This window comes from Eschrichtius robustus, chromosome X (assembly GCF_028021215.1).
Source record: "Eschrichtius robustus isolate mEscRob2 chromosome X, mEscRob2.pri, whole genome shotgun sequence".
Lineage (NCBI taxonomy): Eukaryota > Metazoa > Chordata > Mammalia > Artiodactyla > Eschrichtiidae > Eschrichtius > Eschrichtius robustus.
Genome location: NC_090845.1, coordinates 91,338,302 through 91,410,390, shown reverse-complemented (window position 1 = coordinate 91,410,390; position 72,089 = coordinate 91,338,302). Strand labels below are relative to the sequence as shown.

At 40.8% G+C, this 72,089-nt stretch overlaps 3 protein-coding genes across 3 annotated transcripts; 1 reads left to right on the top strand and 2 right to left on the bottom strand.

The window, feature by feature from the left end:
• Positions 1–16,202: 16,202 nt before the first annotated feature.
• Positions 16,203–17,719, bottom strand: BEX4 (brain expressed X-linked 4). Its single transcript, XM_068533311.1, has 3 exons — positions 17,617–17,719; positions 17,112–17,189; positions 16,203–16,777 (listed from the first exon to the last, which is right to left on the bottom strand). Exon 3 carries the CDS (start codon positions 16,770–16,772, stop codon positions 16,410–16,412), a length of 363 nt encoding a protein of 120 aa, XP_068389412.1. The 5' UTR covers positions 16,773–16,777; positions 17,112–17,189; positions 17,617–17,719; the 3' UTR covers positions 16,203–16,409.
• A 12,940-nt stretch (positions 17,720–30,659) lies between these two features.
• On the bottom strand, positions 30,660–31,643 carry LOC137756813 (small ribosomal subunit protein uS2-like). Its single transcript, XM_068533346.1, is given in 1 exon segment — positions 30,660–31,643. A coding segment is annotated over 1 exon segment (888 nt). The 5' UTR covers positions 31,611–31,643; the 3' UTR covers positions 30,660–30,722.
• A 1,316-nt stretch (positions 31,644–32,959) lies between these two features.
• Positions 32,960–65,585, top strand: LOC137756377 (nuclear RNA export factor 3-like). The gene is given in 22 exon segments (XM_068532655.1): positions 32,960–33,133; positions 35,182–35,235; positions 43,760–43,883; positions 51,136–51,310; positions 51,531–51,684; positions 52,285–52,368; positions 52,476–52,580; positions 52,705–52,785; positions 52,891–52,960; positions 53,115–53,203; positions 53,597–53,706; positions 54,591–54,627; positions 54,993–55,061; positions 55,147–55,202; positions 55,346–55,453; positions 55,560–55,618; positions 55,727–55,842; positions 55,938–55,980; positions 56,692–56,764; positions 57,303–57,485; positions 62,716–62,771; positions 65,095–65,585. Coding segments are annotated over 22 exon segments (2,511 nt in total).
• The last annotated feature ends 6,504 nt before the right edge of the window (positions 65,586–72,089 follow it).

Below are 72,089 nucleotides of genomic sequence, written 5' to 3'. Positions count from 1 at the left end.
GGAATCTAGACGTGCCCTTTGGGTATGGGAGAAAGGCAAGAAACTGAAGAGAACAGAGGAGTGAATTACAGGATGAGAGATACTTTTACACCCCTTTACTTGATTCAAGAAAGCAGGTGGGTGATGGAATGAACAACACAATAGAAGAGTGTCTGGAAGAGAGAAAAAAGATTAAGAAATAAATTTAGAGTAATGCATTGGAAGAAACGACAGTCCAGGAAGCAGCCATATCTGATTTAATGCTTTTTTCCTTCAAGTCTTTTTTTTCCTATATAATTAGAGCCTGACTTTTATTTTTGGTGGCATTCTCTAGTTATAACTGTGCTCATCTTATTTTTGAACTTTTGATGGTACTGGTTTTATTTTTTTAATTTATTTTTTATTGAAGTATAGTTGAATTACAATGTGTTAATTACTGCTGTACAGCAAAGCGACCCAGTTATACATATATATACATTCCTTTTCATATTCTTTTCCATTATGGTTTGTCACAGGATATTGAATATAGTTCCCTGTGCTATACAGTAGGACCTTGTTGTTTATCCATTCTATATATACCAGTTTGCATCTGCTAATCCCAAACTCCTGCTGCTACCCTCTCCCACCCACTCCCCCTTGGCAACCACCAGTCTATTCTCTTTGTCCCTGATTCTGTTTCTGTTTCATAGATAAGTTCATTTGTGTCATATTCTAGATTCCACATATAAGTGATATCATATGGTATTTCTCTCCCTGACTTACTTCACTTAGTATGGTAATCTCTAGTTACATCCATGTTGCTGCTAATGGCATTATTTCATTCCTTTTTATGGCTGAGTAGTATTCCATTGTACTTATGTACCACATCTTCTTTATGCACTCATCTGTTGATGGACATTTAGGTTGTTTCTATGTCTTGGCTATTGTGAATAGTGCTGCTGTGAACATAGGGGTGCATGTATCTTTTTGAATTATAGTTTTGTCTGGATATATGCCCAAGAATGGGATTGCTGGATCATATGGTAATTCTATTTTTAGTTTTCTGAGGAACCTCCATACTGTTTTCCACAGTGGCTGCACCAACTTATGTTCCCACCAACAGTGTAAGAAGGTTCCCTTTTCTCCACACCCTCTCCAGCATTTGTTATTTTTAGCCTTTTTAATGATGGCCTTTCTGACCCACGTGAGGTGGTACCTCATTGTAGTTTTGATTTGCATTTCTCTAATAACTAGCAATATTGAGCATCTTTTCATGTGCCTATTGGCCATCTGTATTTCTTCTTTGGAAAAATGTCTCTTTAGGTCTTCTGCCCATTTTTTGAGTGGTTTGTTTGTTTTTTTGTTGTCAAGTTGTATGAGCTTTCTGTATACTTTGGAAATTAAGCTCTTGTCAGTCACATCGTTTGCAAATATTTTCTCCCATTCTGTAGGTTGCCTTTCATTTTGTTTCTGGTTTCTTTCGCTGTGCAGAAGCTTGTAGTTTGATTAGGTCCCATTTGTTTATTTTCGTTTTTATTTCTATTGCTTTGGGAGACTGAGATGGTACTGGTTTTACATGTTCCTGTTGTTAGCAGTATCTCATTGGATTTTGTCTTGTGATTCTATATGCAAGTTTGCATTTTAGTAGGGGATTTTTTTCCAATTTTCACAGAAAAAAAGTCATTATATATTGTACTGTGAATAAAGCAGGTTGAAAAGTAGTGTGTGTGTGTGTGTGTGTGTGTGTGTGTGTATCAACTGACTTGTTATTTTAATAATTTTCAATTTTTTCTTTTAAAACATTTTATTAATTTTTGTGACACAAGTAAAACATGTTCTCTTGGGAAAATGAGAAAATACAGATATGCAAAAAATACAAAAAATGTTTTTCTCTCCACTTTAATATTTACCCAGATAGGTACTGTTGCTTGGGCCCTGATGCATCATACATACAAACACAAAGTTATTTTAACTTACAGGCACCTCCTTTTTATGATGAATGCATTGGGGGCTAGGGAGGTGGGGAAGGAATTAAATTTGAACAACAGGCACCACACTATAGTGAGGATTGCTCCTGCTTTGCCACTCTGACATGCATAACTCTGTCTGCTTCACTGTTTCGTTAAGTTCAAATCATTATATTTTCTCCTATTAAGGCCACTCTTCCAGGTCAGGAGACTTATCTGAACTTGTTAATTTTATAGAGGCCCACTAAGTTCAAGCTGGAACATTACACCCCTTACTCTCACACAATCTATATCCCACAAATCAATCTATAAGGCTAAGTACTGTGTTAAGTATCATTATTTTCCCATATATTGTGCCCAGTTAAAACAAAGATATCTTTTGTCATCTTGGTCTCCTAAGTGCCTACTAAGGTACATTACTATCTAAATATCTTACACATATTAAACACCCCATCAAGGCAGGAATGTACCACTCCTACCTACTTTGGGATCAATTTTTAAAAGGCCCTTTCCTTTGATATTTGGCTTTTGTTCTTGTTCTTGTTATTGGGTTGAATGTTTACCATAATTTCACCACAACTATTACAAATAGTGCAATAGTGGAGTACTGCAACCTCCATCTCCCTTTCCAGAAGTTCATGCTGTTTGGTGGACCAACAAATGTGCTTGGAAAATTCCTGCTTAGAAAAGCATAGTGAAAAGATAGTACATAATGTCATTTTATTGGTTCTCAGGGCTGTCCTGATTGAGTGCTTATGAGACAAGTGCTTCATATTTGTAACCTTCAATCTGTTTCTTCTGTCTGTCTTGGGCTCCATTATAACCCTGGTGCCTAGAGCAGTGGTTCTCAAACCTTAGAGCACATCATAATCACCTGGCAGACTTGTAAACACAGATGGTTGAGGCCTACCCCCAGAGTTCTGATTCAGTCTGGAGTGGGGCATGAGAATTTGCAATTTTAACAAGTTCCTAGGTGATGCTGCTGGTCTGGCTGTTACACTTTAAGAACTACTGACTTAAAATAGTAATTGGTAGGTACTCAATACATTTGTTGAATAAATTAATGAAATAAATTAATCTTAACAATAACTATTTGAAATACATTAGAATTACTTTTTACGAACAGGGCATCTGAGGGACAAAGGAGTTAAGCGAATTGTGCAAGGTAAGAACTGAACCCAATTTGCCTATATCTAAGGTCACAGTTCTTAACAACTATGTCTTGCTGTGTCCTCTGGGCCAATTTAATGTTTTTAACTTTAGGATATTAGAAAAGTTATTACCATACTCTAGTGTTTGAATGTTTTTCCTATTAGCATGTTCAAATTTTCTTTTCCTTTTCTTTTTCTCCTATAAGCATGTATTATTACTGTAATCAGAAAATTCCATAAAGAATATTATAAATGCCTTAAAACAAAATAACATCATAAAGCATGTTAAAATACATATAAACAATGCAATGCAATGCAATATTTACAACATGTATTATAGATTTGGAGTTAATCATATTTGAGTGGCTCTAACAACTCAATAGCAAAACGGGCTCAGGATATGAATGGGAAATTCACAGTAAGGGAAGCATAAAGGGCCAATAAACAAATGGAAACTCAACTAACAACAGAAAAATTACAAACAAAAACAAAAGAAATCCTTCTTTTGTCTAATCAAATCAGAAGAGATTAAAAAGGCTGATAAGATTCTGTGCTTGTTTGGGTGTTAGTAAATAGAACTATTATATGCTGTGGGTGGGAGTAATATATAAGCACAACCTTTATGGAGTGGGGTTTGTATACGGATGTCAATTAGAACAATAATGATAATATTGAAATTTGAAAACAACACAAATACCCATGAGTAGAGGATTGGCTCAATACATTATGATACACATAATTAAAGGAATACAGGCATACTTTGGAGATATTTTTGGCTCGGTTCCAGACCACCACAATAAAGGGAATATTGCATAAAGTGAGTCACACTGGTTTTCCAGTGCATATAAAGTTATGTTTACACTATACTGTAGTCTCTTTAGTGTGCAATAGCATTATGTCTAAAAAAAAGTACCTACCTTAATTTAAAAATACTTTATTGCTAAAAAAATGTAAACTATCATTTGAGCCTTCAGTGGGTCGTAGTAGTAACAGCAAAGATTACTGATCACAGATCACTATAACAAATATAATAATAATGAAAAAGTTTGAAATATTGCAAGAATTACTAAAATGTGACAGAGACATGAAGTGAGCAAATGTTGGAAAAATAGTGCCAATAGACTTGCTTGACGCATGGTTGCTTCAAACCTTCAGTTTGTAAAAAAGTAGTGTCTTCGAATCACAGCAAATTGAGGTATGCCCCTGTATAGATGTAAATGTGTGAATGTATTGATATATATGTGTGAGTACCTATGTCTGTGTGTGTATGTATACACATACAAATATGTCTAATTCCACTCTAATTCTAATTCACTCTAATTCTTTCTCCCAGAGAGCCTGGGAGCCCAGCACCCCAATAGCAATAAGCACACCTAGTATCCATATCTTGTCTTCTAAATACCATTATTCAATAAAAAGAACAAGAATTCCTTGGAGAAATGTGTGATTACATGGATGGGGCAGGTAAAGAACACAATGGGCCTGGAACATTTTGCTGTGCCAGAAAGCAAAGTGCTCAAAAAATGATGGGGGGAGGCATACCAAAAGGACACAGAGGTCAGTCTGAAGAGGATCCTCACAAACCTGATAGGATAGAAAGAAAATACTATAGCAACACTTCTGTGATATTCCTGCCAAAGATGCATAACCTGAATCCACTCAAGAAGAAATATCAGGCAAACCCAAATTGAGAGGCAATGTAAAAAATAACTAAACTATAACGTCATGAAAGTCATGACTTGAGGGCATATTTTATACTGAAGGATAATAGACATGACAACTAAATGCAACCAGTGATTCTGAACTGGATCCTTTTGCCATTGTTAGAATAACTGCTAAAAATCCACTGAGGTCTGAGTTTAGATGGTAGTAATGTATCAATGTTAATTTCTGATTTTGATAATTGTATTGTGGTTATGCTGGAAAATGTCTGTGTTTGTGGGAAATGTGCACTAAAGATGCTTGGGGTTATGTTCATTTTCTACTGCTGTGTAATATATTACCATGAACTTTGCAGATTAAAACAATGCCTTTTATTAGCTCACAGTTCTGTAGGTCAGTAGTCTGGGAGGGCTTGACTAGTTCTCTGCTTAGAGTCTCACGAGTCTGAAATCAAGGTGTTGGCTGTCCTGGGCTCTTATCTGGAGGATCAGGGGAAGAAGCCCCTTCAAAGCTCATTCAGGTTGTTTGCAGAATTCAACTTTTTGCAGTGATAGGACTGATATCCCCATCTCCTTCTTGCTTTTGACAGGGGGTTGCTGTCAGCTCCTAGAGGTTTCTCTCTGCCCTTGCACTTGACCCCTGCCATCTTCAGAGCAGCAATGGTGATGCATCCAAGCCTTATCATGCTTCCAGTTTCTCTGACTTCCCTTCTGCCAACAGCCATATAAAAGTTTCTCCTTTTAAAGGGCTTGTGTGATTAAATTAGCCCCACCTGAATAATCTCCCTTTTGCCATATATGTAACATAATGGTAGGAGGTGAAAGTCATAGGGGCCCTCTTCAAATTCTGCATACCATAAGATTAACGGGGCATCAGGCTGGCATTACTCTCAAATAATTCAGGGAAAAAAATTCTCTGTACTGTTTTTGCAATTTTTCTCTAAGTTTGTGATTTTTCTTCAAGTTAAAAAATTAAAAGTAAACATAAAGATTTAAACAGTGCTGTTCTGGTTCCAAGTAAGATAGAATAGGCACATTTTAACTTTCTGTAGTACTGAACACAGTTGTGAAAAACCAGACAGAATGTGTGGTGCAGCTATTTGAGTTCTCTGTAAAGGAAACATTAAATGGCAGATGTATTGGGAAAGAACACCAGAATCCAAAGTACCATCAAACTGATAGATTTAAACAAGACCCAAAATCTCGTAACATGATATTCAATGTCCAATATACAAACCAAAATTACTCAGCATATAAGAAACCATGAAAATCTCAAAAAGCATGGGGAAAGGCAGTCAACAGATACCAATGATGGGATGACAGATGCTGTCTGTAAATATTTGCTAGCCTTTAAAGCAACTATTATAAAAATGCTCAAAAGAGCCATCACTCTTGAAAAACTAATTAAAAATGAAATTATCAGCAAAGAAATAAATATAAAAAAGAACTTAATGTACGTTTTAGAACTGCAAAATACAATAACTAAATTTTAAAACTGACATGATGGATTCAATGGAAGTATGGAGATGACAGAGGAAGGAGACAGTTAATTTGAACACAAATCAATAGATATTGTCTAATTTGAACAGCACCCTAGATAAAATAGATAAACTCAGTAGCCCTACAACTATTAAAGAAATCAAGTTCATAGTTTAAAACCATCCAAAGAGAAAACTCTAGGTCCAGATGGTTACACTGGCAAATTCTACCAAACATTTAAAGAAGAAACAGCACCAATTGTACACACTCTCTTCCAGAAAATAGAATATGTGGTAGGCAGAATTGTGATCCTCCAAATATCCACACCCTAATCCCTGGAACCTATGAACATGTTATGTTACATGGCAAAATGGACTTTGCTGATTTGATTAAGGGTTTGGACCTTGAGATGAAGAGATTGTCCTGGATTATCCATGTGAGCCCAATCTAATCCTTAAATGCAGAGGACATTTCCTATTTAGGTCAGAGAGATGAGATAGAAGGAGGAGGAGAAATTCAAAATGTGACAAGCACTTTACCAGCCATTGCTGGCTTTGAAGATGGAGAAAGAGGGTCATGAGCCGAAATATGTGGGTGGCTTCTGGAAGCTGGGAATGACCTTTAGCTGACAGTCAGTAAGAAAACAGGGATCTCAGTCCTACAACCACAAGGAACTAAATTCTGCCAACAGTCTTTGTGAGCAAAGAAACAGATGTTCCCCTAGAGCCTCCGGAAAGGAATACAGCTCTGCTGACATCTTGATTTTTGGCAGGTGAGACTTATGACCTAGATAATCATAAGGTAATATATTTGTATTGTTTAAGGCTCTAAGTTTGCGGTAATTTCTTATGACAGCAATTGAAAACTAATACAGAAAAGGAAGAAATACATTCCAACTCGTTTTGCAATGTCAACATTACTCTGATACCAAACCAGAGAAATATAGTACAAATAAAGAAAACTAAAACCAATATCCCTCATATTACCAGATTAAATTTCTCAATATATAGAAAGAACAATCTACTGCAACCAAGTGGGGTTTATCCCGAGAATGAAAGGCTAATTCAATATTTGAAAATCAAGCAATGCAATCCACCACATTAAGAACCCAAAGAAGAAAAATCACATGAGCATAGCCATAGATGCAAAGAAGTCTTTTGACAAAATGCGATCTCTATTAATGATTAAAACTCTTAGCAAACTATGAATAGAAGTCAACGTCCACAACCTGATAAAAGGCTTCTACGAAAAACCTTCAGCTAACATATTAAATGGTGAAGGACCGAATATTTTCTCTCAAGACTGGGAACAAGGCAAGAATATCCACTCTCAGCACCCTTATTCAACATCATAATGGAAGTCTTATCTGGTGCAACAAGGCAAGAAAAAGAAACAAAAGACATACAATTTGTAAAGTAAAGAAAAATTTTCCATATTTGTGGATGACATTATTGTCTATGAACAAAGTCCCAAGAAACATATATTGGAAAAGAAGAAATGAAACCAAAATAATTGGACATGCATAACTAAAAAAAATGGACTTCAAAACATACCTCACAACTTATAGAAAAATTAACTCAAAGTGCAATATACTTAAATGTTAATTTTCATTCAAATATATCTAAATGTATTAAATATACATGTACAACACAATGTAAATCATAAAATGTAAATGTAAAACATAAGAATCTGGAAAAAAATATAGGAGAGTATCTGTGTGATCTTGGTTTTGGCAATGAGTTTTCAGGTATGACACCAAAAGAAAATATTTACAAGTATGACACCCATAAAAGAAGAAAAATGATAAATTGGACATTATCAAAATGAAAACTTTTGCTCTCTGAAAGACACTGTTAAGAGAGTGAAAAGGCAAATCATGCTGGGAGAAAATATTTGCAGATTGCACATCTTATAAAATACTTATATCTTGAATATTTAAAGAACTCTTAAAACTCAGCAAAAGAAAACAAAAAATTCAATTAAAACATTGTCAAAATATCTGAACAGTGACTTAACTGAAGAAGATCTCTGAATGGCAAATAAACATACATGAAAATATGTTCCATATTGTTAGTCATTAGGGAAATCCATATTAAAACCACAGTGAGATACTAGTGTACACCTATTAGAATGGATAAAATTTGATAACTCTCCACAATTGCAAATGCAGGTGAGGATGTGGAACAAGAGGAACTCTCATGCATTGCTTTTGGGAATGCAAAATGATACAGCTACTTTGGAAAACAAATTGGCAGTTTAATATAAAGTTAAACATACACTTACCATATGACCCAGGAATCTCACTTTTATGTATTTGCCCAAGTGAATTTTAAACTCATATTCACACAAAAACCTGTACACAAATGTTCATAGTAGCATTATTCATAGTCTCCAAATTCTGGGAACAATCCAGATGTCCTTCAACAGATGAAAATATAAATAAATACTGGCACATCTATAAAATGGAATACTACTCAGCAATAAAAAGAAATAAACTCTTGTTTTATACAACAACATGGATCAATTTTAAGTGCATTATACTAGTTGAATAAAGCCAGATACTAAAGGCTACATATTGTATGATTACATTTATATGATATTCTGGAAAAGCCAAAATTATGGAATCAAAATCAGATCAGTGAAGGAATTCCCCGGTGGTCCAGTGGTTAGGATTCGGCGCTTTCACTGCTATAGTCCGGGTTCAATCCCTGGTTGGGGAACTAAGGTCCTGCAAGCTGTGCAGCCAAAAAAAATCAGATCAGTGGCTCACAGGGGTTGGGGATGATGGATGTGAATGATAACAAAGAGGCTTCACAAGGGAATTTTTAGGGTGATAGAACTCTTCTATATGTTATTATGGTGATTAACATACATGCTCAAACCCATAAAACCGTACACCACAGAGTGACTTTTACCTATGCCAGTGGTTCTCAACTGGGAGTGATTTTGCCTGTCAGGGGATATTTAGGAATGTCTGCAGATATTTTTTTGTTCTCACACTGTGGAAGTTGGTGTTACTGGCATCTAGTAGTTAGAGACCAGGAATACTGATAAACATCCAACAATGCACAGGACAACCATCCAAACAAAGAATGATCCAGTCCAAAATGTCAATAGTGCCAAAGTTGAGAAACCCTTATACATGGAAATTTTAGAAGTCAACTAGAATATCAGGGGAATCCAAGAAGGAGTACAGACTGTAAAAAAATGCATCTAACTGAATTACAAATGTGTCTTAGTCCATTTGGGCTTCTATAATAAAACACCACAGATTGGGTAGCTTATAAACAACAGAAATTTATTTCTCACAGTTCTGGAGGCTGGAAGTCCAAGATCAAGGTGCCAGCATGGTCAAGTTCTGATGAAGGCCATTTTCTGGGTTGTAGATTGCCAATTTCTCACTGTGTCCTCACATGGTGGAAGGGACTAGGGAGCTCTCTGGGGTCTCTTTTATAAGGGCACTAATTTCATCCATGAAAATTCTGCCTTCATGACTGAGCACCTCCTAATACAATCACATTGGGCATTAGAATTTCAACATATGAGCTTTGGGGGGGACACAAACATTCAGACCATAGCAAAATGTATGAGATCACTTCACTGAAGTGGGTGGGAAATGATGGAACTGACCTAAGCAACTTCAGGAAACGATGTTTTGACTGGGTACTGCAAAGCAAGACAAAATGACCTGAACCCTAGTTGGTATATCCGTTTTTCTCAGAGTATGGTATAGCAATTCATTACATGTATAGCCATACATTGCATGTGTATGAAGGTTAAACAAAGAAGTTAATATGTTGTAGATAGTGGGAGCCAAGTTTCTCACATCAGAGAAAGAAGTTGCAAAGAAGAAAGGATTTAGTGTCAGAGATATCAATATGAACTCGTGTGTGTGTGTGTGTGTGTGTGTGTGTGTGTGCGCATACATAGAATAGTATAGATACATATATTTACTAGTTCTGTCCACTGAGAGGGCCGAGACACAATGCTGCCCCACTAACAATGAACACACATAAGGTGTAGATCTTGGTTTCTAAATACCATTTTCTAATAAAAGGAACCATGACTCCTTGGAGAAAAATTAGTTGATCCTAGGGTCAGGACAGGGAAAGTACAAGATGAACCTAGAACATCTGGTAGTACTAGAAAGTAAAGAAGTGCTTTATAAAGAATATGCAAATGTGTTAGTTCTCTTTTGCTGTATAACAAATAACCATGAAGGTAGTGGTTTAAAACAGAAGTCCAGGTGGGCTCAGCTGGATTCCTTGCTTAAGGTCTCAAAATGCTGAAATCAAGGTGTCAACAAGCTTGGGCTCTTATCTGGAGGCTCTGAGAAAGAACCTGCTGCCAGGCTCATTTAGGTTGTTGGCTGAATTCAGTTCATGCACTTGTAGGACTGAGGTCCCTGTTTCCTTGCTGGCTGTTGGCTGAGGATTTTTTTCAGGTTCTAGAGAATCCCTACATTCCTTGGCTCTTGCCCACCTCCATTTACAAAGCCAGCAATGACAAACTGAATCCATCTCTGGCTTTGAATGTCCCTGACTTCCTCTTCTTCTTTCTTTTCTGCCTTACTCTTCTGCCACCAGCTGGAGAAGGTTCTATGCTTTATCAGCTCATGTGATTTTATTCAACAGATCAGGATAATCCAGGATAATCTCTCAATCTTAAAGTCAACTGATTGAGTATTAAATTACATCTGATAAAAATCCCCTTACAGCAGTACTGAGATTAGTGTTTTATTGAATAACCAAAGGACAGGAATCTTGAGCGGAATATCTTTAAAGTTCTGCCTAACACATTGGACATGTCAAAGGGACATGAACCAACACCAAAGAGCTTCTGAAGGACAAAACTGGATCAATTTGAGAAAAAAAGATGTTATTTGATTATATCCCAATGAATAACAACATCCAAACTGATATAAATTAAGGACTAAATAAATAAATAAACTAATAAGGTAGAACTTACTTACAGAATAATTCCCAGTAATAAATGTAGATGATATGAAGGACATAGAAAATCACCATTAGAACACCAAAGTAGTAATTTGCTGCAGGTAAGATTCACTGGTAAATGTTAAGCTTAATGGGTAAAACTTTAAGGAAAAACAGGATATTTGCATAGCTTCAAAGTACCTTACCTCCAAATTTTAATTAATAATTATGGCTGTTTATTTTTAAACATATACCCACAAATTCTTTGATACTTCTTCCTCCAAGAGGTGAAGCTTAATTCCCCTTCTACTGAATATGAGCTGGACTAGGTGACTCACTTTTAAGAAACAGAGCATGGAAATGGAGAAATAGAAATTTACAGAGGAAAAACTTGGCAGGACTTGCTTTTGTGCTTTTCATTACAAGAAACACTATTTGCAGGTAATATGAATTCATAAGTAGAAAGCTGCAGAAAATCTACAATCAGCTACTAGAACTAATAAACGAATGTAGCAATGTCATAGTATACAAGGTTAACATAGAAAAATCAATTGTATTCTTATACAGTAGCAGCAAACAATTGGGAAGCTAAAATTTTAAAATCCCATTTAAAGTAGCAACAAAAACATAAAATACCTAGGAATAAATCTAGCAAAATATGCCCAAGACCCCCACAATGACAACTGCAAAACATTGCTGAGATAATTTAATAAGATGTGAGTAAATGGAAGTGTATACCACGTTCATACGTTTAAAGACTCTGTTAATATAGTTATTATCATTAAGTTAACCTACAGCTTCAAAGCAATCCCAATAAAAATTTCTGCAGGCTTAAATAAATAGATAACTGGCTGATTCTAAAATTTATATAAAAATTCAAAGGATCTAGAATATCCAAAGCAATTTTAATAAAGAACAAAGTTGCAGAACTTTCCCTAATTTCAAGACTTACAATAAGGCTACAGTAATCAAGACAGTTTGATATTGGTGAAGAGATAGACATGTAGACCAATGGAACAGAATAGAGAATACAGAAATAGACCTACACATACATGAGCACTTGATTTTTGACAAAGGTATAAAGGCTATACAATGAAGAAAGGAAGTTCTTTTCAATAAATGGCTTTGTATTAATTGGATATCAATATGGAACAAAACAAACACCAGAATTTACTTCACACTGTACACAAAGATTATCTTGAAATAGTTCATGGACCAAAATGAAAAGCCTAAAACTATAAAACTGTTAGAAGAAAATATAGGAGAAAATCTTCATAACCTTGAATTAGGCAGCACATTTCTTAAATAGAACACAATTATAAAAGAAAAAGTGGATTAACTAGACTTCATAAAAATTTAAAACTTGTTCTTTGAAAGAAACCATTAAGTAAATGAAAAGACAAGCCAAGACTGAGAGAAGAATTCACAACATATGTATAAAAGAAATTGATTGTAGAATTTATAAAGAACTCTTGCAACTCAGTAATGAGGTCAAATAATCAGATTAAAAAATGAGCAAAATATTTGAACAAATTATTTCACAAAGGAAGATATATGAATGACTAATGACTACATGAAAATATGCTGTGCATCATTAGTCATCAGAGAAATGAAAATGCAAACCACAAGATACTACTACACACTCTTTAGAATGGTTAAAATTTTAAAAATATTGACAAAAAAATCATGACCATACTAAGTATTGGTGAGAATGAGGAGAAATTAGAACTCCAATACTCTACTGATAGAAATGTAAAATGGTGAAACCTCCTTGGAAAAACAGTTTGGCAGTTTCTTAAAAATGAAACTTACAATTTCCATACAACATAGCCATTCCATTCCTAGGTATTTACCCAAGAAAATTAAAACATACGTCTACACGAAAATTTGTATGTGCATGTTCATATCAGCTTTATTTGTAATAGCCAAAAATTGGAATGTACCTAAATGTCCATTAACAGATGAATGGATAAGCATTCACCATACCATGTAATACCACTCACCAATAGAAAGGAATATGCTATTATTTCATGTAAAATCGTTATGTTTAATGAATGAAGCCAGACAAAAATAAAAGAGCATGTGCTCTATGATTCATTTTATATTTAAAAATACTATAAAATGAAAACTATAGTGACAAAAAACAGCTCAGAGGTTGAGTGGGGTTGGGGGTGTAAGGAGGGAGGGATTACACATGGGATGAAAGAGATTTTGGGAGATGATGGAAGTGTTTGCTATTTTGATTATGATCATGGTTTCATAGGCCTAAATATATGTAAAACAGATCAAATTGAATACTTTAGGTACTTCTAAAACTTTAATTGTACATTTAAAAAAAATTGAAGTATAGATGATTCACAATGTTGTGTAATTGTACATTAATAAAGCTAAATTAATTACTCGTAGGTACTAACTGAAAAGACTGAGAGTGATAACCTGTCTTGTTGTTTATTCTCATGATATTTGATTTACTTGTTTTTGCTTTTTTCATTGTAAGTTCATTTTTTCCTTGCTGGTCTCTTTAAATACTCCCTCAGTGATATTTCCATTTTCTGTAATTTGAAGAAAATAGCATATGCTGCTGAAAGGTTGACCCTCCTCAGAGATCTCCTCTTTTTCTCCTTATTTACTAGACTTCTATCCCAATCCTTCCGTGAAAATCTGTAAAAACATACATATTTTCCTCAAGATACTAAAAATTTACCAACATGAAAGTATAAACAACTGATAGGGATGAATGTGTTAGTCCCTTTTGTTGTTCCTGGTTGACTCACTTTTCTTTTGTTTTCATAAGAGATTCATTTTATTTCCTTGCAGGCTTCTTTAGGACACTCCCACTGACATCTCTCCATCATCACCTTAGAAAGTCAGATTGTACTGTTCACCAAGATCAGGAAAAACAGACTTTCCTATGGGATATATAAATTAATGGAAGCATTCATGAGGTACTCAGTTCTCCTTAAATCACCTTCTGACTTGGCTCCCTGACTTTTACTTTTTTCCGGAAAGTTCTGGCCTCACTCCACCCTTACAGAAACATCCAGGAAAGGGCACTTCCTTCAGTTCGACTTTAAGCAATCATGTTTTGATCATGGTACCTGAACGTTACTGCTTCTAGAAAATTCTGTACTCATCCCCTACCATAAGAGGAACTCCCAGGAGAGGGATGTTAATTTGATTCTCTTTCCACAATCACATTGTGACCTTATTCCTTGAACTTTATCACTTCCAGAAAGTTCTGACCTCATCATCCCGCTCCTTCAGAAACACCAATGGGAGGGGATTTCAGTTCTTCAAAAAACCATACTCTGAACCAAAATATTGACCCTTACTTCTTCCAGAAAGTCTGTTCTCATCCCCCACCATCCCCAAAAACCCTGGTGAGGCTTCCTTGCTTTCCTTCGACCAGTCAAGTTCTGATCTCATTCCCATAGTTTTTAAAAATTGAGGCTGCCTTGGGAAATCTAGGATTGCGGTAGAAGGCACAGTATTGATTTTCTGAGGGACCAAAAAGCCATTTATGAACATCACTCCATCAGCTAGCCTTTATGAAGTGCCTATGAGTTCACCACCGTGCATTTTCAGATCAGACTCTCCCTTCCTCTAGACAGAAAGTGAAAGATCATTCCAGCCCCAAAGTATTAAGGGTCAGAGTCCTCCTTAAATATGTTTCTCAATTGAACATGCAGGGACTCTGATGACTAAAGTGTGAACATCAAATAAACAGTGATTTTGTATAAGTTGTGCAAGTTTGTCCATACACACCACTGGCAATCAGCACACACTGCAAAAATTTCCAAGTCATGTCTTATGAAGGTACTGCGGTGAGGAGACAATCACCCTGAACTGGAAACTGTGGTCCCAGCTCTACTACTCACTGGCTGTGTGACCTTGGAAAAATCACTTTCCTACCTAGTTTCCTCATCTGTGAAATGAAGTTTGGACTGATAAAATGACTTCATTTTTTTACCCTGTGACCTACAGTTAGAAATACATCTTATAAGGTGACAATATTTCTTACATGTAAAACTAAAACAAGTTTCTCAAAATAATTCTTAACACTACTCATGGGTGATGAACTCTGATGTTTTTTGGTCTATTCTTTTAAAAAAATTGCTTGTGACCCACAAAACTGATTTCAAGAGTTGTAATAGGTGGCAATTCTCACTTTGAAGAACACTGGATTGAAGAATCTTTAAGATTTCTTTCTGCTCTATTCTAAAAATTAAAATGTCTACACTTTTTCAAAGTGTCTACACTGGAAACACTAAAAAGCAAAATATAGAACAACAGCCTCAGTCTTGCTGAGTTTGATCTTCCTCAGCTTGTTATCAGTTACAAAAGTCAAATATTCTCCACCTCCAGATGACAAAGTCTTATAGAAAATGTCCCAGATCAGACCCCCCCCCCACCAAGATGTACAGCAGAGGGTAACCTTGGTACTTAGCATCTCTGAACTCCAGTACCCTCATCTGCCACTGTCCCTACCACTCTTATAATCAGTCTATTTTAGGGTCTTGTACTTTTTTAATGTTTTTGCCCATTGAATTCAGGAAGTATTCATCCTATGTTATTCCACTTACTTTGTTTACACTTAATGACACGAAACACACATACGTTCATGGAATATACATACACACAATGATACACACATATGTACACAGATATCCAACATACATACACACAATACTGGCCTCAGACTTCAGTGTACACTAGAATTACCTGGAGAGCTTACTAATAAATGGAGATTTTGGAATCCAACTCTGTGGGTCTGGAAGATAGGAGCCAGAGGTCCTACATTCTCAAAAAGCTCCCCCACCAAGGTATTTTTATGCAGATGGTGGACTCACACTCCTTGAAAACCAGTACAAAATACATTCTTAAAATATCAGATACTGAATTATGAATACGATCCTTCCTGGTTGGTTGAGGACAAGAAAAAATAGTCAAAGACAACTTAGATTTTGAGTCCAGGGAGCTAGGAGAGGAAAGGTAACATTAACAAAAAATAAACACTGGTGTGTCACAGGAAGATTGCTTTTTAAACTGCTTTATTAATTTCATATTATGAAAAGAATAATTTTTCCTTAACTGGATGAAATTGCCCTGCTGACAGAAAGTTTTACAGAGACAAAGCAATATTCAATTAGAAACTGGTAAGTGGAAACACCAAAAGGTTTACAGAAAAAGTAAATCACAAAAACTACAAGCATGTAGAGCAGAGGCCACATTACTGACCTCAGGGAAAAATCTTAGGATTCAAGGTATAAGGCAAAACTCATAATGATTGTCAGGTTCCGGAGTTTGGTAGCGCACATGATGCCTCATTTGCTGCTTCTTAGTCTTCCTCCTGATTTCCATCATCTGCCCTGCGTGCTTTTCTACATCATCCCCCACTTCACTGTGATCAATATGCCTGCTGGGTATGGCCCATCGAAAATTAGGGACAAGTCGTCTAACACGTCCCAGCCTGACATTTCCTCCAGGCTTCTGGCCTCTACCCCCTCCCAAATCGCGTGATTCCTCTCCATGCTGCAAAGGGGCCTGGTCCCCCCCTTCGTTTTCCTGTTGGGTATTTTCCATGTTGAGATTTTTTACTGCTTGTTCCTCTTTGGACGCCATTGCTCCTACGAGACAAAAGAGAGAAGGGACTATTTTCTGGGTGGACTGATCAGCACCGAGGACAGAGGCCCTACTAAGCACCTCTCAAGACTTCCAGCCCCGGATGTAAAGGCTCTTCAAATTTTCGTTTTCCCACCTGAGAGGCTCCCTACGCCCTCTAGGGGGCCCCCAGTCCGAGCTCTCCCCCCTCCCTCGCCCAAAACCCACCATTTTCCCTGCCTATCCATGCCCACGTCTCTGCAGGCACCAAAATGGAGGACGGGGTACGGGGGGAGCATTTGGGGGGTCTTAGGGCTATCCACACGTTCCCCCCACCTGCCCACTGTCCCCCGCACCGACCTGGGCCTATCCTCGCGGTCTCCTGCTCCTCCCGATTCTTGCTGCAAGTGCGCCGCCGCGACACTTCCACTCGCAGACCTGCAGAGAGTAAGGGTGGGGGAAGGGGGGCTGCTGCATCCGGACGCTCGGCCCCTTCTCGGCCCCGCATCTCCCACCCCCGGCCACCCCCGGCCACCCCCACCCAGCGTTCCCTGCTCCCATCGTCAGCCGCCCCCGCGCCGACCACCATTTTCTACCCCGAGAAGAAGGGGGCGGGGCGGGGCGGGGCGGGGCGGGGCGGGGGCGTCGGAAAATCTCGCTGTGTTGCGAGAAGCAGGCCGTCGCCTCAGGGCCGCTCGGCCCGCCCCCAGAGAAGGCCTACCGTTTTCTGTGGCCAAACGCCAGGCCGCAGGGGGCATGGGGGCTGCGGTCTCCGCCCCGGGGCAACCGGACCCCCAGGGAGGGGTCCGCAGGCCGTGTCCGCTCGCCAACGCCACCTCTGCGGACCCCCCTCCGGGTCCCTTACCTGCTGCCCCCGCGCCTCGTACTCTTGGGGGCCGCCCCCGGCTCGCACTCCCGCAGGGAGCGAGAAGGCAGCGAGCAACAGCTTGGTCTACCACTAGAGCGGGGCGAGCGCCAGTCGGTGCTGGCCGTTCACGTGGGGCCTCCGTCACCGCGGGACGCTACGCCCTTGCCACGCCCTCACCTGCCCCACGGGGTCGCGCAGAGCCGGCCGTGCGCACCACCCCCTGTCCCCCGTGTCACTTGTCCAGGCACCGGCCTGGGCCCCGAAGCTCTCCTTTCTTTGTGTGTTCCTGGGCCTTTCTCTAACGGCCGTGGAAGGGCAGTATCTTCCCAGGGGGCCACTGGCCATTCCCACTGCTCTTCTGGGGACTTGCCTTTGCCCTCCTCTGCTCCCAGGATACACCCCTCCACCTGCCAGGATTCAGGCGTAACATTTTAGGGTGTGCAAAACCCCTCTGTACTGAAGATAAATCGCACTTTAATGCAATATTCTAAAAAAACAAAATTAATGCAAGAATATCTATGATGAGCAAGGTGCCTCAAACACCCCACCCCCAAACTGTTGTCCTCCTTGTTACCAATGCCCACCGTTTTCTCGTTTTCTCTATACACAAATGCATGGTGGGGGCAACAGGAAATGAATCAAGGAGATGGAATTGTTTCTAATTATTCTTAACACTTTATTGTTTTGTTCCTATTTTTGATTAAAAATTCCTTCTATTTATAGTTTACATTATCTTTTGTTATGGAAAAATTTCAAACATGCAAAAATAGAATAGTATAATGAAAGGCAATGTACTCATCACCCAGTGTACATAACAACTGGAAGTGTACTGGAACAACTCATGGTCGATCTTATTTCATCTATATCCTTACCCACTTCCCACCCTTAGAGATTATTTTTGAAGCAAATCCCAGATATAATATCACTTTGTGCATAAGTATTTCAAAGTGCACATCTACAAGGACTCTTTTTTACTGACAATCATAATACCATTATCACACCTAACAATTAATCATCCATTAGTACCATTTTATGTCCAATCCGTGTTCAAGTTCCCAATTCTGTTATAGTTATTTTTAACAGTTTGCCTGGACCAGGGTCCAAATAAAACCTGATGCCTACTGCTGCTTTCAGGATACTCTCTTTGTCTTTGGTTTTGAGAATTTGACTGTAATGTGTCTTGGTGAGTGTATCCTGCTTTAAATTTGTTGAGCTTCTTGGATGTGTGTATTTGTGACTGTCCTTAAATTTTAAAAGTTTTACCTATCATTTCTTCAAATAATCTTTCTTCTTTCTCTCTTTCTCCTTTTTCTTTTTGCTCCTCAGACTGGGTAATTTCAATAGACTTATCTTAAAGTTCCCTGATTCTTTCTGCTGACTGTCTACATCTGATGTTGAACCTTGCTACTGAATTTTTCATTTCAGCTACTGTACTTTACAGCTCCAGAATTTCTATTGGTTTTTTTTTAATATAATTTCTTCCTGTTTATTGATATCCCCTATTTGGCGAAATATCATTCACCTGGTTTATTTTAGCTCTTTTTCCTTTACCATTTTGCTCATATTAAAGGCAGTTGATTTAAAGTCTTTTTTTAATATATATAAATTTATTTATTTTATTTTTGGCTGCATTGGGTCTTCGTTGCTGCGCACGGGCTTTCTCTAGTTGGGGCAAGCAGGGGCTACTCTTGATTGAGGTGTGCAGGCTTCTCATTGCGGTGGCTTCTCTTGTGGCGGAGCACGGGCTCTAGGCACGTGGGCCTCAGTAGTTGTGGCGTGCAGGGTCAGTAGTTGTGGCTCGTGGGCTCTAGAGTGCAGGCTCAGTAGTTGTGGTGCACAGGCTTAGTTGCTCCGCGGCATGTGGGATCTTCCCGGACCAGGGCTCAAACCTGTGTCCCCTGCACTGGCAGGCGGATTCTTAACCACTGCACCACCAGGGAAGCCCTGATTTACAGTTTTGAGAGACAGTTTCTATTAATTTTTTTTCCTGTGAATAAGCTGTACTTTATTTGCTTGCCTCATAATTTTTTGTTATTGAAACTGGACATTTTGAATATTACTATGTGGTGCCTCTGGGAATCATATTCTTCCCTCTCCCCAAGATTTGTTGTTGCTGGCTGTTGTGGTTTGTGGTTGATTGTTTGTTTAGTGATTTTTTAAAACTATTTTTGTAAAGTCTGTATTGTTTATCATGTGTGTCCATTAAAGTCTGTTGCCTAAGCTTAGTGGTCAGCTGATGTTTTGACAGTTACTTTAAATACCTGGAGTCAATAAAAGTTAAAGAAGAAGAAAAAAGAAGAAACACTCTCCCAGTCTTTGCAGATTGGTCCTTGCTGGGGAACTCATTCAGTCTTAGCCAGGCCATTTACAACTCTGCATTAGTTTTCACTTCCTACTTGCCTGAGTCTGAAGGACAGCCAGAGGTGAAAGCTTTGGGTCTCCTCAGGCTTGTAAAGCACATGCCCACCTTTCCCTTTCATGCCATGTTCTCTCCTTTGGCAGCCATCTCATCTATACTTATATCTTCAATTGCTGTCCATCCACATATGATTCCTGCATTTCCCTCTCTAGCTCAGTCTCTGATCTAAATATCTTGCTGCATTCTTAACATTCCCACTTGGGTATACAAAGGTACTGAGAAATCAGGATGGCCCATCATGTTCCCTCCAGAAAGGATCCATTACGTGTTGCTCATCCCAGTTAATATCACTACCTGTCGCACAGATAATCAGGTGAAACATCTGAGAATCACACTAACACTTCCCTCTATACCCCCAACCCAACTCTCAAATATTTCATGAGTTCACCTGTTTGTTCATTCATGCATATATTCACTCATCTAGTAGAAAGAGGAATATTGCTGGCTCAAGGGAAAATGGGGATAATCACACAATCAGAGTCCTGGAGTAGGTGATCCATTGCAAGGAGAAGGGCTACCATAGGAAGATTTGTCACTGCAGGGAAAGTAGGGAGCATAGGTGCTGAGGCAGATAAATTGGTATGTTTGGTGCTGGGGGACATATAGACAATCTCTTCTGTGATAGCATTTATTTTTCCAAAGAAGCAAGAAGCCAAAAGAGCAGTTGAGAATGTTGAGGTGTGAGAGAGTGTTGAAGGTTTGTGCACAGAATAGATGTTGTGCCCCAGTGGTCTCAGATATTGAAAAAGTATACTGACTATGGAAATGTGGTAAAATTGCCTGCTAGGCCTGAGTTTTTTTCCCATATCTTACAATAGCTTTCTTTCTGCTTTGTCTCTCACAACTCTCCCCACTTTTCCCACCAGGCTCCCACACTGGTTTTTGTCTTTTTCTGGAACAAGTCATACTCACTCCCACTTCAGAGTGTGCTGTTCCTTAGGCTAATATCAAAGGTTCTTCACACATTCAGCTCTTTCTTATCATCCAAGTCTCAGCTGAAAAGTCACGTCCATAGCATGGCTTTCTCTAGTGACAAAGTATGGCACAGCTCCAGGGATCATCATGTACGGTGTAGTCAAAGTGATGGTCTTTGAAGTTGTCAAACTGGGTGGCCCTGGAAATCCTTGACTGCCTTCTCCATAAATGTTATTTTTGATCCCATTTCTCTTTTTTATTTTCTTCATGGCATTCTTCACCCATTGAAATTACATTAGTTATTTTTTATTTTATGTGTATCCAAAAGAGAATGTAAACCCCATAAGGGGAAGGGCCTTTCCTGTCTTAAGGACTCAGTAAACAACTGCTGCATGTCTCAATTGTTATCTACCAGATACACCAAAACAGAAACATAATTAAAGTTGAATGGCAAAACCAATTGACATTGGAATCAGAGATCACAGTATGCAAAATATTTAAAGAAATCTTGGACATTTGCTATCCAGCAGTTCTCAAACTATAGTGAACATCAGAATCTACCAGAGAAATTGTTCAAAATACAGATTCCTGAGCCTCAAACTCCAGGGAATGGTCTAGGGTAAGGTCTTAAATGTTGCAATTTTAACAAGAGCCCAGCTGATTCTTATAAAAGTGGCCTGTGCTTCATGCTTAGACCAACAAATACCTTTTAAAATGCTGTTTTCCTCATTCTCAGACATAAATCGTAGCAATATTTTCTTAGGTCAGTCTCCCAAGGCAAAAGAAATAAAAGCAAAAATAAACAAATGGGACCTAATCAAACATAAACTTTTGCACAGCAAAGGAAACCATAAACAAAACCAAAAGACAACCTACAGACTGGGAGAAAATATTTGCAAATGATGCAACCAACAAGGGATTAATTTCCAAAATATGCTAACAGCTCATATAACTCCATATCAAAACAAACAGCCGAATCAAAAAATGGGTAGAAGACCTAAATAGACATTTCTCTAAAGAAGACATACAGATGGCCAACAGGCACATGAAAAGATGCTCAATATTGCTAATCATTAGAGAAATGCAAATCAAAACTACAACGAGGTATCATCTCACACTGGTTAGAATGGCCATAATCAAAAAGTCTACAAATAATAAATGCTGGAGAGGGTGTGGAGAAAAGGGAACCCTCCTACACTGTTGGTAGGAATGTAAATTGGTGCAGCCACTATGGAGAACAGTATGGAGGTTTCTTAAAAAACTAAAAATAGAGTTATCATATGATCCAGCAATCCCACTCCTGGATATATATCCAGAAAAGACAAAAACTCTAATTCAAAAAGATACATGCACCCGAATGTTCATAGCAGCACTATTTACAACAGTCAAGACATGGAAACAACCTAAATGTCCATCAATAGATGAATGGATAAAGAAGATGTGATATATATATATATATACACATATATGTATATATATGTGTATATATATATATATAATGGAATATTACTCAGCCATAAAATGAATGAAATAATGCCATTTGCAGCAACATGGATGGACCTAGAGATTATCATACTAAGTGAAGTAAGTCAGACAGAGAAAGACATATATTGTATGATATCACTTACATGTGGAATCTAAAAAATAGTACAAATGAACTTATTTACAAAACAGAAACAGACTCACAGACATAGAAGACATACTTATGGTTACCAAAGGGGAAAGTGGGGGAAGAGATAAATTGGGAGTATAGGATTAACAGATGCAAACTACCGTATATAAAATAGGTAAACAACAAGGGTGTACTGTATAGCACAGGGAACTATATTCAATATCTTGTAATAAGCTATAATGGAAAAGAATCTGAAAAAGAATATATATATATATATATATATATATATATGTACATATATAATGGAATCACTTTGCTGTACACCTGAAACTAACACAATATTGTAAATCAACTATACTTCAATTTAAAAAATGGTGTTTTCCTAGGGGAAATTGCTTCTATACCATTAGTCTGTTACCTATTATGCAGAGTTCTATGATATCATCAGTTTGACTGCTGGTGTAATTACTGGGAAGCACAGTGTTCATCTAGGACCTCAGATTGCTTTTCCAGATGGGACCTCATTTAACTCTTGGTAAACTATCAGGGTCCACTGCACCCAATTTTTGTTTTTGAGCTTTTCTTTGAGCATTTCTAAGTACTTTTAAGGATTGCTATTTTATGTTTTCTATTCTTTCCTAGAAATCTTCCTAAGAATGAGGAGAATATTATCTCTTATTTTTAAATAGAGATAATAATAATAGAGATGGTGTGTGCATTCTACCTTGCACACACCACGTGGGACAACTGGGCCCTTTTGTAAAATTAACATATGGGATCTTATTGATCTTATTTTTTCTATATCTTGAGACATTCATCTATTCATCATCCTAAGAATTATTTTATTATTAGCTAATTCCCAGCTATACTAAAAAGACTAAAAAAAAATTGAGATAATGCAAGAATGATGGACTAGCTTACATTAAGAATGACGCAATACTGAAACAAGTCATATCACATCACCATTTAGTTTTTTACTGCATTGTCCAAAGTATTACACTATCTTTCAAGAAGGTATAAAAGAAGTCAAAAGACTCCATCTTTGCATTTATTTAATCCAGCTTTCATTTAACACAGGTGAGATTTTTTTTTCCATTTTCTTCCCATATGATGGAAATTGAGAGAGGAATTCATTTTATGGTTATTAGACAGATCAGAAGACGAAAGTACAGTGACAGCAATATCACACTGTGAGTCTTCAAACGACAGTGTCTTAGATGAACTTTCTCAAACTCAAAAATCAACCAGTGAACAATGTACTTCTAAGGACGAAAATGATAAATGGTGTTCTCAATCAGTTTGACACTAGTCATACAATATGTTGTGACAAGAACTAGAAATGCCGTGTTTTGCTCAAAGGACATGGGGAAACTTTCTGTCATCTTTATGATATTGTATATTTAATATATGTCCAATATTTAATCAGTAAGTTTCTAAGTAGACAACTGCTGAAATCAGGTAATTAGAAGGAAATAGATCATGTATAAGTGGAAAAAAATCATTGGATTCGTCATTCTAATTGGTGTTCATCAATCTAAAAATGAAAATGTTTTGCAACTATGGAGCAAAGACGATGGCTGTCTTCCCTTAAATGAAATTATGAGCTGTCGAAGTTTTGAAAAGTTTTGTTTTGATGATTTAAGTACAAGATGAACCAGAAGTAGTGATAAGACAGAATTTATTGGGGATATAAGTGAGATAGAAGTGAAGAATCAGTGTCTACAAGATGTGTATATTCCAGATTCAGGCATGAGAGTTGATGAGTAAGTTACATTCACAGGATGATGCCTATTTTGTGTATACCTATCTTCAAAGCCAGGAAAGTGAGGAATAAAATTTGGGTTTGATATGTTTAAATTCTTGTTAAATGTTCTGATTTAGTTGTCCTCTGTTATCCCTTTTTTTTTCACTCCTGTAAATTATTCATAAATTGACTTAATACGCAAAACATCAAATGAGTATTTTGTATCCAGAAGGTGATGATGATTTTGTCCTGGTATTCTTTTTTTTTTAAAATATATTTATTTATTTGGCTGCTCCAGGTTTTAGTTGTGGCATGCAGGATCTAGTTCCCTGACCAGGGATCAAACCTGGTCCCCCTGCATTGGGAGCACAGAGTCTTAACTGCTGGACCACCAGGGAAGTCCCTTGTCCTGGTATTCTGAGTGGTAACATTCCTGAGTGGCTAGGAGAACTCAATATTTTTATCTTGTTTAATCAATGCGGCTGGTGGGAGTGACCTCTCCAAAGTGCCTTTATGATGGGAACCCCTGACTCTCATTTCAGTGTTCTACTTAGCCAAGTCAATATCACACTGTGTGCTTCCTTATCAGCTTCTGTGCCTCGAGATCAAAGTTCACAAACTTTTCTGATGTTAAATCTAGAAGTCAAAATAAGACAACTGGAGAGCTTATGAAATAGAGGGGTGGGGGAGATCTTCTTCTCCTATCCTAGACTCGACTGGAGATCCTTCAATTAAATGGAAATGATATAATGACATTCCTTTTTTTAAATTTATTTTATTTATTTATTTTTATTTTTATTTTTTTTGGCTGTGTTGGGTCTTTGTTTCTGCGCACGGGTTTTCTCTAGTTGCAGCGAGCTGGGGCTATTCTTCATTGCGGTGTGCAGGTTTCTCATTGCAGCGGCTTCTCTTGTTGCAGAGCATGGGCTCGAGAGCGCAGGCTCAGTAGCTGTGGCAAACGGGCTTAGTTGCTCCGTGACATGTGGTATCTTCCCGGACCAGGGATCGAACCCATATACGCTGCATTGGCAGGCGGATTCTTAACCACTGCACCACCAGGGAAGTCCCTATAATAACATTCTTTCTCCAGGACTCCATCAGGCAGCCAATTCTAACATAACAAATTGGCACAGAAACTCATGTGGGCAGGTAATGAATTTGTATGCATATCCCTTTATTCTGTTACATTTTCAAGTATTCCCTCTAGTAGTCAAGCTTTTCAGTTCATGTCCAGGACACCTCTTTTAAGAAGGGAAGAGTCAAAGTGGGAAGCAAATTGGCATCTCCTGAAGTGTCCCACTAGGTGCCCAACACTGGTGGTTTAAAAATGAGGAAGGCTGAGGGTCAGAGCAGTTAAATATCATTCCCAGGCCCCACAGTTAGTAAAAGGCTGAGGAGATCGTCTCACCAAGGGTTGTCTGACTCTAGTGACCATAGTCTCGCCACTCTCCCACTTGGACTTCTCTTTTAGATGGTAGCCTTGCAAGGATGAGGAATGATTGAGTTTATGCTTTTTTGGGTAGGGGAATCCATGCTGAGTGGTACAGGTTACCAGGGGATTTGTACTAATATTTATCTTCCTCCATTTCAAGATTTCTGATAGATACACAGGATTAGAGCTCATGTAAGAAGTCTGGAATGAAATGTGAATTGGAGCCTGCATACCTTGATCCCATTAGGTGCCTAACACATGCATGGTGGCCATGTTCTACTTTACTCTTTCTGAGTCTCATTACTCTCTCTGCAAACTGAAGTTGCTGGACTAGGTAACTGCTAAGGTCCCTTTCTGCTCTGTTTTCATAAGGGCTAAAGATGGCCACTTAGTAGTTTCTGGATGCTGCAAAGTGAGTCAGAGCTCCTCATCAACTGCCCCATCCCTCCGTGTAGGCTGCACTTCAGCCATATCAGACTGTCTCCTGGCTGTGTACCCCAAGCACATTGGGTACATTTCCTCTTCCATGCCCTGTGCATAGCCAGGAATGTCCATATATGTATTCCACTTCCTCTCACTATCCTACGCTTCCTGTATGATTTAGCTCAAAGCCCATCTCCTTCTCTGATGATTTTGACTGGCATCGCCTGGCACACAATATTTTCTCAAGAAGGTCATGACAAAAGAATGAGGCCATTAACCAGTGAAGGTTTAATATTCTTAATGCATAAAAAACAATAAATATCAGAAAAGGTGGTTAATTGTATCAGTAATTAGGGAAATGGAGGTGAAAACAACAGAAAGCAATATTTCAGAGTCATCAGTTGAGGAAGACTTATTTTAAAATTCTCTAAATACCAAAGTTCTGGTTTGTTTTTGGTTGTATTTTTTTGTTAGGAGTATGATGTATAAATTGAGAATTTTCACCCACTGCTGGTGGCAGTTTAAAAAGGTGCAAACATTTGGGGGAACAATTTTATAATTTCAAGTAGAGCTTATTCATATCCTAAGACTCAGACATTTCATGCTTAGGCACATAACAGCTGGAAACTCATACATACGTACATACATATATTCATAAAACACTATACCACTTAAGGAATAGTGCAAGTATTTCGTAACAATTTTCAAGGCCACATAGCTTGGTAAGAGGCATTACAGGGATTCTAACCCTGATTTTTCTCACTCTACACTAGCACACAGACAGTCAGTCACCTTCTAGGGCTCAGTGTCGGGTTTGTGTAAACTTATTCGATGTGAAAACTCTGCTAGAATCTTGCAGTTGTAAAGGACAGGGCCACTAAGTAGGCAGTTGTATGGACAAGTTTAGGGCTGAACAGAGAGAGGTGTGAAATGGGAGTTTGAATACAGGTTGCCAGTGCCTGGCACATAGAGGTTGCTCATAAATATGTAGTGAAAGGATGAATGAAATGTCAATTTTGGAATGATCAGCCTCTGGCAGTGATCATACATCTTTCCAACCTTTTCCTAATTGTATATGAGATAGAGGCTTGTTTCATACTTCCAGTTTTAGAACCTGCTTTGTAAAAATTATTTTTTAAAATGTTTATACTTTTGACAATGTGAAATATGGACTTTGGGTGATAAAGGGTGTATAGATATAGGTTTATTGATTGTAACAAATGTAGCACTCTGAGGTGGGATATTGACAGTGGGGGGGGGGAATTGTGTGGGTTTGTGGGAGCAAGGGGTACATGGGAACTCTCTGTACTTTCTGCTCAATATTTCCTTGAACCTAAAACTGCTCTACAAAATAAAGCCTATTTAAACAAACAAAAATCTTTATTGCTTTGGTTTTCTTTCCTTGCTAAAAAAATATTATATGCTTGGAGAAAATTGAGAAAGTAGAGGTCTTCACCAGCTGGTGGGGAGAATTGCAACTTGAACCTCACAGTTGAGGACAACAGATTAGGTGGGGATGAGGGAGGACCAGGGGTTCCCTTAAACCCACTTGATGGACTTTTCTAGATGTGAAATGTGGCACAAGACCCTGTGCTTCCACTGCTATTACCTGTGCAGTCTCTGAGCCTCATGACAGACGGATCCTGTCTGATGAGTAAAATTTGGGATGATGCTATACATAGTTTCTAATTTGCTTCCTCCCCAGCCCCTTCACTATTAATTATGGACATATTTTCAGAAAAGTAAATCTCTCTGTACAACAAAAAACTTGCAAATAAATTTAAGACCAAATTCAAACCTCCTGTTTTAAAATGTTATTTTTATTATAGTTACATAAGTAGTAAATCTTGGATGTAAGGTAAATTCGAACAACACGGAAGTGTATATAACATCTATATTTCGCCACAACCCTGGAAATATCCATTACTGTAATTTGGTGTATGTATAATTTATATATATTGTACGTTATTTGAAGAGCTTTATAGAAAGACCTTCTTGTAGGAGAACATCCTCCACACCCAGCCACCTGAAAATACTGAATTCAGTGTTTGCACACTGTCCTGGCAATGCAGAAGAGTCAGAAAAACTAAAGGCTGAGCATTTCTTATCTTCATCAACTTTTAGACCTTGAACCCTCTATTTTCTTTACAAGGCCTTTCCTTTTCAACATTAATACGAACTGGCTTATGTTTCTCCTTCCAATGAATAGCTAAACAAATATACCAAAAATCCTTCCCTACAAATCAATATTCCTAAGCCACATCCTCCCCTCTCTCCTCTCATTTTCATAAACAAAAAACTTCTCAAAGCAGGGGGAACTATATTCACTGTCTCCACTTTCTAACCTCCCTGTCATTCCTCAACCCACCCCTGTCTATTGCCTCTCCATTCAGCTGAATCTGCTCTCAACAAGGTCACCAATGGCATCATTGTTATAAAACCCAAAGGAGTTCCTTTCAGTCCTTATCTATATAAATGAGTCCATGTTTCTGATGAAAACAATACATGCTCCTTGTTTTTGGTTGTTGTTAAAAACAAATCACAAACTTACAGAAAATTTGCTGGTATAAAACAAAGAATCCCCTGCCCCACCCCCTTCCCTGGACCATATGAGAGCAAGTTGCCAACACGATACCCCATAGCTCCCAAATACTTTAGAGTGTATGTCTTACAGACAAGACCATTCTCCTATATAACCAGAAGACAACCATCAAAATCAGGAAATTATCATTAATAAAATTTATCACAAGCTAATCCTCAGACCCTGTTCAAGTTTTGCCAGTTGTCTTAACGATGTCCTTCATAGCAAAGAATCCAGGACAGAATCTTGTACTGTGGTGTCTCTTTAGTTTTCCACAGTCTAGCAAAGTTCCTCCGTTTTGTCTTGACTTTCATGACTTCGACATTTTTGAAGACTGTGGGCCGGTTATTTCGTACCCTTTCCTCCCTCCCTTCCCCTTCCATTGCCTGCTGCCTTGAGACTTTCAGAGCTACAGTTCTAGATCTGACCACCAGGGGAGTATCTATCAACACTGACTACATTTTACAAAGGAGAAGCCATGATTTTCTTTTTTTTCCTACTCTTATTACAGTGACTCACCAAACTGTTTGCTAATTCCTTTCTACTTTCCAGGTCTGTTTTGTGTATGACCTCTCTGGCATGTGACTGATTTGAACCAACACTTCACCTAAGAAATTATATAAATGGCAAATGGGTACATGAAAAGGTGATCAACATTATTCGTCAATATGGAAATGTAAATTAAAATTACAGTGAGATATCACTACACCCCTATGAGAAAGGCCAAAATTAAAAATGCTGACTATGCTAAGCACTGACGATATTGTGGAGGATCAAACCCTCATACACTGCTGATGGGAATGAAAAATGGTATAACCACTTCAGAACCAGTTTGGTAATTTCTTACAACATTAATCTTACATCTACCATATGCTCCAGCCATTGAACCCCTAAGTATTTACCCCACAGAAAGAAAGCATGTGTCCCTGTAAAGACTTAAACCCAAATGTTCATACCAGTTTTATTTAAAAGAGCTTCATGTTGGAAACAACCTCATATCCCTCACCAGGTTAATGGATAAAACAAACTGTGATATATCTGTATAATAGAATACTACTCAGCAATAAAAAGAAACTATCTATACAGGCAACAAATGGATAAATCTAGAAATAGGCTGAATGAAAGAAGCTAGGAAAAAAGTACATTCTATACAATTCTATTTACATAAAATCACAATGAAATTAATTAATAGTGACAGAAGTTCAGTGGTTGCCTGGGAACAGGAAAGGTCCAGGGGAGGAAGTTGGAGGCCAGAGGCAGGTGGGTGGGAGATTACAAAGGGGCACGAGGAAGTTCATTATCTCCACTGTAGTGTTGGTTTCATGATGTAGACATATACAAAACCTTATTAAAGCATACACTTCAAATGTGTGCAATGTATTGTATGTCAATCATAGGTCAATAAAGCATTTAAAATATATTTTTCTAAGTCTTTGATGCAATTAAAATAACCAGGAGAACAATACCCATCAATATGCTCTTATCATATTAATAGGTCCACACACACCATGTCTCACCAAATTCGTCTACATCACATATTACCAAAATAGAAATCATCTTTTGCAATGAGGTATGTTGAAATATTTAGTGAAAGTTGATGCACATGGTCTTCTGAAGTACAGACTAAAAATATTATTTCTTGGAAAATAATCATAAAGATATTTTAGAATATCCGGTTATTTTAGGGGACATGGCTGAATATTATTATAATAGGGAAGCTCTAGAGTAATTATTATTTTTCAAAATACTAAATCCTCATAACTGACATTTTATACTAACACTTGGAAACTTTCTGGCATTTAAACATTTCGTTACACAATGGATAAAAATGTGGTGAGCAGGGAAGAATCCATGGTACAATCACAGATTGCTAGGAAAAACAACGTAGCATATTTCTTTTGTTTTTTCTTTTTTTTTTTAGAAACTGTTTATTTTCCGTCAACCTATTTCCGTTTTAAGAGTTTGTGGAAGAACAGTTTAAGACCACTCAGTGGTTGTTCCTACCCACTCAATGGCCTGAGCAGTGGGAGCTGCAGACCAGTCTTCAGTGGCAGGCTGAGCACTCCAGTCTTCAGGGGGGAACTGCTTAATAGGCACAGAGGGCACCTGCACACCTTTGGACCAGTCCACCACCTCAGGCTGAGTAGCAGTGAACTCAGGAGCTGGAGCAGTCCATTCACTCTGAAATTCCTCCTTGGCCACAGCCTTCTCAGCTGCCGCTTGCTCTTCCTTTTCAATCTCTTCAGGATCTCTGTAGAAGTAGAGATCAGGCATGACCTCCCATAGGTGTTCACGGGAGATGGTGCCACGCATGTGCAGAACTTCCCGGGCAAGCATCCACCACATCAGACCCACTGAGTGAGCTCCCTTGTTGTTGCATGGGATGGCAATGTCCACATATCGCAGAGGAGAGTCTGCGTTACACGGAGCAATGGTAGGCAGGTTAGCTTAAGAGGCCCCTGTGAGAGGCTGGTGGTCAGCCCTGGGATCAGTAACCACTAGAAGTCTTGGCTCCCGGAACGCTGCCTGGATCTGGTTAGTGAAGGTTCCAGGAGTGAAGCGGCCAGCAATAGGAGTGGCTCCAGTGGCAGCAGCAAACTTCAGCCCAGCTCGCTGGCCAGTATTCCTGGAGGATATGACACTGACATCAGCTGGGTTTTCAATGGCAACAATGGCACGAGCTTCCAACAGAAGCTTCTCCCAGGTTCCCTTCAGATTTATGATGTAGATGCCATCACTTTTCCTTTCGTAGATGTACTGTTCCATTTGGAAGTCAAGGTTGGTGCCACCTAAGTGGGTTTCTGCTGCAAGGAATTTGAGAACATCCTTCTCCTTCATTTGCAGGACATCAAGGGCTCCGGACATTGTGAAAGTTTCCCTTTAAGTTACAATGGGAATACAGAACAACGTCGTATGGACCCCTGTCTGGCTGGCGCGGAAAAGGCAATTGCATATTTCAATACCCATCTGAGGCATACATGGGAATCACTGACTATTATTTACACAGTTAGAAAATATATATGTAAACTTATTGCAAATGCATATTAAACATCAAGTAGCTCCCTCAAGCTATAGAATTCATTGCTTTTGCACAAATAAGGCATTTCTAAGATGGGCCTCAGGACTACTACAAAGCAAGTAGCTGCTGATGGAATGACATTCCACCTGCTAAACCTCTTTCCCATGATGAGATCAAAGTAGCTTCTCTACTTTTAGGCTAGAATCTCACAGGAGCTATTTCATAACATGCTTCTGTCCAGATCTATGAACTCACTAGAGCCAGGCGTCATATTCCACCAGGAAGTGAAGTGTTGTGGTTTCCTGAGGACTGCTGCCCTTGAATCTGGAGTAGAAGCTCCAGCAGCCATCAGGACACAGATGCTCAGAACCTGCCCCCTTCAGACACCTGATGTGACCAAGGCCACCGGCATGAGAAGCTGCACAGGGAGAGACAGATCCAGCAATTACCATGCTTTACTGGTAACTGTGTGCCCTGCACCGTGCTAGGCACTGGGTTAGTGACATAGACAGTGAAACAACTGGGCAGTGATCCTAACTACCAGATGTTACAATGGGTTTCTCACCAGGGGCTTTTTCTTTTCCTTTCCTCATCTCTCCCCCAACAACGAAGTTGATAATAAATAAGAAGTGGCCAAACATTCATGATCCCACAGTAACCACAGGACTATAGGCTTACTCATGTGTTATCACTGAATGTTCACAGCGATCCTGTGGGGAAAGCATTCTTTTTTTTTTTTAAACAAATCAATTTTTTAAATTAATTAATTAATTTATTTATTTTTAGCTGTGTTGGGTCTTCGTTTCTGTGCGAGGGCTTTCACTAGTTGCGGCGAGCGTGGAGCCACTCTTCGTTGCGGTGTGCAGGCCTCTCACTGTCGTGGCCTCTCTTGTTGCGGAGCACAAGCTCCAGACGCGCCGGCTCAGTAGTTCTGGCTCACGGGCCCAGCCGCTCCTCATCATGTGGGATCTTCCCAGACTAGGGCTCGAACCCGTGTCCCCTGCATTAGCAGGCAGATTCTCAACCACTGCGCCACCAGGGGGAAAGCATTCTTATCCCCATTTTACAGAGGGGAAAGCTGAGGCTTAGAGTCGTTACCTGTCTCACCTCCCGCGCCCCTGCCTTTAGAAGGAAAGTGGCTCCAGGACACCCCTGGAGCAGGACACCGCACCCACTGGGGCCGGGCGGGACCCCAATGGCTTTACCTACGAGACAGCGGAGGCACCTAGCCCCAAAGAGGGAAGAAGGCGACTTGGAAGCGGATCCCTTTGTCTCCCCACACCCTAGGGCGGTCCAGCCGCCACCGCCGGGACGCACACCCTCAGCTGAGTCCCAAACACCTGAAGGCGGGACCTGTGCTACTCGTCAGGTCACGTCAGTCTCTGCAGAAAAGTCGTCACGGTCGCCTGACTGACGTCAGGTTTCCACGGCAACCGCGATGCGCAGGCTAATCCCCCACACCGGAAATGCCTCTTGCACACTCCTCCACTCCCTGGATTTCAGTGAAAGCAGAGGACCTTAGCTCTGGCTACCACCAGAGAAAGCATACTAATTAGAGGCACTAGACTGGGATCCGGAAAATTGGCGAACTCTGCCCAGGTTGATGGAAAAAAAAAAAGTCCCTGTTGTCAGGAATATGTTTGCTTTAAAGAGACAAGAGCGGAGTTATTCTCAGTATACAGAGACCCAGGGAAGTATCCTAGGATTCTTGGAGATGAGCTAGCCCTCAGAGGGCTAACAGAAGTTCGTCATCTGTGGTAGAACATTAAGAGAATGTCTGTAATCGTGTGACTGAATGATCTAAGAAGTCGGAAAAAAGTCATTTATTTATTTATATATTTATTAAGTCATTTAAAGAAACATTCAGAGGTGCTTCAGGGAGGCAGGCCTAGAAAAATATAATCATTTAATAGGCAGAAAGAAACCTAGTCAATTCCCCAGACAACTGGTTTCTGTTGGGGAAATTCTTATTCTCCATTCCTGATATTTTCTTCCATGAGGAGGGACATCCATGACCAAAATACTTCTAGCCTCTCTGTAATTCACTTCTCTATTGTGGGAATCACTTATCTGATGAGTGACTTTGGAAGGAGGAACACACAGCCCAGACCCTTTCCCTTCAAAATTCTTGAAGCAAGCTGCCTTTATAGAGCACATGTTTACTCTGCTCTCAGGGGTGGGTCTAACAATAGATCCACAGCTCTTCTCCCCTTTTCTGAGTCTTGCTGGCTCCCCAACTTTTCCTATGATCCGTTACAAAATGCTTGTGTCTTTAAGGGGTCCCCCAAACACACCCTTTATCCACATCTGGGCTCTAACTCAAGAACTATGACAAAAGAATAAAAAGAACAAAACATCGATTCTATTACTTATAAAGGTGATATTGGAGAAAATGACTTAGATTTGCAGGAAATTGGGCTTCTTTTTTAATGAACCCCAGAATCATACTGACTTGACCAACTAAAGTGCTTCATGAGACAGTCATAAAGGCCAAAGACTATAATACAGAGCTATTTGCTGCTGGTGAAGAAGCTCTGTCTATATGTGCTCAAGGAAAGTAACTTCCTTGCCAAAGGTTATCCCTGTAGCAGGAGAGTGTTTCAGGAAACAATCTTTGAGAATCACTTTTCAAAGTGAGTAAACACCCCTTGTTCTATTACTCACCAAGCAACGTTCTGAGGGTATGGTGTTCCATGTGGTTCATGGAGCCAATTGTAGCAACAACCTCTCAGTTCCTTAACACAGGAGATTGCATTGGAGGCTCCTCTTGTGGAGGGGGATTGGAATTAGGTTCTAAATTCCAAAAGTAGGGTGAAAATCATATGTCATGAAAATTTCCTGTGGAAATCCCTTCAAGAAGGAATAGAAATGTTCAGAAATCGATACCCACATATAAAGCTATATGCAATCTATAGCCGAAACTATAATGAAGTCCTACCAAGGCTTCAGGAATCAGTGAATCCCTATCCTTTCCAATGATTACAGACCACAGAAAAAAAGTACACCCCAAATGCATGTTTTGGATATCCATTTCTACTTAATAAAGTCCCCCAAATAATAGTCATTTATTATCTCTCAGGATTCAGTATGTTGACTCAGCTGAGTGTTTTTCTGCTCCACATGGTCTCTGTCACTTTAGGTCACAGTCATCTGGAGGCTTAATTCGGCTAGGACATCCAAGAAGGTGTACTCACATGGATGATTGGTGCTGATTGGGGGGCTCAGCTGGGGCTGTTAAACTTAGATTCACAGTCTCCTACCCCAGGGTGTCCAGATTTAGCAAATAAAAATAAAAGACACCAAGTTAAATTTCGATTTCAGATAAACAAAATCACATTGCATTTGACATACTTATGCTAAAAATTATCCCTTGGTTCTCTGGAATTCAAATTTAATTGGGTGTCCTGATTTTATCAGGCAACCCGACACAAAGAAGGCTTTGTGGAGGAGAACCAAGGTGCTGGTGGTGAGGTATGGCTGTCTTGTCTTCACGATGTATATGACAAAAAAGCATTGGCTCCTCACCAGAAACAGGTGGCAAAGAGGTTTCTCTCCAAGCCCACTGCCATAGCTATGGATATAACCGGCAACCTGGGCACCTTCAGTTGCTGGTGACAGATCTGTACAAAATGTATCAGGATACATACTGCTGAGGTGGTCATCTCTGTTCTCCCTGTGTTTACCTTCCCTGCAGCAGGGAGCCAGGCTTGATGCCCCTTCCCCTTGCCTCCAGGGAAGTTTGTGACAGGGTTTGGAGCAGAAGCTGTCTGACACCTGTGTTTCTTCCATCTTTTGTAAAACCTTAAACTTACAGTAAGGATTGGGCTGTTTCCACCTGCTACAGAGCGGAGGGCTTCTGAGAGCCTGGAGAGGGAGAAGAAGGGAGATTTCTCCCACACTGCGATGAGGTCAGAGATCTACATGTCCCTCCAGGAGCAGGGACCTAGCACTGCTCCATATCAATGCTTGTGGTGGTTCTGTGGATGGTTCATCAAGGCTGGGAAACCAGCAGTAAGAGAGATTTTCTCCTTTGAATCAAGGAGTCAGGGGGCCTGAAGACATTGAGTCATCTGTGTTGATGGTTCAACCCTGAACAGTGTGGACAGATGGGTCATGATGGCAGGGGTCTCACCCGGCTGCCTCAGGAAGACAAGATCCCACAAGTGGGACTTCTTTGTCAAAGAGTATGGACATTGAATATTTTTAATATTTACTGTTTAGTTGACCTTTACAATCTTATTAGTATTTAGCACAAACAACCACAAGACAAGAGCACCTGTTTTTGCAGATCTGAGTCCATGATGGGTTTTACGTTTTTATTATTTGCTAATCTGATATCCTGGTACTAGAACGTTAGATCATTTTAATCTTTCTTTGTTATATTTCCCTATAAATGACATATTTCACATTTGTGCCTCAGAATATATCCTGAAATAATACCAGAATTTGAAAAGAAAATCTGATCAGTGACTTTATGTTTATGCTGCATCCTCTTTAAGTGGAAAATGTGGGGCTACAATAACTCCATTCACTGCTGGTGGAGGACAGATTGTTACAACCTCTTTGCAGAGACATTGGCAATATCTATGAGAGAAGAAATAGTGAGGTCCCCATCAGCTGCTGCATTCTTGGACACTGGCTGCAGAACTTCTTGGGCACCTATGCCCCAGGAAATACGTGAAAGAATGGTCAGGGCAGCATGGAGTCATATCAAAGCAGCCCCACAGTCACCTTACTAGAGAAATCTCAAAAGAAAACTATTTTCAGATTTAAAAAAGGTTGCTAAAGGGAACTAGCTCTATGATAGTACTTATATATTTATAGCTGAAACATGCACACAATTATATACCTTACATTATTCTCACAACAAACTCTGGGAGGATGGCATCATTATTCCCATTGACAGATGACAGACTCATTCACTAATGGAAGATCAATCTTCCAGAGTCATATTTTAAGGAACAGGAATGGAATCTACCTCCTACCCTCCCCAAAGGGCATCCAACAGTCTCCTCGACAGATGATGACCTTCTAGAACTTGAAACTTGTAGTTTTACATGTTTCTAAACTGTGCCCACTGAGGTTATACTCGCTCCCCATCCCCTCTCTTTGAAGAAGCTGATGGTGCAGATGAAATCCTAGTGCATGGTCCTGTAGAGGCTAATGGGCCTGGTGTCAAAGTCAAGGGTTTGTGATTCCTGCCTCCCCTTTATCTGCACTCTCTTCATCTGGGGGCTCAGTGGGAAACTGCTTTTCCAATATCAATCTAAAAGGTAAAATAAAGGGACATAAAATGATGAGGAATTAAAGAAAATGGTTTGATGATCTTCTTACCACACCCTGGATTCCTCAGCAAAGCCATCCTGCAACACAGAAATGGCCCCAAACCTCCTTTATTACGGAAGTGTGAATATGTGCTATTTCTGACTGCCATGTTTCCAGGTGATTTCTATGGCAGATATGTCTCAGGGTCTCTCACAAGGCTGCAGTCAAGGCAAAGGTAGTGGCTACAGCTACCTGAAGGCTCAACAGGGGGAGGCTTAGATAACAGTCATCACTTTCTAGGAGGGAGGAGAAAAGTGGGCCATGTCTCACATTTCTTGAAGTCCTACAATGTGCCATATACTCTGTGGAGGGTTCCCCGTTTACTCCTCCCTATAGTCCTGTAAGGAAAGCATCATGGGTGCCCTTTTACAGATGAAAAAGGGCAGGCTAACAGAGGCTAAGCAAGCATTCCTGAATGACACACCACATAATGGGCAGGGATGGTGTTCCAGGTTTTGTCTCCATCACAATTTTCCATTCATCCTCAGTGAAGCCAATATGACCTCCCACCAAGAATCTGAAAATTAGTTCTTGAGAATAGGGGAAGGAAGTAGACGTTACAATGGTTTGTGGCCCTCCAAAGGTCCACAGTACATAAACAGATATAAACTACATCTATGGTATTAAAATTTCACATTCTATGCAGTGAAGTGTTGGCAAAGAAAAACTGTCTAAAGAGCCTCCTTGAGGGAGTAATAATGAAGTTAAGTTGAGATACATTGTGTATACCCAGCGATCTCTTATGTAGGTGATAGGCTACCAGGCCTTAAGGACTGGTCATTTTACACTCCCCTATGGGCACTCACTCAAAAACCCCTCTTGGTGATGATGATGACGATGACAGTAATGAAATCCTGTCCCTGGGGCCAAGACACCTGTGAATGGGGACCAAGTGAATTGACTGGTTTTAAGGTGGTAGACAAGGTCTCAGTCAGAACAGGTGCTTCCTCTAGGATAGGTGGTCTGAAGAGTAGGATATTAATGTTGACAAAACTATTTTATGCAAGTGGAACTCTAAATTATATATCCTTTAATCTTCACATTTATTTGAGTAAACTATTATTAAATCCACTGTTTACATCAGAGTATAGGAAGTTTGGAGAAGTTAGATAAAAGGGGGAAACTGCTTTGTTAATGCCTGCTTAGTAGTGTAACCTGGACTTCACTAAAGCTTCTCCTATTGTGTCCTGAAGCCATCAGGACATGTCCTAATCCTAGTTTCTTTCAGTGCTCATATTTCATGCTGCCCAGGGTATCAATTTTTTAAATATAATGAGCCATATTACTCTTAAATTATAATATTAAAATTTAAAAGACTGTATTACAAAATAATCATTAAAACTTGCTTGACAAGGCTGGAGTAAATACTTGAAAATTATATGAAGTGAATTATCATGATACTGAAGCATTCCCAGGAACCAATGTAAACAGATAATCTAATGATGTTGTGGTAGGCAGCCCCTAAAACAGTCTCTAATGATCTTCGCCTTCTGGCATTCACTTCCTTATATAATTTGGCCTATTGTGTGTGAGCTGGAGTTAGTGACTTCCTTTAATGGCTAGAATATATGAGAAGAGATGGGGTTCAATTTTGAGACAAGGTTACAAAAAGGCTGTGTCTTCCTTGTTGGTCTCATGCTCATTCTGAGAGAAGCCAGCTACCATATTGTGAGCTACCCAAGTAACAAGGAACCCATGTCTCTGGCCAGAAGTAGTGAGGCCCTGAGACCTGCCAGTAACCAGCTACCTTTGCCTTGATTGCAGCCTTGTGAGAGACCCTGAGCCAGAGCCTTCCACTTTAGCTTCTCCCTGATTCTTGATCCAAAGAAATGGTGTAGTATTATATATTTGTTATTTTAAACATCTAAATTTTTGAGTAATTTATTTTTCACCAATAGATAACTAATATAAATATAAACAGAATTCATTCAAAGAGCAATATACATGTCTTAGAAACATTTAAAAACACAGCTAATGAAATACAAATTAAAACATAAAGAGATACTATTTTTGATGCAAAAAAGCAAGTTGCAAAATATGAATAAGGTGATTCCAATATTGAAAAAAATATATGCATGAATAAATATTTTTGTGTATCTGTGACTATGATAATAATTCACCTATAGAGAAACACATCTGGAGAACATGCCCCCGTCTGTTGATAATAGACACCTTTGGGTCAGGAGACAGGAGTCAGGCAGGAGGGAGATTCAGGGTAATTTAATTTTATACATGTACAGTTCTATATTGCTTGAAATTCTATAAACAGAAAAATTTATTGATAAAAATTTGAAAACACAAAATACTTTCACAGATAAAGTAGTTATAGTTTTATTGTTTTGGAAATGTATTCAAAGAATACTGATTCATACAGAAAAGAATCTGATTACAATTTTTGACAATGGATCTGTACACGTAAGTGTGTGTCAGTGTGGGTTTCTCTGGCTGAAACTTGATAATATCTGTGTGCTTCCATGTCTCAAGTTCTATCACCTTATATATTCATGGGCTGTGGATCCTTGTTATTTGGATTCAAAATCCTTGATGGGCCCCTTTTTAAGTTTGCGAGCTTACGCAAAGTACTTAACCTTTTAGTTTCTTATCTATTTCATCTGTACAATAGGGATGAAAATGCCACATAATAGTTTTATGAATAAATGTTGCCTGAGCCAAAACAAATGTTACCTAATTTTGATATTGTGATGTGTTTAAAGGCCACTAGTATTTTTGCAAGCATAATCATATAGTTGATTTATATCAGTTTCAGGTGTACAACATAGTGATTCAACATTTTTATAGATTATACTCCATTTAAAGTTAGTATAAAATAATGGCTAAGTTTCCCTGTGCTGTACAATATATCCTCGTAGCTTTTTTATTGTATACATAGTATTTTGTACCTCTTAACTCCCTACGCCTATCTTGCCCCTCCTCCCTTCCCTCTGCCCACTTAGTGAGCAAAATTGGGCACCACTGTGCTATAAGGTAATGGTTACCCACTGGTAACCACTAGTTTGTTCTCTGTATCTGTGAGTCTGTTTCTTTTTTGTTAAATTCACTAGTTCATTTTATATTTTAGATTCCACACATAAGTGATATCATACAGTATTTGTCTTTGTCTAATTTATGTTGATAAGCATAATATGTTCCGAGTCCATCTATGTTGTTGCAAATGACAAGATTTCATTATTTTTTATAGCTGAATGACATTCCATTATATATATACCACATCTTCAATAACCATTCAACTGTTGATGGACACTTAGGTTGCTTCCATATCTTGACTATTATAAATAAGGCTGCTATGAACATTGGGGTGCACGTATCTTTTCCAATAAGTGTTTTTGTTTTCTTTGGAGATAGACCCAGGAGTGGAATTGCTAGATCATATGGGAGTTCTATTTTTAGTTTTTTGAGGAGCCTCCATACTGTTTTCCACAGTGTCTGCACCAACTTACATTCCCAACAACAGTGTACAAGTGTTCACTTTTCTTTACATCCTCGCCATTTGTTATTTGTAGAATTTTTGATGATAGCCATTCTGACAAGTGTGAGGTGATATCTCATTGTGGTTTTGATGTTCATTTGTCTGATGATTAGCAATGTTGAGCATCTTTCCATGACCTGTTGGCTATCTGTATGTCTTCTTTGGAAACATGTCTATTCAGGTCTTCTGCCCATTTTGTAATCAGTTTGTTTGGTTTTTTGCTATTGAGTTGTATGAGCTGTTTATATGTTTTGGATATTAACCCTTTATAGGTCATATCATTTGAAAATATTTTTCTCGCACTCAGTGGGTTATCTTTTTGTCAAACTGGGTTTTGATGCATCACCAAATTAGTCAGATTCAAGGGTTTTGCTCAAAGTATCCATGAGTATGAATGAAAGCATCTTAATTCTTACCTCAATTACTATAGTTTGTTACCTATTGGCAAACACGTTGTAATGCAGATTTTAATTGTAATGAGTTAAAAGGAAACTCTCTAATTTTGAGAACATAAATTATTTTTGAGAAACGTGTATTTCTACTTGGTTTTGCCAATGATATTCTTACAGCCGTTAATTCATTTCCATTGAGAAATGATATATAGCTTTTCTTTTCTGTTAAAAGCAATATCTCAGTGATATGGTTTTTGTGTGTGTGTGTGGGGGGGGTCTATAGGTATAATTTGCTACAAATTGTAACAATTTAAAATTATTATAAATTGGAGGAATAGTCTCCCGTGATCTGAAACTATTACACAGTTCAGCAAAGAAATCACTAGTCATTGAAAAACTAGTGAACATAGTAGTTTCCAACATACATCTTTATTGTTTCACTTTTATAAGACTAATTAACATAAACAAAAATACCAATCAGCATTCATGTAGGAATTATACTTGTTCATCACTGTCTGTTTATGGATACAGACATTGCACCAAAATCAATGAAAGCCTTTTGTGAGACTCAATTGGCTATATGAATTTATAATAAAGAAGATTTTATATTGTATTATTTGTAAATAGCGTGCTGCATATCTTTTTATCACTGAATTTATAATACATATATGAGTGTGTGTGTGTACATGCATGCACATATTTTTTCAGAGAACATATTGTTAAGCTAAACATACCGCTGTGTACCTAAATGCTATAATTTCAAATAATCTAGCCTAAATTACCTCCCACTTACCTATTCTAGGCCTCAAATTACTCCATTAAAGATTATCCCATTAGCTTAAAATGTTGAGCCCTTTCAAAAGGCAACTATTTCTCGACAGGGTATTGATGGAAGCTCAATTATATATACTTTTTTTTAACATCTTTATTGGAGTATAATTGCTTTACAATGGTGTGTTAGTTTCTGCTTTATAACAAAGTGAATCAGTTATACATATACATATGTCCCCATATCTCTTCCCTCTTGCATCTCCCTCCCTCCCACCCTCCTTATCCCACCCCTCTAGGTGGTCACAAAGCACCGAGCTGATCACCCTGTTCTATGCGGCTGCTTCCCACTAGCTATGCAGCTCAATATCAAAAAAACAAACAACCCAATCCAAAAATGGGCAGATGACCTAAATAGACATTTCTCCAAAGAAGATATACAGATTGCCAACAAACACATGAAAGAATGCTCAACATCATTAATCATTAGAGAAATGTAAATCAAAACTACAATAAGATATCATCTCACACCGGTCAGAATGGCCATCATCAAAAAATCTACAAACAATAATTGATGGAGAAGGTGTGGAGAGAAGGGAACTCTCTTGCACTGTTGGTGGGAATGTAAATTGATACAGCCACTATGGAGAACAGTATGGAGGTTGCTTAAAAAACTAAAACTAGAACTACCATACAACCCAGCAATCCCACTACTGGGCATATACCCTGAGAAAACCATAATTCAAAAAGAGTCATGTACCAAAATATTCATTGCATCTCTATTTACAACAGCCAGGACATGGAAGCAACCTAAGTGTCCATCAACAGATGAATGGATAAAGAAGATGTGGCACATATATACAATGGAATATTACTCAGCCATAAAAAGAAATGAAATTGAGTTATTTGTAGTGAGGTGGATGGACCTAGAGTCTGTCAAACAGAGTGAAGTAAGTCAGAAAGAGGAAAACAAATACCGTATGCTAACACATATATATGGAATCTAAAAAAAAAAAAAAATGGTCATGAAGAACCTAGGGGCAAGACGGGAATAAAGACACAGACCTACTAGAGAATGGACTTGAGGATACAGGGAGGGGGAAGGGTAAGCTGGGACAAAGTGAGAGAGTAGCATGGATGATATGGTTTTAAAACAGTGGAAATAAAAACAAAACTTGTCTCAAATCGTCACAGTAAATTGAAACTAGCTTTTATATTGTTTTCAGTTGTCAGCAAGGGAAACCATAAAGTTAACTATGTATGTCAGTGTTTTGTAGTGTTGCTGTTATTTGCAATTTCCCTCCATCCTTGAATGTATTTTCCACATTGTGTAAACTGAGTGTGAATTCCTGTTATGGTTGTAAACAAAGCCCATAAAATTATATCCAATAAATAAAGCAAGGCCTGGTGAATCAGTAGGAAGAGTAAAGGCCTCGGGTTCAGAAGACGTGGTTTCCAGTCTAGAATCAGCCAATGAGTAGGAGCATGACATGGGGCAGTGTGGGACATTAAGGTCCCAAACCTCAGGTTCCCCATCCCGGGAGTGAGGATTCTCCCCCTCATAGGGTCCTTGTCAGGATTTATTGAAATCACAAGACAGTGTAGCTCACAAAAGTGCTTTAGTCTCAGCCAGGCCTGAAACCTGAGGCTTGGTTTCCTTATCAGTAAAGAATGAATCACAATATGGAGTTTGTAGTTATGTCAAAAGGATTAAATGTTATATGTAGATTAAAAGATAAGCCAGTGTCATATTATGCGCATAATTAATGAGAATATAAAAATGATGATATCTCATCAGGGGTTAAAGGAACATTTTGCTTCCTTCCTTAATTTTTTTTTAATATTTTCCAAGTTCATTTAAATATTTTGAAATATATTTAAGAGTATTCCATGCAGCAAATTATTCAAAAACTTTCAAACCTGGAATTTTACCTCTGGAAGGTTCATTTGGTCTTTGCTATGCAAAACTACGCCTGCTAAAAATCACAGACTCTCGTTGTAGTACTCTCATGGGCTCTTGTAGAGGAAGGAGCATCAGTCCACAGCCTCCTCAGCTTCTCTGAACTACACGCTCCGATTGCTGTCTGTGGAAGAACTCTGCATTTCCGTTGCTGAACTGACCTTTGTCCCCAGCACCCCCCTCAAAAGTGGCAGAGAGAATCTGAGCCAAATCTTCAGACAAGATATTTGAAAATGTCAGCATCTTAAGTCCACTGTGTGACGCTACAGCCTATGAAACATTGTGAGCTCACAGTCTTTGGTCCCCTTTCACATGAAAAATGTGTCTGGAGATGGTAAAGGTGGTGCAGTTACTAGATGCCTAGTGGTAATCACACCAGTAGGGTATGTCTGAGACTTCTCATGTGAAGTGAAGTTTAAGCTGAGATCTGAGCCTAGGAGGCTTTAGCCAGCAGAAGAGGAGAGGGTGGAGACTAGCCAGATATAACAGGAAGGAAATACCCTGTAACCTGGTTTATCCATTTGGAAAATCCAGAGCGGCAATTCCTTACCCAGAAGTTTGTCACGCTGGGAAAAACTTTGTGAAACTTAACAGGACAGTTGTAGAAAGTACCTGAACCCCTTCTGCCCTCCTTGCTCCCACCTCAGGCCTTTACTGACCACCAGCCCTCTAAGAGGAGTCCTATATTATTACTCTGATTTCTGTCTGTGAAACCATAGAGAAGAAGAAAATCGTTAGGTAAAGCAATTTGAGCATGATTTTATTTTACATGTTCTTCCACCACTCGCAGTGCAAGGTAACTTTTAATAGATTTTTCTTTCCCTTTCCCAAATAACATTTTTCACTGGAGAAAATTCAGAAATTGGAGGTCTGTGCCACCTGGTGAGCATATCTGGAATGGCAGCTTGGATGTCACATAGCAGGAAGCCTTGGCAGGAGGAAGGGAGCAAGGTGCCCATCGGATGGAAATATCTGGAAGATTTTGTGGCAAATGAAGCATTAAGGGTGAGTTAGAGCCCAGGTACATTAAGTCTAGTGGCAAGAATTTTCTTCAGCCCCTTCCTCCCAATAGTGACAGGAAACCTTTATATGTATAATTGAGAGACAAGGGTAATGTGAAAAAATATATAGATTTATATATAAACACAGTTGTCACATACATAATTTTTTTGCAGTGAAATTCCCAGCTAGGTATATACTATAATGTTATAAAAATTTGCATCATTTATTCTTCTGATTTCAAATTAATATCTTTCTTTCCAAAACTAATGAAATGCAGGAATGTGTATATGCTAGAGAAAATATTTTTCTATTTTTTTTCATCTTTTTACATAGCAAGATGTATATTGTTGGTAAACTGAGCCATAAAAAGAAAAGAAATTGAGTTATTTGTAGTGAGGTGGATGGAGTTAGAGTCTGTCATACAGAGTGAAGTAAGTCAGAAAGAGAAAAACAAATACAGTATGCTAACACATATATACGGAATCTAAGGGAAAAAAAAAAAAAAAGGTCATGGGCTTCCCTGGTGGTGCAGTGGTTGAGAGTCCACCTGCCAATGCAGGGGACACGGGTTAGAGCCCTGGTCTGGGAAGATCCCACATGCCGCGGAGCAACTGGGCCCGTGAGCCACAATTACTGAGCCTGCGCGTCTGGAGCCTGTGCTCCGCAACAAGAGAGGCCGCGATAGTGAGAGGCCCGCGCACCGCGATGAAGAGTGGCCCCCGCTCGCCGCAACTAGAGAAAGCCCTCGCACAGAAATGAAGACCCAACACAGCCAAAGATAAATAAATAAATTAATTTTAAAAAAAAAGGTCATGAAGAACTTAGTGGCAAGACGGGAATAAAGACACAGACCTACTAGAGAATGGACTTGAGGATATGGGGAGGGGGAAGGGTAAGATGTGACAAAGTGAGAGAGTGGCATGGACATATATACACTACCAAACGTAAAATAGCCAGTGGGAAGCAACCGCATAGCACAGGGAGATCAGCTCTGTGCTTTGTGATCACCTAGAGGGGTGGGATAGGGAGGGTGGGAGGGAGGGAGATGCAAGAGGGAAGAGATATGGGAACATATGTATATGTATAACTGATCCACTTTGTTATAAAGCAGAAACTAACACACCATTGTAAAGCAATTATACTCCAATAAAGATGTTAAAAAAAAAATAGTTTATATTTCCCAGACGTATTTCTCTGTGTACAGTACTATATAAGTTAGTTTACGTGAACATACTTATTCTTCCAAAATTTGCTCACAATATGTATACATACTATGTATACATATGTTATATGTGTATGCTTATGTGTATATGCATATGTAAATATATGTACACATACATACATGCATATATAATTGTTTTTGTATTTGTTTAATCTTTATATGTTTGTGATTCATAGTTCTTATTTAAATTTTTTGATAGACTTTGAATGATGCTCTTTTACTAATCAGATTTATTTATATTATATAATATTAAACATTTAGCTATAAAATATGTCCCAAACACTTTCCCAATAATTCGCATTCCTTTATATGTGACATTTCTGTTTGGGAGACATGGGCTTTTCCTAACTTTCCTTCAATTTCTCTAATTAAGTTTGTGACAGAGTTAAAAGCTTTTCTTGGGTCACATATATCATTTTGGTTGTCCTAGTGTCAATGCCACGCTGATAGGGTACTCAAACAGCCCTCTCCCCCATGTCTTGGTCTTGAAGGGGATGTAGATGAAATCTACTCCCTTGAGCCTGGAGGCCTGGATATGGGGCTACAGAGATTGAACTGTCCTGGGGAATTTGTGTGGGGCTCAGGTTGAAGCAGAGGAAATTAACCTCCATGGAGGGAAGGAAATGATCATTTACGGAATTATTTTAGGCCAGAGGCACTTTACATGGTGTCTCCTATAAGCAAACATGTATTCAAATATTTTCCCCAATATTCACCAATGTAGAATTTGGTCTAAAGCTCTTTTCCATTTTGCCCTGAAGCCATCAAGGCTTTGAATCTAGAATTCCCAGTGGACTAGTATTTGATGCAACCCTATGTATTACTCATTTTTTCTGTCATAGCTGTGTTATTTTTAAATTTAAAAAATCCATGAAAATTAAAGCAATTTCTGTACTGTCAAAAGAGAAAAAATTAAAAGTTTGAAAAGCTGGGAGACAACATTTGAAACAGTATTACAGATTTTGTGCTCATGTGCGAGAACAAACAGGATTTCTGTTAATCAGCAGAGAAAGGGACAAAAGATAACCACAAATAATTCAATTCATCTAAAAATAAAAATGCTTCTTCAGTAAAGATCTAGAAAGATGCCAAACCATTAACTGAAGAAGCGAAAATCAAAAGATGTCATAATAAATGAAAAAAATCAATTTGCATAAAATTGCTTATGAAATTGAAAATTTTATTTTTATTTATTTATTTGTTTGTTTATTTATTTATTTTTGCACCTTGCAGCATGTGGGATCTTAGTTCCCCAACCAGGGATCAAACCTGTGTCCCCTGCATTGGGAGCACAGAGTCTTAACCACTGGACCGCCAGGGAAGTCCCTGTAATGGCAAAATTTAAGAAGAATATGTACAGAACTGCATAACTACACAAATGTTTTAAGTTAGGTATTCACACCACCTAAAGAGAAACACATCTGGAAAATGTGCACCAATCCTTTTACATTGGATATCTTGGGTATCTGTGAGTCATGGTGAGGGGATCACGTAGATGGAAGGTGCAGAATGATTTTATTTTCTAAGTATACATTTTTAATGTCTAAGATTATGTGATTAGGCTAATCTGTCGAGAGGAACACTTGAGAGGATTTAATAATCGACTGACAAAAAAAGTTCACGTATATTTACCATGTTATCAAAGAGTTCACATGATACTGTTTCATAAAAAGTCAGAATTTTCAACTTTTGACTTGACAGTGTATCTGTGTATTCATATGCATTTCTGTCTTACATTTCCCTCACCTCAGATGTTCACACTCTCATGTGCAGATTTTTATTCACCTCTCTCAGGCATTGGACTTCAGGGCATAGAGATCTAGGAAGGGAAGGAGGGCAAGTAGTGGAAAATTCCAGAAGGTATTGGAAAATTCCACAAAGTTCTGGCTCATAAACTGGAGCCCAGGCTCCTCCCTCCTTCCCTCTTTACAAATCCCTCATATTGAGACTTTCAGAGCTACAGTTGTGGTTCTAGCCACTAGGGGATATCTGCCTACAGTGACTACATTTTTTTTAAAAAAGGAAAGGCTATGGGTTTCCGTTTGTTTGTTTGTTGTTTGTTTTCACTGTCATTACAGTGACCCACCAAACACTGTTTGGTATTTCCTTTATATTTTCAAGTGTCTTTTGTTGTTGTTGTTTTGGTATTATCTCTCTGGAATGGGTTAGAGTTAATTCTAGCCATTTGATTATTTTTAGACTATTCAGTTACTTTGTGTAAACTTCAGAAAATCCCCTATATTGCACCAAGAATTTAGTAAAGCTATGCATGGAGAAGTCATCTTCCATTCCATGGAGCTCAATTCCAGTCTCTGTTTCTCTAGGTAGCATCTGAATGACCCTAGACAAGCTCCAGCACCTCAGTAAGCCTCAGCAACCTTGGGAAGTTGGTGATTCTGATATCAGAGTCCCCTTGTGAGGAATTCATGAAAGAATAGAGGCAATGTAGCAAGTACAGAGCCTGGCCTACAGCTGGCACACAGAGTTCTCTGGGTTTGCCAAATGAAGGAACACAATGTAGTGTAGCTGATCCAGAGTCTGGCATACAGAGCTCCCTGTGTTTGTAACCAGAAGTACCAAGGTCCCCTAAGCCTCCTGATTCCAGATGGCCTCCTCTGCAAGGGTGGTACAGTTGGAAAGAGTTCCCTGGGTGTTAGGCTGGTAGCAAACTCAGGGGGCAGTAATTACAGGAAGTTAAGTCTCCTCTGGCCCCCAGGGCTCTCCTCCTCTATGCCCTTGGGGAAGGGACTTCCTGTTAGGACGCCATCTTGTTTGTGTGGCTCTGACAAAGTGGTTTGGGGCTTGCACTCTCCTTCTTCGGCAGCTCTTCCTGATATTCTCCAAACCTCCAGCTCCAGACCCACAGATTATCTTCACGAGCGGCCTGTGAGGAGGGCGGTGACAGATCACTGCCTTCAGGCCACCCCATGGGTGAGTTGGTCAGCATGAGACCTTGTCCTCAGGTCCCCACAGGGCAGGAGGGGTTCTGGGTTCCCTCCCTAACCCCAACCCACAGGACTCCCAACAAGCTGACCCTCCTTTAGAGGAGGCATGCAGAGGGCTCAGGCTCACTATTTCCCACTCTCTTGAGGAAATGGGTCAAGTGGGCTCTGACACACCCATCCTGATTCCATGTGGAAAACCTCCCCTCTTATGGAAATGGCCATGGCTGAGGTGAATTATTTCCCCTGGCTAAGGAAAAGGCACAAGTCATGTGATCTTCTCAGGTCTAGGGTTTGGAGAGTAGGGAGGGTCACCTAGGTGGGGCGTGGGATTGTGTAAACTAATATTTCTTGGATTTATACGAGGTGGGGGAGGGGCAGAAAACCCACCATTACCACTGAATATTACATTAACTAGTCAGGGTAAATTGTATTAGTCCATAGAAGCTTACTGAGGCTTGCTTTGTTGCCCAGCATATGATCTATTCTGGAACGTTCGATGAGTAGTTGTTATGTGCATTGTTCTATGTCAATTAAATACATTTGTTAACTTAAGTAACATTTTGAATCCTTCTCCGTCTAGCTGAGTTTTTGTCTGCCATTTTGTGCATCACCCAGTGAGCTGTGTTAAAATTTCCCACTGTGACTGAATTTGTCCATGCTCTATTTCTGTTAGATTTTGCTTTGCATATTTTGGCTCTATTTTAGGACATGTATACAAGTTTAGAATTTTATATTAATATCTCCTTATTGCATTGAACCTGTTATCACAAAGAAATCTCCTTCTTTCTCTAGTGATGCTTTTTTCTTTAAAGTGTACCTTTTCTTTTACTAATAGGGTTATACCAGCTTTCTGTAGGTTACTGTGGAAAAGGTATACATTTTGCCATTTTTTTAATTTTCAAATTTTCTAGATGATTAAAATTTGCATGTGTCTCTTTTCAGGAGCATCTGATGGAAGGTTTCTTGTCCAGTCTGATAATAGCTGTCTTTCTATTTGGAATATTAATCTGAAATTTTTAATGTAAAAGTAGATGTAATTTGGTTTATATATACTATCTTACTGTATATTTATTTTTGCCTCTTCTAAGTTCTTTTTCCTTTCCTTTCCTTTGAAATGATTAACATTTTATAACTATTAAATTGTTACCTCATGTGGCTAGATAAACATTCTTTTGCCATTCTTGTAGTGTTTACCCTTCAGATTACAGTGTACATTTTTGCCGTTTCAGTCTAATGTTAGTTAATTAGTTCTTTAAAACTCCTCAGACAATTAGGGGACCTTGAGACACTTTGATTCCATATACCCTCCAAATTTATTGTTATGCATTTTCATTCTCTATATATTTAAATCCCCAGAAGAAATTACTATCATTGTGTTATATAGTCAACACTCATTTAAATTTGCCTACATATTCACAAATGTCATTAGTCTTTCTTTCCTGTATCTATGTGCCTCCACCTGGGAGGATATTTCTTCTGCCCAAAGAAGAGCCTGTAACATTTCTTTTAGTTTGAGTCTTCTGGTCACATATTTTCCAAGTTTTTGTTACACGATGATGAAATGAATGCATATTTTAGGACTGTTTTTCCTTAAAGCATACTTTTTCTCCTATTACAATAATACTGTTACACTGAATTGATATCTTGTTACTTTTGGAAACTTCTCAACCAAGATCTCTTCAAATACCACTTCTCCGCTGTTCCCTCCCTTTCTTTCCGGGACTCACATTAACCATGTGTGAGGTATGTTCACTGCATCACCTTTAATTATCTCCCCCTCGCTTTTGGTATTCTCCATGTTATGTCTCTCCAGGCTCCATTGTGGATCTTTTCATCGGACTTATCTTTCATATCTCTAATTCTTCCGTCAGGCAGGGAGGTCACCTTTGACCCTTGAACCATCACACCAGGGTAGATTTCAGGGTAGGTTTTATTGTGCTCCTAGAGTAAGAGAGAGTTAGAGATGAAAAGCCACTTGTCCCAGGTCACATAACCTGAACCAAGCAGAGCAGGGACTAACATCACAGACTAAACCCTGGGTCCAGACCCTTTCCTCTCTGCTTGTTTTCTTCTTGGCTGTGAATGCTCCCCACCTCTCGTTTCCTGAGAAGCAGAAACACAGTGAAGTCTCTCAGCCTTTTTTTTTTTCTTCCTAACTATGATAATTTCCTATTTAGATTATAAAGTTGGTGATATTTCTTCATTAGCCGGATATTTACCCAGGAATTTTTCTGGTACTGAGACCATTGATGTGATATTCTCAATTTCAGGGTACAATAAGCAAGTTACCTCCTTACAAAGAAGAGCAAGACGCTGGCGTATTTACCAAAGGAGGTATAACAATTGGCCTGAACAAGTCAGGTCTGGTATTCATCCTTCATCCCAGCAACAACAAGATGGAGATCAAGCAACAAGTGACGTTCACAAGGATACTGGAGTAAGATAGTAAGTGACGAGGCAGCATGGCTGACAAGTATCAACCAGTGAAAAACAAAACCTTGCAGTTAAATATGTCATTCTTCTCTCTAACCTGGAAGAGTGAGGAATGATGGGATCAGGTTAATGGTTGAGCAATCTTTATTGTAGCTCTGCTATCATTGGGGAAAATGTAGAGAAGACTTCCCAAGGCTATACGGACCACTTTCTTCTCTCCACTTCCCCACAGTGCTCCCTATGCCATTCCATCCTGTCATCGGAGAGGCAATTTTCAGAAACAAGACGAAACCCATGTTAACAAGGAGACAGAGCAAAAGCCTCCAGAGAGACGAATGGAGAGAAACAGGCAGGATGAGACCTTGGGGAGCTGGTTCAAGACCACAGTGAGTGTGCTGGCTAAATGGACCTGACATGTAGAAGAAGATGACAGAGGGAGTCATGTGGGGCGCGTGTAGAGATGCTGGGAACTTTTCTCTCGTGGCAGTGGAGTTGGTAATCTGTCTTGTTATTACTAGGAGTTAACTTCCTAGATCATGTGAGGGCAGGTTCAGAGAAGCAACATAAAGGGAGCAGACTGACTGCAGGGAGCATGGGAGAGGCTGTCTAAAAGCAAAGGAGGAAACTTCACACCAGAAGACGCAGTTTGGCTCAAGCTGAGTGTGGGAGGAGGTTGAGTCTCTGGGGTCCTTGTCAGAGGGGCAGGCCAGGTCTGCCTTAGGTAGGATCTCTTAGAACTTTATAAAAGTAAGTACATGTGAAAGACATGAAGTCGATTATTTCAGGAAAAGTATTTAAGTGGAAAGAAAAGGTATTTAGGAAGTCCATGTCTGGTGTAAAAGTTAGCGATAACAGATATTGTCCTACCTTAAGAAATTACCTAAAGCCTGAAAAAAGGTCCTAAAGCAAGACACAGCTGGGTCTTATCTTAACCTTGGATTCCATTGTATCAGTTTTCTTTCCCCAATTATTTCTTTGGCTCCTAGATTCCCTTCGGTATTCAATATGATGAGAAGTGGCTGCTGAATTTGATTCAGAAGCAATGCAGTGCCCCCTTCACCCCAGTCGAAGTAAGAGAGGACATGGAGGCCCATGAGAGGAAACGGGGTAGATGGCAGGCCCAGATGAGAAAAGCCTCTGGTCTCATATTTTGCTTCTCTTGTCACTCTCCCTACAGTTTCACTATGAGAAAATGCAGGCCCAGTTCTTCGTTGAGAATGCCAACATTGCCTTCGCACTGAAGAATGTCAACGGCAAGATTTACAATGAGGCTAATGAAAGGGTGTGTGTCAAGGGCATGAGCAGGGCTAGCAGGGGGCAAGAGGGCAGGACAGGGGCATGGTCTTGCTTGATCCCAGGGCTCAGATTTCCTGGAGCTTACCCAGCCCCTCTTGTGTTCTCAACAGATATCTATCTTTGTTGATCCCTGTGATGCACCCCACTCTGTGCTGAAGGAGCTGAGGTCAGAAAAGGTGGAGCAGATAAAGGTAATGCAGACACAACACAATCTGTGCACTCACAGCCAGACCCACCTATTGCCCCCGATCACCACCTCAGACTCAGAGCCCTGAACCCCATCCCTAACTCTGCAGCTGCCCGTGAAGGAACGACACGATGCCTCCCAGAAATCTCTTGACATCCAGAGGCTCTGCTCTGACCCTGGTATGGCTACAGCAGTAATTGTAGAGCAGGTGAGGGCAGAGGGGTCTAGCTGGGAAGGATACTCAGGAATGGTACCTCTGGGAGGGGTTGGTGCTGGAGCTGTACCAGCCAGGAGCCTCTCAGCCTCTGTTTCCCTCCTCCTGGCTTCCTGGAGACTTGATGACCCGTGATACTGGAATGCCGCGAAACCCTAGAAATGGCATGGCCGCCTCCCTGCAGATCCATCCAGGGAATATGCCCAAGGTGAGGACCTTAGACCCAATGTTGGGGCTGGTGGTGATGGTGGGAGAGATTAGGTAGAAGAGGCAGATTGGTCTCAGGTATCCCCTGCTGGGGTCCTCACTCTAACTCTTTCCTCATCATAGCTTTTGCCCTTGGAGCTGAGCAATAAGAAACCCTACCAGCTGCATGGCCTGTCCAACTCTATGCCGAATGCTTCCAACACCAAGAACTTGAACCTCTCCAACACTGAGGTGAGGTGTGGTACCCAGATCCATCTTTGAAGGGAAGGTGGGAAAGCTCATGTGATGGTGACAGAGGAAGGGAAATGGATTTGTAGGAAAAGGAAGGGACTGGGGTGCACGGCCATCTTGGCTCTGTTTCTCTGGCCCATGTGGTTCCTCCTCATAATCACAGGTGAAGTCTGCAGTGAAGATGGACAAGGGTGAGCGGCTGGAGCCAGAAGGGATGTGTGCAGACAGAAACCCCCTGTGCACCAGCTTCCCTGATAAGTCAACCAACATAAGGTCAGATGTATCCTCTGTTAACCACTGGGAGCCTGAGCTACTCCCGAAAGTGGCCGTTTGCAAGGGGCAGCTGACATGGACCTCAGGGAGGACTACAGGCCCTATGCTCTCCTCTCTGCATCACAAAGTTGACAAAGTTTCAACCAACATCCAATGGGCCCCCAGCCCAATATCTGCATATTTTACATTCTTACCTGCTGTGTCTGAGCCATTCTGGGGCAGGTGAAGAGCTGCAAAAGGGGCGCCGTTTCCCCTTTCTTCTCTCTTCTTCCCTTACCCCCACCACGGGAGAGCTTCTTTCCCTTCCCTTTGTTTTCTCTCTCTCCCTTGCCTCTACGCCCGAATGTCTCTGTCATCTCTCCCCTCGTACCTTCACTCCTTTTCTGTCTTCATCCCCCTTCATCTCCCTCCCTGCCTCCTGAGCCCCACCTCACTCGCCTCCCTGCCCCAGCATCCTGGGCCATCCATGGGGGGAGTCCAGGTCTTGGTCCAGGTCTTGGCAGAGTGCTGGACCCCCAGTGAGGTAGCAGAGCCTCGGGCACACACCCCATTCCCTCTTCTCTCCACATCCTTCAGTGGGGCCCTGGAGGAAGGAAGGGAGGGGAAGGAAGTCCTGCAGCATGGGTTTGAAATGCTGGTCCTTGTGGCACTGGAGAAGGGAGTCCGGGCAGTCTGTGGGGGAGCTACCCAGGGGAAGGAGAGGAAGGGAGGGAGGGAGGCGGGGAGGGAGGTAGGGCATGCTCTCCCTCTGTGTCAGTCGATGGGGGACGTGTTCAGGGCCCTGGAAGGCTGGGACACTGGGGTGTGGGTGTACTTGCTCCCATGAGGAGGAGGGTCACCACCATAGTTTCACTGACTTTTCTGTTTTGTCTTGATTTTGGCAGCTCCATCCTGGAATTGTTCCCCAAGTTACTAACCTTGGTAAGTGTATACCTTGTTCACTGACTCCTCTAACTGGCACTGACAGCACCCACAAACTACTCTGAACCCCGTTGGGTCTTGCCCCAGTTACAGTTTTGAAACTGACCCTTAAAAGTCCTGGGCGGAGGGGGATGGTACAGCCCCTGTGGGAACCTGACAAAGGCTCTGGATCTTCTTCAACCACGTTCTTCACAGGCTTTGGGGAACCCACGGTGATGATCCAAACTGTAGTCCTGCCCATGGAATTTCCAGGGCCCTTTCACCCCTGACCTCTGATCCTCACCCTCTCTTGGGCCCATCCTTTTCCCTGATCATCCGGTACCACCTCCTGGTCTGCACTGCTGACTTCCTCTTCTCTTCCCCAGGGCGGCCAGGAGACATCCCCACTGGCTAAGTGTGGTATTGAAGCCTGCAAGCGCTTACCAACCTGCAAGGTGAGGATGGACGATCAAGTCGGGTTGTAAGTGGTGCATGAGAAGGGGGTGTCAGCCCTGGTCCTGAGGACTGTTTTGATTCCAGGGCAGCTACTTTGGATCTGATGAGCTGAAGAGCCTAGTCCTGCAATTCCTGCAGCAGTAAGTACCTCTGGGAAGCTGAGCAAGGTGGGGAGGGTGAGGACAGGTGAGGCCACCTAAGCACAGGTCTGCTCAGGGGAGTTTCCAAGTCTCATGTGAGGTCCAGACTACAGAGATAGACTGTCCTCAATGCTCCCCCTCAGGTACTACTTGATCCATGACTATGGAGACCGACGGTGTCTAGTGGCTTTTTATCACGAGGAGGCCTGCTTCTCCCTGACCATTCCCTTCCACCCTGAGGACCCAGCCCCGTGAGTATCACAGCACAGGCTCTGCTCCTGGGCCGTGTGGCTCCCCAGCAGACACAGGCCAGCTCCTGCAGACACCCACCACCCACTGTTGCTCTTTGTCTCCTAGAAGCAGCTTGTGCGAGTACTTCAAGGACAGTAGGAATATGAAGAAGCTCACGGACCCCCGTGAGTGTGTGATGGGAAGACTGGGTGGGAAAGGGCGGTGAAGGGGTCAATCATAGGGCCCAGGGCGTGGCAGCCCCTGACCTTCGCTCGCTTCCCCTCCCCTCACAGACCTGCGGGTCCAGCTGCTGAAGCACACAAAACGTGACATTGTGCACACCCTCTGTGTGTTGCCCAAGACTCAGCATGACTTAAGGTCCTTCGTGGTGGACACGTGGTCCCAGACGGTGAGCTCCTGCTTCCTCCCACGGGGGGGCCCAGGAAGCCGCAGGTGGGTAGGAAGTGCAGGTGGTGACTGGGCGCCTGGGCTCTTCCCTTTCAGGAAACGATGCTCAGCTTCTCTGTCAGCGGGGTGTTCAAGGAAGGTGAGTGTGTGTAGACCCCCTCCACAGTTGCCCCACTTCTGCCTCCCCCTGGCCAGGCTCAATCCCAGAACCACCCAGCTTCCCTGACCCCTTCCCTTCCCTTCCGTTCCCTTCCCTTTCCTTCCCCTTCTCTTCCCTTCCCTTCCCTTTCTTTCCCCTTCTTTTCCCTTCCTTCCCTCCCCTCCCCTCCTCCCCTCCCCTCCTCCCTTCCCCTCCCCTCCCTCCCCTGCCCTCCGCTCCACCTCCCCTCCCCTCCCCTCCCTTCCCCTTCCCCACTGTGTTCTCCAGCGCTCAGGCTTCCCACAGACAATCCAGGTCTGAGCTGTGTCCATGCCTGTCTGCCCTGCACACCCTGGGCGTTGGGGACACAGGCTGCGGAGTTTGGTGGCTGTCATCCCAGATACTCACTCTGAGAACTTGGGCCGTTACTTAACCTCTCAGTTTCCTCATTCGCAAAATGGGGTAGTAGTATCCACCTCTTGGGCGGCTGTGAAAAACGCATCCCGTGAACCTGTGTAGTGGTTGTCAGGGGCCCTGTCACTGGGCGCAGACTGCTCCTATAGTTGCCCTCCCGATTCCCGACACCCTGGCCCCCGTGAACAACTGCCCTCTCAGCATGAGTGTCCAGTCACAGCCTGACTGGGGACCGCCGTGTGAGCGTGTACAGCACGTGTGGCTCTAAGGGGTACTGTTGTTTGTTTGCTGTTGAAGTGGAAGGAAGTTCTCAGGGCTGTGTGCGTGCCTTCACCCGGACCTTCATCGCTACCCCTGCCAGCTACTCCAGGTGAGAGCCCTGTTGTGGGCGGGAATGCCCATCCCCGCCTGCGCTCAGGGGCGTGGGAATGTGGTGGCGCAGACCTTAGGTTTACTCGGTATTGTGGAAAGCCAGCAGGGAGATCCCAGGAGCAGTGTAGCCTAGTGGTGAAGAAGAGCATGGGCTCTGGAATCAGCCTATGCGTTCTCTCCTTGACCCAGCACTCACTCGCTGTGTGACCTTGGTCAAGTCACATGACCTCTCTGTGACTCAGTGTCTTCTTCCGAGAATGGGGATCAGAGCGTCCACCCCTTGGGCTGTGGTAAAGGGTAAATGCGAAATTGCCCGTGGGTTGGGGATAAACCTATAAATCGAGTGAAGGTGGTAGACAGTCTCTCCAAAGGTGGGCTCTGTGGGGAGGGCCAGAGGTACCAGTCAAGGAACCTGGGAGACAGACACAGGAGGGGCATGGAAGGAATCTGGTTGCTGAGTGCCAGTGGGAGCAGAGTCAATATTGGGGGTGTGGGTGTCCATCCAGGCGTAGTCTGAGGGCCCATTTTTCCTTCAGTCTGTGCATCGTGAATGACGAGCTGTTTGTGAGGGACGCCAGCCCCAGTGAGACCCAGAGTGTGTTCTCCATCCCAGTGCCTACGCCCACCTCCAGCTCCATGCACACCCTCTCCCAGGAGCAGCAGGACATCATGCAGGCATCTTCCACCCGACCTGAGGTGAACCGCTAGTGGAATCAGAAGTGAGTGCTGGGTTTGCGTGGGGATAGGAGGGAGCTGGGAGGAGTAGAGGAGTGATTAATGGGAACTTGAAGGTAATTATTTTACATCTATTTTTTTCTTACAAACGTTTAGTTGTGAGAAATTCCCTAATTTCATACTAATACATTTCCATGTATTATAAAATACAGGTTTCCTATGTTATATACTGTTTTGAAACTTCTTTTGTTTATCATTAGCACCAGCATAGCTTCCTCTCAGTATATGTGAAGCTACCTTATTCTTTCCAAGATAAATATATTAAACAGTTGAATTCCAGGAAGCCATAAGCTATTATTGATAGGCATTTATCTTTTCACTACATCTTCAGCATTACATGCAGTGGCGTCTGCTCATTCTGGTACATACATGTTGGTAAACTTGAAGGCTTGTTCCTGAGGCATAGATTTAGCAGTGATGTGTGGTCACAGTGTCTGCAGTTTGGTCCTAAGAGAGGTCATCTATCCTCCCTCACTACAGGTGCTTTCAGTACAATCGCTAGACTATTACAGAACTAAAAATTCTTTACTCATCAAAAAGTGAATTCTGATAATCCAGAGGTAAGAAGAAATAGACCTCTAGGCTTTCAGGAAGGTGAAGGTGGACAGAAGTCAGGTGCCCTGGGGTTGAAACTAATGGCTGCTGGCTCTGCTGACATCCCAATTCTTTCTCTTTACTTTCTTCAGCCCAAGGGCAAAATTCAAGATGAGACCCTCATCCACTGACCTGGGATCTTGAGAAAAAAACTCTGCAAATGAGCCTTTAGATGTCATTTTCATCCTCCTCATATTTGTTACCTCTCTTCTCTTAACTGAAGCCATATCCATGACTAAGCTTGCAGTCCAGCTAATCAGGAAACCAAAGTTTACCGTGTAGGCCTGCCAGTTGTTCTGTATTTTTCCCACGCATGATCCTTGTTTATCTTTATATTAAAGAGTAACATTGCACATTGTATGTTGTGTGTCTTGGATTGCTCTTCCCCTGACCCAACCATGAGTTAGTGGGGCCAGGACCAAAAGGTCCCATCTCCCACATCATCCCTGGCAGTCTCTAGCATTTATATCCGACCTATACAGTGCTTGAAAATTATAGAGTAAGGACTCCATTCCTGGACTACCCTAAAATCCAAGCTTTGCCTCCTGATAACCTTCTCTCCACCACTTCAGTACTCACAAGTTGTGACCGTTCTGATGTTCACTTCTATAAACAAATATAACGTATTTAGCAAGTAAAGTACCATATTTACTCTAATAATTATGGTATTCTTAATCATTTAACAGGTCTAAAACTGTGCTAACATTTTTATTAGGTTCTTAGGTTGTGTAACTAACACTATTTTCCCCACAACTCCTATGTTGTTTTTTTTAACTTATTTACTTTGAAATAATTATTGATTTACCAAAAGTTGCAAAAAAATGTGTAGAGAGGTCATGTATACCCATCACTCACCTTCTCCTAATAATAACACCTTGTATTACTTTAGTACAGTATCGAAACTAAGAAATGGACATTGGTACAGTCCACTGAGCTTACTACAATTTCGCCATTTTACATGCACTCATTTGTGTGTTAGAACACCTGTGAATAATACTTATATATATAATTCCATGCACTTTTACCAGCTATGTAGGTGTTCTAAGTATCACCACAAACAAGATCAAAAACTGTTTCATCACCACACGTTTCCCTCATGTTAGCCTTTATAGCCACACCCACCTTCTTCCTGATCCCACATCCCTAAACTCTGTCAGACACTATTATAATTTCCTAAATGTCATAGAAATAGAATCATATAGTATATTATCTTTAGGATTGGATTTCTTTCACTCAGCATAACTTTCCTGAGATCCATCCAAGTTGTAAAGTGGGTCTATAGTCTGTTCCTTTGTATTGCTGAATAAGATTCCATGGTGTGAATGTACCACAGTTTGTTTAGCCATTCCCCCGTTGAAAGACATCTGGGCTATTTCCACTTTTTAACTATTGTGAGTAAAACTGTGATGAACTTCATGTAAGGGTTTTTGTGTAAACATAAATTTTCATTTCTCTGGGTAAACGGCCCAGAGTGCAACTGCTGTATCATATGGTAATGGCATATTTCGTTCTGAAAACCCTGCCACATTGTTTTGCAGATGACCTGTACCATTTTGCATTCCCATTGGCAATGTATGAGTGACTCAGTTTATCCAGTGTTGTCTGCATTTGGTTTTGTCACTGTTTTTCTCAGCCATTCTGATAGGGGGGTTTAATATTTCATTGTGCTTTTAATTTGCATTTCCATGATGGCTAAAGATGTTGAATAGCTTTTCCTAAGCCTATTTGCCCTCTGTTCATGTCTTTCATCCATTTCGTAATTGGATTAAGAGGCAAGAAGTTATCTCTATAGAGAGCTGCCCTGGCTCTGGCTAACAGGCAGAGTAAGAGAATATGAGGCCCCTCGAGACTCACTTTTCTTGACAGGGAGGGCAGAAGTGGGGCTGAAGCTATTAAATGTTCCTCAAATTAGGACGGAACTTGGATATGGAACAGGATTAAGAGGTGGGGGCATCTCTGGGTCCATCTGTGGAGATCTGGATACGGCAGAAAAAGAAGGGGGATGTGGGGCAGAGGAAAAACAGTGGAAGGAGGGAGATACAGGGGGATGCCTTCTAAATGATGCTAGATTCATCACTCTCAGCCTGCTCAATGGAGTGCAAAAAACTACTCTCCTAGACATGTGGTTTTCAACTCTGGATATCCATTAGGATCCCCTCTAATGCTCAGATTCAACCAACTGAATCAGAGCCTCTAGGGGTAAGCCCAGTCATCAGTATCTTTAAGGTTCACCTCAGTTGATTCTAATGAGCTGTCAAAATTGGAAACCTTATCTGACGGTGTATCAGTTTGCTATGGCTGCCATAACAAGATACCACAGGCTGAGTAGCTTAAACAACAGAAATTTATTTCTCACAGTTTCAAAGGTTGGAAGTCCAAGATCCAGGTGTTCACAGGTTTGGTTTCTTCTGAGGCCTCTCTCCTTGGCTTGCAAATGGCCTCCTTCTTACTCCTTCTTCACATGGCTGTCCCTCTGTGCATACACACCCTGGTATCTCTTTATGTGTCCTAAGCTCCTCTTATAAGGAAACCAATCATATTGGATTAGTGTCTACCCTAACGGCCTCATTTTAATGTAATCACCACTTTAAAGGCCCTATCTTCAAACACAGTCACATTCTGAGGTACTGGGGGTTAAAGCTTCAACATATGAATTTGGGTAGGCCACAGTTCAGTCCACAACAGATGGTATGAGAAATACCTTGGTCTGAGAAATTCATCTCCCTTTTAGCTACCTTCCTGGAACTACTATACAACACTTCTGCCATCACCTCATTAGGTAGAAGTTGGTCATGTGACCATTGTTGGCTGCAAAGCAGGCTATAAATGTGGTCTTTTACTGGAAACATTACTGTACCAAATAAATTTGGGATTCTTTTATTAAGAAAGAAGGAGAATTGGTATAGAACATATGTTACACTTTCATACCCAAGGCAGCTAGAAGCACTACCTCAATTATCATGTCCTTTCTACCCAGTTTTCCAACCACACTTTTCATGGGTTCAAACAAAACTGCTGCTTCAGGGACACCTGAGGTCACTCTCCCATCCTCCCAAATCCCATGTCCCAGACTATGCCTGAGTCCTCACAAATTAGCATGTTTAATCGACGTCATTCACTCACTCATTCATTCATTCAACAAATATTTATTGGTTACCAATGATATGTGAGGCACTGTGATAGGCACGGGAGAGAAATCAGAGAACCTGACAGACAGGGTCATGGTTCTCATGGAGCTCACATTCTACAGGGGTTGATACACTCAAGGTTTAAGAGCCATTAAGAAAATAATATGGGAAAATGTGACAGAGAATGACTAGGGTGGGGAAGGCAAGGAAGGATGTTCTGAAGACGTAACTTAGATTTAATATTCAAATAACAACAAGTACACAGTCAGCAGTGGGAAGATATAGGAGCTGAGCCCTCGAGGCAGAGGGAAGAGCAAGACGAAAGGCCCTAAGATATGGGCAAGCTTGGCAGTCTTAGGGAACAGCTTGTATGCCAGTGTGTATTGGGAGGACAGTGTTAGAAAATGAGGTGAGAATGGTAGGAGGGGCCCAATAACAGAAGGTCCTGTGGGCCATGGTAAGGACTCTGGGTTTTGTTCTTATTATGATGGAGCCATTGGGTGCTTTCTGAAAGGAAGGGAAGTTATTATTATCATCTACTTTATTAAAGCTCATTCTAAATGTTCTTTGGAGGACAGACTGAAATAGAGCAACTGTAAGATCAAGAGACAAGATTAGGAGGCTACTGCACACATGACAGTGAGAGGTGACAGTCTTGTAGACCACGGCCGTAGCAATGGAAGGGGTGAGATGGGGTTTGAAATGAGATGTATCTCGGAAGTACTGAACTTGTTGATGAAGTTCACGTTTGTGGTAAGGGATAGAGAGGGATTAAGTGTGTCCCTTGGAATGTGGATTTTTGCAGCTGGGTTAGGGCGGTTTTCTTCGATGGGGAAGTGAATGTAGGACCAGCTTCAGTGCAATGCCAGGAAACTGACAGTTCTGTTTTGACCATGTCGTTTGTGGAGCCTATGAAAAATCTGGGTGGGGAGCATGTGGTTGGATTTATAAGTCAGGAGATCCTGAGAATATTCTTGGCTGTGGCAAAAAAAAAAACCCCAAAACCAAACAAAAAAACAAGCATGCAAGCAAAGAAATGAAAAACCCAACTGTACAGTTCAATCTGAAAATACAGGTTGATTCCACATATGAGCGTGACAGAGCTCTAGATTCTGGAAGGGATACAAAGACATATTAAAAACCAACTTCACTGAGCTATAATTTTTGTTCAACATAATGCATCCATCTTTTTTTTTTTCTTTTGGCTGTGCTGCGCAGCTTGCAGGATCTTAGTTCCCCAACCGGGGATCAAACCTGGGCCCCTTGCAGTGAGAGCACCGAGTCCTAACCACTGGACTTAGCTATAAGGCTAAGGCGCTGGCCTGCCAGGGGCTACTACTAACTGTCAGAGAAGAAAGATATATGTCTGGAATATAACTATCAGTCATCCACTTATTCATTCATTCATGCACCTAGTGCATGTCAAGATTAGTGCTAAAAAGGGAAGATAGAACCATGAAAAATTTCAGGCAATGTCTCTGTCTTCCTGAAGATTAGGAGTCGAAATAGAGAACTGCAAGTGGCTCTGGTTGCTAAATAGTAAGGGAGGTATTTGGTGAGATAATTGGGCCCCCAAAAGGTCTAACCCCAGTGCACTGAAGCAACTTTTCCCCTTCTGCATGTCTCATAGACAATGCTGTGGCATGACCTAGAATATAGAGCTGTGAGAATAGAATGAATCTGAACATTCTCTGCATAAATGGCTGAGGAAACAGCTTTCCAAACCTTCCATCCAGCAAACAGCCCTGATTATGTGCAGAAGTATACCTCAATTTCATTGAATTCTCACAGTTGGAGTTGTATGACTAATTATTTTATCTCTGTATCTAATTAAGAAGCTGAGGTTAAGAAGGGTCAAGTATCTTGGAAGAAAACAGCAGATCTATTGATGATAGGAAAGTGTTTGATTTTACGCTGTGAGCTATTAACTAGTGTGGAATACTCGTTCCCATCCTTTAGGTCCAGGCTGAGGTAGTAGCAATGCAAATTTCTCAGTCAAATGCCTGGGATTCATTGGTCATTAGAGAATTTTAGGAACTGGAGAAGCTATAGGAAAATGAAAGCCTAACATACCATCCTCCTGCCTGCTCCACATCATTGTTCCTGCCTCTGCTCTCTTGTTTTCTATGATAACGTCATCTTAACATTAGGTTTTGTTATTGACTGAACTGTGTTCTCCCAAAATTCATATACTGAAGCCCTAATTAGCAGTGCCTCAGAATGTGACTGGATTTGGAGATAGGGCCTTTAAAAGGTGATTAAGTTAATTTAAGGCTCTTAGGGGATACGTTAATCCCATCTGACTGGTGTGCTTATAAGAAGAGGAGTTTAGGACACACAGAGAGACAGCAGAAGTGTGTACACACAGAGGGACAACCACGTGAAAAAGCAGCAAGAAGATGGCCATCTTCAAGCCAAGGAGAGAGGCCTTAGAAGAAATCACCCCTGCTCACACCTTGATCTTGTACTTCCAGCCTCCAGAACTGTGAGAAACAAATTTCTGTTGTTAAGCCACTTAGTCTGTGGTATTTTTGTTGTGGCAGTCTGAACAGTCTAATACAGGCATTATGAACGTGTTTCAGTAGGTCATGAAGCAGGTAGAGTAGACTGTCAGAAAGGATGAAAATAAAGTGATGGTAAAAAATACCAATGATCAGTAAAACTGAAAGAAACGTGGTTAATTTGTATTACTATCAGGCAAAATAGGCATCAAGCAATTGCAACAAAGAAGGCCACTATCAAATCATAAAAGAAAATGTATTAAGAAGTTTAAAAATTCTGAACTTACACTCACCTGATAACATATCTTCAAAAACATATATAGCAGTAAGTAACGAAGTTACAAGTAACAGAAAGTAAAATCCACTTTTGTGTATACGATAAGGAAATACATTTGCTTATATAACTGAGAGCCCAGAGGTAGAGGAGACTTTAGGTTAGTTGATCCAGTGACTCAAAGATATAAAGACTCAGGCCCAATCTTGAACCAATGACTGTGGCTAGGGACATAGGATTATTGATTGAGATCTAGAGTAACTCTGGTCTCACCCTTGGAACTAGCAGTCAAATTCCCCCCAAACGTGACTGTATGAGGGAGGAAATGCACTCATGAAAATTTGAGACCAGTTAGGAAGAAGAATGTATATTGCGTAGGTAAACAAAAATGTCACCTTCAGGCACCATTTGAAAGCCCAATTATCAATATGAGCATAATACCCACAATACTCAAGCGCAAATGGTTTTCAACTACTATGTCTTTCCAGGTAACAGATACTTCTATTCAGGAAATACCTACATTGAATTAGTGAATGGGTAGTTACAAAGCACTAGAGCTCTCACCCCTGCAGTAAGTTTAGGAAGAACCACAAAGGCATCCATGGTAGCGTACTTAAATCTCATTTTCTTTCTCAAATTTTTGGCAAAGCTTTTTCTTTACTATCGTACTTTGATATTCTTGTGTCAGGATAGTTTCACTAGAACGGAATGGATTCTTTATAGCTACAATTTTATCAAGTATTACCATTCTGTAAACATACAACACAGAGTTCATAAAGATATGAAAGATGAGAAGCAAGAAAATTGTCAACATTTATGATCAGCAACAATTTTCTTTAAAGAGCACCATTAAATTTCAATATGGAATATCTTTAAAAACTTCAAGCTTTTAGAAGAAATTCAGTCTCATAAAAATGTAATAAAATTAAAGGACATCTTCTGTTAATGTACATATTTGTAAATATGTAAAAAGGAATATTCCTCTTGGAACACTAGCCCAAGAACCACCGCAGCCCTGCCGCCTGGCATACCAGGACCCAGCACATACACCAACAGGCTGGCACCAGCTCTGGGACACATTGGGCCCCTCAACCAGCTGCTCCTGGATCTGGCCCCACTCACCAGTGGGATGACGCCAGCTTTGGGACACCCCAGACCGCATACCCAGCCATGTCAGGAACTGGCCCCACACACCAGCAAACCGACACTAGCTTCAGGACTCCAAGGCCCTGCAGCCAGAGACCCAGGAACCTGGCTCTGCCCACCAGCGAGCCAGCACTAGCTCCAGGACTCCCTGGGCCACAGCCCCACCCACCAGCAGGCCAACACCAGTTCCAAGACACCTTGGACCCCTCAGCCAGCTGCCCTGGGATCCAGCCCCACTCAACAGTGGGCCATCACCAGCTTTTAGACACCCCCAAACCCTGGAGCCAGCCATGTGGAACTGGCCCTGCCCACCAGCAGGCTGACACTAGATACAGGACCTCTAGCCCCCACCCCCACCCACTGCAGAGCCTAGCACCACCCACCAGTGGGCCAGCACTAATCCCGGGGCTTCCTGGGGCACTGCAGCCAGCAGCCTCATGACCCAGCCTCACTCACCAGTGGCCACCAGCCTCTGCACAAAGCAGGGCCTGGCAACCCACTGGACCAGGGGACAGCCACACCTACCCCACCACCCACAGTAGTGTGCCGGTCACAACAGAAGGACACACGCAGCCCTAACAGGGGGCACCCTTAGAGCATATAGCTCTGGTGACTAGAGGGGAGAGTTCGGCTGGGACACACAAGACATCTCCTACAAAAAGCCACTTCTCTGCGGTTGGGAAATGGAGCCAACCTACCAGATACAGAGAAATAAAATAGCAAATTGGACAAAATGAGGCAACAAAGGAATCTAATCCAAACCAAGGAACACGATAAAACCCCAGAAGAAGAACAAAGTGAAGTGGAGATAGGCGATCTACCTGATAAAGAGTTCAGGGTAATGATCATAAAGATGTTCAAAGAACTCAGGAGAAGATTGGATGAACAGAGTGAGAAGTTTTTAACAAAGATTTAGAAAATATGAAGAAGAACCACACAGAGAAGAATACAGTAACTGAAATGAAAAATACACTACAAGGAATCAACAGTAACTGAAATGATGCAGAGGAATGGACGAGCAAGCTGGAAGACTGAGTAATAGAAATAACTGAAGCAGAATAGAGAAAAGAAAAAAGAGAAAAAGAAATAGGACAGTTTAGGAGACCTCTGGGACAACAGCAAGTGTACTAACATTTGCATTATAGGGTTCTTAGAAGGAGAAGAGAAAGAGAAAGAGAAAGGGGCAGAGAACATATTTGAAGACATGATAGCTGAAAACATCCCTAACCTGGCAAAGGAAAGAGATATACAGGTTTAGTAAGCACAGAGAGTCCCAAACAGGGTCAAGCCAAAGGAGACCACACCAAGACACACTGCAGTTAAAATGGCAAAAATTAAAGATAAAGAGAGAATATTAAAAGCAGCAAGGGAAAAGCAACAAATAACATACAAGGGAACTCCCATAAGGCTATCAGAGCAACTGGAATGAATCCAAGTGGATCACGGTGTATGATCCTTTTTAATGTATCGTTGGACTCGGTTTGCTAATATGTGGTTGAGGACTTTTGCATCTATATTCTTCACAGATATTGGCCTGTAATTATCTTTTTTGGTAGTGTCTTTGTCTGGTGTTGGTATCAGGGTGATGGTGGCTTCATAGAATGAATTTGGGCCTGTTCCCTCCTCTTCAATCTTTTGGAAGAGTTTGAGAAGTATAGGTATAAGTTCTATGTATGTTTGGTAGAATTCACTGGTGAAGCTGTCTGGTACTGGACTTTTGTTTGCAGGGAGGTTTTTTTGTTTTGTTTTAATTACAGATTCTATTTCACTTCTAGTGATTGGTCTATTCAAATTATCTGTTTCTTCTTGACTCAAATTTGGCAGGCTGTATATTTCTAGAAACTTGTCCATTTCTTCTTGGTTGTCTAATCTGTTGGCATATAACTGTTCATAGTATTCTGTTATGTATTTTTGGTTTTTGTGGGGTTTTTTTCGTATTTTTGTGGTATTGGTTGTTGCTTCTGTTTCATTTCTTATTTTGTTTATTTGGGCCCTTTCTCTTTTTTTCTTGGTGAGCCTGGCTAGAAGTGTGTCGATTTTGTTTGTCTTTTCAAAAATCTAGCCCTTGGTTTTATTGATCTTTTCTATTTTTATCTCTATTTTATTTGTTTCCCTCTGATCTTTCCCAAAGAACTGACTTTGGGATTTTTTTGGTTCTTCTTTTTCTAATTCTTTCTCTCTTTTTTTTTTTTTTGAGATTTTTCTTGTTCCTTGAGGAAGGCCTGAATCGCTGTGTACTTCCCTCTGAGAACTGCTTTGGCTGCATCACATAGATTTTGGAAGGTTGTGTTTTCATTGTCATTTGTCTTGAGGTATTTCCTGATTTCTTCTTTGATTTCATCATTGACCCACTGGTTTATTGGGAGCATGTTGTTCAGTCTCCATGTATTCGTTCTTTACCCATTTTTCTTTCTGTGGTTGATTTCTAGTTTCATAACGCTGTGGTAATAAAAGATGCTTGAAGTCATTTCTATCCTCTTAAATGTGTTGAGGTTTGTTTTTTGACCTAGTACGTGGCCTCTCCTAGAGAACGTTCCTTGCACGCTTGAAAAGAATGTGTATTCTGTTTATTTGGGGGATGTAGTGTCCTGTAGATAGAAATTAAGTCCAAGTGGTCTATTGTGTCATTTAGGACCTCTGTTGCCGTATTGATTTTCTGTCTGGAAGATGTGTCCATTGATGTCAGTGAGGCGTTAAAGTCTCCTAGTATTATAGTATTCCTGTTAATTTCTCCCTTTATGTCTGTAACTATTTGTTTTATATATTTAGGTGCTCCTATATTGGGTGTATATATGCTAACAAGTGTAATATCCTCTTCGTTATTGATCCCTTCATCATTATATAATGTCCTTGTTTGTCTTTATGGACTTTGTTTTGAGTCTGTCTTGTCTGATATGTGTATTGCTAACCCCGCTTTCTTGTTGTTTCCATTTGCATGAAATAGCTTTCCATCTCCTCACTTTCAATCTGTCTGTGTCTTGTGCCCTGAAGTGAGTCTCTTATAGGCAGCATATTGTAGGTTCTTGTTTTTGTTTTTGTTTTTGTTTTTTTATCCATTCAGCCACTCTGTCTTTTGATGGGAGCATTTAGTCCACTGAAAGTTAAAGTAATTATTGATAAGTATGTACTTAGTGCCATTTTAAACCTTGTTTTCCAGTTGACTTTGTAGTTCTCTATATCTTTCACTTTTGCCATTTTAATTATGCTACGTCTTGGTGTCACTCTAATTGGGTTCTTCTTGTGTGGGACCCTGTGTGCTTCCTGTACCTGGATATCGGTTTTCTTCTTTAGGTTTGGGAAGGTTTCAGCCATAATTTCTTCAAATACATTTTCTATCCCCTTTTCTCTCTCCTCTTCTTCTGGTACCCCTATTATGCATATGACTGTGCACATTATGCATATGATTATGCATATTATGCATGCTTTATATTATCCTATAGATCTCATTTATTTTCTTCATTTTTAAACATTTGTCTTTCTGTCTGCTGTTCTGATTTGGTGATTCCCATTATTCTATCTTCCAGATCACTTATTTATTCTTCTGCTTTGTTTACTCTGCTATTTATTGCTTTTAGTTTGCTTTTCATCTGGGCAATTGAGTTGTCTAGTTTTGATTGATTTCTCTTTATAGTTTCTAGTTCCTTGTTGCAGTGATCTGCATTTCTATCAATAATCTTTCTTAATTTCTTTAGCCTTTTTCTTACCTCCTTTCTGAATCTGGGGTCTAGTAGACTGGTGAGGTCTCTTTCATTATTTGTTCCTTCAGGGGATTTCTCTTGTTCTTTCCATTGGGGATAGTTCCTCTGTTTTTCATTCTACTTAACTTTCTTTGTCTCTGAATTTAGGAGAAGCATGAATCTACTGTGTTCTTGAAGAGGATCCCTGTGTAGACGGTATGAGTCCAATATCTTTGGTGCAAGGGCTGGTTTTGGTGTGGGTGCTTGCCACGTATTTCCTTAAAGTGTGCTGGCCCTTGTTCCCTTGATAGGGGGTGTGTTTGAAGTTGTGTTGACCAGAGCCTGCACTGGTTGTTGGCTGGGGCCTCCTCTTTGCTCTATGGCTGTCACAGCCCTGTTGGGGCTGGGGTCTGCTTCCCAGCTGTTGGAGTAGAAGCCCTGAGGGTCAGGTTCAGTCAGGTTCCATTGCCCCTGAGCACATGCCCTGATGCAAAGGAGGTGACCACTGAAGCAAATGAGGTCCGTGTGGTCACCGCAAACCTATGTGCCTCCCGTGCAGGCATCCATGGTTGTGCTCAGAAGCAGCCCAAGGTTGCATCCCTTTCTCTGTTGTGTTCATTCCAGACTTAGTGCTGGGCTGTGGTGTGGAGTAGGCTGGTGCTGGGGGCCGGGGCCCTGTGGCTGCAGGAATTGAGGTGGTTGTGCCGCTGCCTGCAACCTGGGCTGCCTCTGTGGCAGACCTCTCCCAGGACCTGTCAGCTCCAGATCTGGCTCCAAGCTCTGGTGTAGAGTGAGCGGGGCCAGTGTGCTCCCACCGTGAAATGAACGGCTGCATACTCCTGCCCAGAGCCCGTCCAACCGAGATGCAGTGCCCAGCTGCTGTGCCTTTCCATGGCGCCATCTGGTGCACGTGCTGGCAAAGTCCACCATGGCCAGACCTGCCCCCACTGTGTGCACACTGACAATGGGCACTGTGGCAGGACCTGCCCCCACTATGTGCGGGCTGACAATGGGCTCCTTGGTTTGGCCCAGACCATACCCCAGGCCCTCCGGGCTGTCTCCACACATCTAGATCGAGTCCTCTCCCTGGACCTGTCTACCTAAGATTCAATGCTCAGCTGCTGTGTGCATCTGTGGCCCCACCACCTTGTGTGTGCTTTGGATTGGGAAGTGCAGCAAGGCAGCAGCCGCCAGTGCCAGTCTCTCTCTGCCCTGATTGTTCGCAAGCCAGCATGCATGCACTCCTTGTGAGTAGAATTTAGGCTTTTCCAGCCCCTCCATCTATCCCAGCGGCTTTTCCAGCAGGCACGGGGGCTCCCTGGGGTAAGGGTCTGCCTATGTGTACCTTTCCTCCTTTACAGATCTCTCCCAGGGGTGCCAGGACCGTCCTCATGCCTTTGAAAATTTTTTCTGTCCTTCCTGGATATGTAGAGATATTCCTTGCAGCTTTGGTTGTGTAGGAGATCTTCTGCCAGTTTCCAGTTGGTTTTCTGTGAGAATTGCCTCACATGTAGGGGTATTTTTAATGTGTTTGTGGGGAGAGGTGAGCTCCACATACTCCTCCTCCACCATCTTGATCCCCCTCCCTATTTGAGAGACTTTGAATTGCATCAAAGTGTCCCATATAAAAACAGATACACTAGACTAAATTAGAATTTCAGAATCCAGTGAGAGTCAACTATTGCAAGTGCCTGTCAGTTTTTAGAGAGCACAGGATATGCCGTGTTTTTCCAGATTTCGTGGGGGAAAAAAAGGTAGAGCATCATGTACATTTTAGATTATCGTTGGACCCAAACAGGCTACACGAAGTAGAGAATTCAAAAATCATCTGGTGATGTTACGGAAATGTAAAGTTCATTGATAGAACTTAGTCCTCAAAGCCTGCTTTTATTCTAAAGAAAACTGGCAAAGGTCACTCATTTACATCATATGGGAACATATCCACCAGCAGTAGATGGCAGTGTGATATCGTAACAAGAAAACAATGTGGCTGTTTACGTAAAAACCCGTCTCACACTACTCTCAAAGACTATATTTAGAATTATTTGGGGGGTGTGGCAAAAAAATAGTTACAATGAGTGGATAACAAGAGCCAAGCTGGGACCACTTCAATTCTCCCTGTCTAATAATTTTTAAAGCCTTGAACCACACTTATTTAATTTGTAAATGGTCTTCACGCGGATGGGACTTTCAAACTGTACCAGAGAATCATACCATCACAAATGACACAGTTTATGAGCAAAATCCCTGTAAGGAATCCCTGCCTTCTCGCCCCTTTCCATCATCCTTTGGCCTCAAAAGAAGTTTTCACTGTGGATGTAGTTTTCTGTTTCCAGGCTGTGGTAGTCCCCAAGAATGAGCTCAACCCCTAGAGCTGTTAAAATTTACACTGTGCTGGGGGAAGGGAGCACACTGAGTACTCTGACAGGGAGCACCATCTACAATTGTTTCTCTTCTTTCCCACTGCTTGACACTGACAGTAAAGTCACTTCTAGTTAATTAACGAGTTTCTTAAAGGAACAAAGAAAAACATGTTTCGATTACCATTTCTATAAAGGTACAGCAATATCTGGTAAGTTCTCTTGGATAACGTTACCAGATTAAGTCAATTTTACTTTCTGAAAGTAAATTCACATAGGATCTCTACTTGAGTTGTACATATCTGTGTTTGAACCAAAAGCATTTGAGTATCTGTGTTTAATTTAGCAGCATCACAAATGTCTGTTATTCTCCTTTCCCATTTCTCTGTGTTAAACAATGCCTCTAGCACTGACCTCCAAAACAGAAATATAAAAGAAGTAAAAGTTGTTCCCAGTAAACCTTGCCAAACAACATTCAAGAAGAATAGCTTATCAGCCTGCCTCACCTAAATAGACACAGCACCTGACACATGCAGTGCCTAAACTGCCTAGCTCATATAAGCTGTGTTCATACAGGTGTTTATCCATAGCCTGAGCGTCCCTTCCCCAATGTATGTTAGAAAGAGCTGACGGGCACCCACTGGTGTAACTAAATATATATTTTTTAATCCTAAAATAACTCCTGGAAATCATTGCAGGGAAAGAACAAATGATACGACCATTAGTTCTGACAGGAGAATATCTGACCCTTCCAAAGAAAAGTTATAATTAGAACTCCAGGGTTTGTCTTTTGGTGAAAGAAGGTGAACTCACAATCACCATTAGTGGATTTGTCCATTACAGAAACTACAGTTGGGACAGACATCAGGTCTTGATGTCAGAGTCCATCCAGTGATTGTACACAGATG

Excerpts from the sequence above, each read along its gene's own strand:
- BEX4 (XM_068533311.1), bottom strand. The coding sequence starts at position 16,772 with ATGGCGTCCAAAGAGGAACAAGCAGTAAAAAATCTCAACATGGAAAAT.